Genomic DNA, 72,089 nt, shown 5'->3' with positions numbered 1-72,089 from the left:
AAGAACTAAGGATTTATTCTTGATTTATGGAGGTGGAGACTTGCAATTGGATGGTTATACTGATTCTGATTTCCAATCAGATATCGATGATAGAAAGTCTACCTCTGGATATGTGTTCATTTGTAATGGAGGTGCAGTCAGTTGGAAGAGTTCCAAACAGAGCACGCATCGCAGATTCCACTCATCGAGGTCGAGTATATTGTCGCATCGATGTCGCAAAAGAAGTCGCTTTGGATAAAGAAGTTCGTGATGAACTTACAGAGTTCCTTCCATTGAGTCGCCAGTTCCACTACACCGTGACAATAATGGAGCAATCATACAAAGCTAAGGAACTAAGGTCTCACCAAAATCCAAACACGAGAAAGGCACTACCACATTATCGAGATATAGTTGGGCAAGGCGATATAGCCATGCAGAAAATAACATCACCAAAAATCCAAATTGATCCATTCACTAAGCTTTTGTCACAAGTTCGCTTAGACCGACATCTTGAGAAGATGGGTCTAAGGTATTGTAATGAATGGCTCTAGTGCTAGTGGGAGATTGTTAGTAGTATGCCCTAGAGCATATCATTTAGTATGTATCTTGTATATATTTTATTAATAAAAGGCATTTCCACTTTTCCGTTTACATAATATATTTATGTGTAATAGAAAAGGTCCATTGATATTTTGTTAGAAATATTATTCTTAAGTTGTTAAGAATATGAGTGACAATATTTCTAGCACAAAGTATCATAAATAGGTTCACAATCAAGGATACTTCATAATAAGGACATGACTTATCCGTAAAGATTGTATTCATGTTTGTTCCCAAGTTATTTATATGAGATATAAATAAGATGGAATGGTGAGTCTCATGCCATATAACAAACATGATAGGCACTTATAAATGATAAGTAGGTCGAACTAGTGACACTTATGACAAGCACATGGAGTTTACTCTTGTCAATGTTTTGTCATAAATCATATCAAGGCATATAATCTTTAGACCGAGATAGCACAGTTATCTTGTATATAGGTAGTTTGAGTTTGATATCGCTTTCATACTTGTACTATGTATGGGTATATGGGCATGTGTTGGCTCGCTAGTTATATATGGAGGTAGGTGTTGATCAAGAAGGAATCTGCTCTCTAAGTAAATAGAGTTAAAATCCTATGTTCATTTAATTGTTCTTGATGTTTCAAGTTCTGGCCAGACAGATAGATTTATTCGTAAAAGAGTTTCGATGAGAAAATCTTTTAATCAAGAACTGGAATTAAAAGAGAACATAATATTCATAGCAAATGGAGTTTGACATAAACCATGACTCAAATTGAGTTGGGATTTTGTAATGAGAGATTCTAGTGCATGGTAACATATGATTATAGGTTCATTTAAGGTAAATCTTATTACTAATTGGGTGGCCATGGCATGCTATGCTAGGTGTTAACCATGGTCTATGAGGTTCATAAAATGATTTAGAGAAATCATTTATGGTAAGAAAGAGTTCGATGATATTAAGAGTTGATATCATGTCTCATTGCCAATTAGTGATGAGCCTAGTAAGTCACACACATACACAAGTTATCACCTATTTAAATATGATTTAATTAATTAATTAAAGAGTTTAATTGATTAATTAAATAGATTTGGTTTGTAATTAAATTGCAAAGTCCCTAGCATGACTTGAAACCAAATCTAGATTATTGGATGTGTAGTATAAATTAAATTTATATTTAAAGTGTTTAAATATGAATTTAATTGATGAGAAATTAATTAATAGAGATTAATTAATTAATTTATATTTGATATAAATTAATTAGAAGAAGAAAATAATTATTTTGGGTTAAGAACTCAAAATTAAGACACAGGGCATTTTGGTCATTTCACATGTGACACGTGGCACCATGAGATGGTGACACATGGCATAACACATAAGCTTTCCAAATGTTTTTTTTTTAATCATGTAAGATGATTAAAATCAAGATTAAATATAGGTTTGACACTTGACACAATGTGATTGGGTCACTTAAACCTAGAGCTAATCAAAAGGTGACATGTGGCTAGGGTTTAATGTGTTAACCTAGCTATTTAAGTGTGGTTATGAAAAGAAAACATAACCAGCAGCCTCTCCTCTCATATGTCACGCCACTTTGAGCCTCTCCAGCTATTTCTCTTCATCTCTCATCAATTCAAAGAGATTAGCCATCAATCTCTTGAATTAAGAACACTAGAAATTGTTTCTAGTGTCCTGTTTGCATCTCTAATCTCTTAAAAGGCAGAACTTGAATTTCTAATTAATAGAAAAGGCTTTAGAAGCTGTTCAAGGGCTGCCATAGGTGTTCTTGGTGTGGACAAGCTAGAGGGACAACATCCGTGTCCTCAAGACGAATCTCAAAGGCGCACACGCCGCAAAGACATCAAGAGGTTAGTGTAATCGTTCTTGATTTAATCTAGGGTTCTAAAATTAATCTGATTAATTTTAAAATCTTAAATGGCAAATACAGATCCAAAAACATATTAAAAGAGTTTTAATATGTTGTTTATCATTGAAATCAAATAGATAAAAATAAATCTTGCATGGTGCATGTGACCCTAGGTGAAAATTTTTGAATTCAATAATATAATCTTGTGTTTTTCACGCTTCCGTTCCTTCAGTGCAACCTTAGGCTCCAGTCAGATAGTATGATAAGCTGTTGAAATATGGGGTGACAGAATTCAAAGGTACAGTAGACCCTGTCGAGGCAGAGCAGTGGCTGGAGAGAATGGACCGAGTGTTTAAGAAACTGCACTACCCAGATGAATTGAAATTTGAATATTCTATGTCATTACTTCAAGGGGATGCGTATGATTGGTAGAAGACTATCCCCCATAGCTTGGCAGAACCACCCGTATTGATTTGGGATGACTTCATCAGAGAGTTCAGACAGAAATATGTCCTAGATGCATATGTGGATAAAAAATTGTAAGAATTTCTGAGTCTAAAACAAGGCAACAGATCAGTGGCAGAGTATGAAAGGGAGTTCTCTCGCTTAAGCCACTATGCTGGGAGTCTCACGTCTACCAACAGAGAAAGGTGCAAGAGGTTTGAAACTAGCTTGAAGCCTAGTTTAAGAGTACAAGTGGTTAGCTTTAATTATAGAAACTTCTCTGAACTAATGTCTCAAGCACTGGAAGTAGAAAGAATTGAATTAGAAACGATACCAGTGAAAGAGAAATCTGAGAAAACTGAAAAATCAGTAGAGCAAAGTCCCAGTGGTACATTTAGAAAGAGGAAAAACTTTGGGGAACCAAGCAGAGATAGAGGTGGAAGGTTTGGAAGGGGCAGATTTTCTGAACAGAGACCCCCTAGGTCTGGTCAGCAGTCGACCAGGGGTTCATATCCTTCCCCCCCCCATGAGACCTGTGCCAAGACTCGTGGGGGAGAATGCTATTGGGCTACAAGAGCTTGCTTTAACTGTGGAGGCATGGGCCATCTTGCTAAGCACTGCACCAGTGCCCGTAGATTTGGGATAGCTCCTACTACTACAGAAGGGTCTATTCAAAGTTCTGCTACCAGAGGTTCACAACCAGTTAGTAGAGGAAGAGGCAGAGGTAGAGGCAATGCTTCTGGCAGTCAGGGTACTATTAACCAATCAGCACAAGGGAGTGCTCTGACTAGAGTTTACACTATGAGACAGCGGGAAGAGGCTGAGAGTTCCAATATTGTAGCCGGTACTTTCTCTATCTCTGATCAGGATGTCTTTGTGTTGTTTGATCCAAGTTTAACCCATTCGTATGTTAGTGCTAGCATAGTTAGTTCTCTTGCTGTTCCTTGTGTCAAGATGAGTTTTGAGGTGCTAGTAACTAGTCCATTAGGACAAGAGGTCTAGGTCAACCGAATGTATAGAGATTATCCTTTGGTGATCCAAGGACATGTTTTTTTATCAGATTTGATTGAAATGCCGTTAAGAGATTATGATATCATCTTGGGCATAGATTGGTTAGCTAGTTATGACTGTAGACTTAAGACAGTCACTTTTGGTCTCCCTCTGTACGGTGATGTGGTAATACATGGGGAGAGGCAGTTACTACCATCAAACATCATTTCGGCTGCACTAGCCAGAAGGATGATTAGAAAGGGGTGTGAAGCATACTTGGCACATGTGATAGGCACCCAAGTGGGGAGTCCAACACTGAGAGACATCTCTACTGTATGTGACTTTCCGGATGTATTTCCTGATGAATTGCCAGGATTACCTCTGGAAAGAGAATTGCAATTTGAAATTGATATTATGCCTGGTGTGGATCCAATCTCTATAACACCATATAGAATGGCACCTGCAGAACTGAAAGAGTTGAAAGTGCAGTTGCAAGAGCTACTTGACAAGGGCTTTATCCACCCTAGCGTGTCACCTTGGGGAGCGCTAGTGTTGTTTATTAAGAAGAAAGATGGCACTCTTCGCTTATGTATTGACTACCAGCAGTTGAATAAGGTGACAATAAGGAATAGATATCCATTGCCTCGCATTGATGACTTGTTTGATAAGTTGAGGGGTACAGTTGTGTTCTCCAAAATTGATGTAAGATCGGGTTATTATCAGCTGAATGTACAAGAATAGAGTATTCCTAAAATTGCCTTTAGAACCCGTTATGGCCATTATGAGTTCTTGGTCTTGCCATTCGGGTTAACTAATGCTCTAGCTGGTTTTATGGATCTGATGAACACTATCTTCAAACCATACCTCGATCAGTTTGTTGTGATATTCATAAATGACATATTGGTTTGTTCGAGGAATGCAGAAGAGCATGATAGACATCTGCGGATTATACTGCAAACTTTGAGGGAGAAATAACTATATGCCAAATTGTCAAACTGTGAATTTTGGCTGAAGGAAATATCCTTCTTAGGGCAAGTAGTATCGGCAGAGGGCATTAAGGTATATCCAAGTAAGATAGAAGTTGTCCTTAATTGGAGACCACCCAGAAATATCACGGAGATTCGCAGTTTTCTGGGTTTAGCTGGATACTACTGCCGATTTGTGAAGGGGTTCTCCATGTTGGCATCTCCATTGACTAAGCTACTTTGAAAAGATGTGAAATTTCAGTGGATGGATAAATTCCAACAGAGTTTTAATGAGTTGAAGAGATGTTTGACTGAAGCTCCAGTCCTTACTTTACCTACCCAGGGTAAAGAATACACAGTTTACAGCGATGCTTCTCATAATAGGTTAGGCTGTGTACTGATGCAAGAGCAGAATGTCATTGCCTATGCATCACGCCAGCTGAAACTGCATGAGAGGAATTATCCAACACATGACTTGGAGCTAGTAGTTATTGTTTCGTTCTTAAGATCTGGAGACATTATTTGTATGGCGAGAAGTGCTATATCTACACAAATCATAAGAGTTTGAAGTATCTGGGTACCCAAAAAGAGTTGAATTTGAGATAGAGGAGATGGTTAGAGTTGATAAAAACTATGATTATTTGATAGACTATTAGTGAGGGAAAGCTAATGAGATGGCTAACGCCTTAAGTTGTAAGACTATGGCAAGTCTACGGGTTTCTCCTTTGTCTATGGTACATGAGTTGAGAGTATTGCATGCCAGCTCAGAGATTAATGATGAGAGGCAGACAACAATTGCATGGCATGTACAACTAGTGTTGATTGATTAGATTAGAATGGCTGCTCAGAATGATCAGAAGTATTAAAAGTTGTTAGGAGAAGTCAGACAGGGCAAGAAACCTGAATTCTCAATGAGAAATGACGGCCTATTGCTACACCAGGGTAGAATGTGCATTCCTAATGACATAAACTTAAGACAGATCATTTTGAAGGAAGCACATGAGTCTCCTTTTACTATGCACCCTGGTGGCATAAAAATGTATAGAGGGCTGAAAGAGCATTATTGGTGGATGGGTATGAAAAGAGATGCAGCAGAATTTATTTTCAAATGCCTAACTTGTCAGCAAGGAAAGGCAGAGCATCAAGTACCAGCTGGTTTGTTACATCCATTACTAGTACCGGAATGGAAATGGGAGAGATGGGACTTCCAAGGACACAGAAGAACCATGATGCAGTATGGGTAATTATTGATAGACTGACCAAGTCTGCTCATTTTCTACCAGTCCGGATGGACTACAGTTTAGAAAGATTGGCCAAGTTGTACATTAATGAGATAGTAAGACTGCAAGGAGTGCTAGTATCCATCGTATCAGACATAGGTCCTAGGTTCACTTTTAGATTCTGGGGTAGTTTTCAGAGAGCCCTAGGAACTAGATTGAACTTCAGCTTGGCATTCCATCCATAGACAGATGGCCAGTCTTACTATCCCATCACAAAATCCATCATAATTGTCTCCCATTTCCACTCAGGAATTGGCAATGGCTATAGCAACCCAGCTGACACTTGGTGTTCTGCCTTTACTTGTTGACAAGTCAGGCATTTATATACATACTCCGTTATGTCATTCTTCATACCCATCCACTAATAGTGCTTTTTGACTGTTCTATACATTTTAGTCCCACCAGGGTGCATAATAAAAGGAGAGTCATGTGCTTCCTTCATAATGATTTGCCTCAATTCCACATCATTTAGTACGCATACTCCACCCTGATGTAACAGTAACCCATTATTATTCACTGAAAATCCAGGTTTCTTGCCATCCCTAGCTGTTTCCATAAATTTCTGATACTTTTAATCATTCAATGCTGCCATTTTTATCTGATCAATCAACATCGGTTTCACTTGCCAGGTAGCTAACATCTGTCCCTCATCATCTATCTCTAGATTAGCATGCAATGTTCTCAACTCATGTAACATAGACAAAGGAGAAACCCTTAAACTAGCCATAGTCTTGGGACTTAAGGTATTTGTTACCACATTTGCTTTTCCTAGCGGATAGTCTATCAAATAGTCATAGTCTTTAATTAGTTCCAACAATCTCCTCTGTCTTAAATTCAGCTCTTTCTGTGTTCCCAAATACTTCAAGCTCTTGTGATCTGTGTAGATATAGCATTTTTTCCCATACAAATAGTGCCTCCAGATCTTCATAGCAAATACAATAGTAGCAAGCTCTAAGTCATGTGTAGGATAGTTTCTCTCATGGGTTTTCAGCTGACGAGATGCATAAACAATGATATTTCGGTCTTGCATCAGTACATAGCCTAGCCCATTATGAGAAGCATCACTATAAACGGTATATTTTTTACCTGATGTAGGTAAAGTTAGGACTGGAGCTTCAGTCAAACATCTTTTCAATTCATCAAAACTCTGCTGGCACTTATTCGTCCACTGAAATTTTACATCTTTTCGAAGTAGCTTAGTCAGTGGAGATGTAAACATGGAGAATGCCTTTATAAAACGACAGTAGTAACCAGCTAAGCTTAGAAAACTGTGAACTTCTGTGACATTTCTGGGTGGCTTCCAATTAAGGATAATTTTTACCTTGTCGGGATCTACCTTAATGCCTTCAGCTGATACAATGTGCCCCAAGAAAGAAATTTTCTTCAACCAAAATTCACACTTTGATAACTTGGCATACAACTGTTTCTCCCTTAGGGTCTGTAGCACAATCCTCAAGTGCTTATCATGCTCCTCTGCACTCTTCGAATACACCAAAATGTCATCGATGAATTCCACAACAAAATGATATAAATATGGCCTAAAGATAGTGTTCATCAGGTCCATAAAAGTAGCTAGAGTGTTGGTTAACCCGAATGGCATAACTAGAAACTCATAGTGGCCATATCGAGTTCTAAAAGCAGTTTTTGGGCTGCTCTACTCTTACACCTTTAACTGATAATACCTCGATCTTAAGTCAATTTTGGAGAACACAGCTGCACCTTTCAACTGATCAAATAAATCATCTATGTGGGCAATGAATATCTATTCTTTATTGTCACCTTATTCAATTGTCGGTAGTCGATACACAGACAGAGAGTACCATCTTTCTTCTTAACAAACAATACTAGAGCTCCCCAAGGTGACACACTAGGGCAGATGAGGCCTTTGTCCAGCAATTCTTGCAACTGCACCTTCAACTCCTTCAATTCAGCAGGTGCCATTCTATAAGGTGTAATTGAGATTGGGTCCACACTAGGCATAACCTCTATTTCAAACTACACTTCTCTTTCAGGAGCTAACCCTAGCAATTCTTCAAGAAACACATACGGAAAGTCACATACTATAAGAATGTCCCTTAATGCTGGACTCCTTACTTGGGTGTCTATCACGTGGGTCAAATATGCTTCACACCCCTTTCGAATCATTCTTCTAGCAAGTGCAACTGAAATGAGAATTGATGGTAATAACTGCCTCTCCCTATGTATTACTATATCACCATACTGAGGGAGAATAAAAGTGATTGTCTTCAGTCTATAGTGAATCATAGCATAATGCTTGGCTAACCAATCTATGCCCAAGATAATGTCATAATCTCTGAAGGGCATTTCAATCAAGTTGGATAGAAAACTATGTCCTTAGATCACTAATGGACAATCCTTATATATTTTGTTTACCTTTCTATTACTCCCGCTAGCACCTCAAAATCCATTTTCACATAAGGAACAGTAATACAACAAGTGATGCTAGCACTAATATAAAAGTGTGTTGAACCTAGATCAAATAGCACATACACATCTTGTTTAAAGATGGAGAAAGTACTAGTGACTATGTCAGAAGTTTCAACCTCTTCTCTCTGTTGCATAGTGTATACTCTGGCTAGAGCACTACCTTGCTCTGACTGATTAACTATACCTTGACTACCTGAGGTACTGCCCCTACCTCTGCCTCTGCTTCTACTAGCTGGCTGTGAACCTCTTATAGTAGAACATTGGACTGACCTTTCAATGGTGGTGGGTGGCCCAGATCTACGAGGACTGGTACAATCCTTTGCAAAAAGTCCTGTACCACCACAATTAAAGTAGGCTCCGGTGGTTTTATAACATACCCCTCTGTGGTTCTTGCCACATGTCTCACATGGATAGGGAGGGAGGGAACTTCTGGTCGTCTGCTAACCAGATCGAGGTGGTCTTTGTCTCGAAAATCTTCCCCTATCAGATTTTTTTCTACTTTATCCCCCAAAGTTCTTCCTCTTACTAGTATTACCACTGGAACTCTGATCCACTGATTTCTCACTCTTCTCTTTTTCTGTCTTCTCTTTCACGAGTTTCCCTTCTGATTCTATCCTTTCTAACTCTAGGGCTTAAGTTATCAGTTAAGAAAAATTATCATGCCGAAATCTGACTACTTGCATTCCCAAACTAGGCTTCAATCTAGCCTCAAACTGTTTACATCTTTCTCTACTGGTAGTAAGTAGACTCCTAGCATAGTGGCTTCAGCGGGAGAATTCCTTTTCATACTTGACCACTGATCGACTCCCCTGTTTCAGACTTAAGAATTTTTGCAGCTTCATATTCATATAAGTGTCGGGGATGTATTTCTGTCTAAACTCTATGAGGAAGTCATCCCATGTCAACACCGGGGGTTCCACCAAACAATGGGGGATGGTTTTCCACCAATCATATGCATCCCCCTGTAGTAGTGAGATTGAGTACTCAAACTTTAGTTCTTCTGTGCAGTGTAGCTTTTTAAACACCCTTTCCATTCTTTCTAACCACTGCTCTACTTCCAAAGGGTCCATTGTACCCTTAAACTCAGTAGCCCTATATTTGATCAACTTGTCATACTACCTAGCTAGAAGCTGTGGTTGCATTTCTGGTGTTTGAGATGGGGTTTGGGTTGGCATAGTCCTAGCTATTTGTTGGAACAAAGTAGCCATTTGTTGAGCAAATTGCGGAGGGAATTACTAAATGGGTGGAGCTAGTGTAGCTGACCCACTAGCATTCTGAAGAGCTGGGGCTTCCCCTTGTGCCTTAACCTCAACCAATTGCTCAACTGAGCGATCTCCTTCTTCCATGTTCACTTAGAGGATATTTTATCTCCTGAACAAACAAAACAAGGAGATTTCCCTACATCAGTTCATATTTATAATGTAATGCAACGTATGTATCAAACAATGACATTGAGCAGTTGTACTTATCAAAGAAAATATTTAAATTCATAATTCAAAATATGCTTTGAAAAATGCTCTGATACCACTAAAACATGTCACACCCTATCCTTACATAAGACATGATATGATCCCGTAATATATTCAATGAATTACCGAACTTTGCCTACCGATAGTCCATTAAATATATTACAAGGATTTTGAACAATTTCAATTTCTTTTAAAGTGAAAAGAGAAGATAATTATCATTAAAGAACTTTTATTTGGGGTTTATATCATAACAATAAATTTTAATCTTTTTGAAATTTCTAGAATTTTTATGAAAATTTTGACAGAGTTCCGTTTGTAAATGGAGAAAACAGTTCTTCAAAACTTGTGAAAAATACTCCCAATATACATTTAAACCAGAAATCCATTTACAACTCCTCACAATCCATTCTTAATCAACACAATTTCAAGTAATTCATTATAAAAAAATTCAAAAGAAACTCAAGGATTTCATTAATAAGAAATAACTGGCTTACATTATAAATATTTATACTGATCAAAATAAAATTCTAAAAGTTTTATGCAACTGTTAAAGTCAAGTATGTACATACACACAGATACATATACATTAAAAGAAATATTTACAAGGGTATATTCTATATACCCAGTAATAACTCCAAAATAATGATTTCTTTACGTCACCAGCAGCCTACTCTGCTGCTTTATCTGTCTCTTTACTTGTGACAATAATAAAAAGCTACCACTGAGCCAAAGACTTAGTGCTACACAACTTAAAGAAAATAATAATTTACACATTGACATAATCATAAATTTTCAAATTAAATTAATTGAATTATTAACACATAGAAAATCATGCTTTATTTCTAAAGCTAGAAAATTTCTTAAATAAATCAAATTTCATTCCACAAATCATCAAACAAAATTTTGAAAAGTCACACAGCTTGATCATGACACAAATGTAACACCCCTATTTGCAAAGCCTGGTACATTTTACTGTTCCGATGACCGGTGTCAGTCCGGAAAATTAAGAGGACTAGAACTATGTTTAAGACACCTAGAAAAGCTCTGAATGAAAATAAATAGTGAGTGCTAGAAGGTTAAGTATAAATAAGAAAAACATAAAATAAAATGTTAAATGAGCTGAGAGTCACAGCGATGGGTGAACTTCCTGGGAAATGACTGCGAGGTCAATCGTAACCCAAATTCTGAACCGAAAAATATAACGCTGTGGTCCTTAGAACTATTGCGAATATAGTGAAAAAGAGAAAATCACGAAAAAGAGTTGTTAAGTAGGTCAAATAATTAGGTCAGGGATCCAGAAGAAATACCGAATAACTTGCAAACTGGATTAAACCGGTGATGGGCGATTTGGTCAACTCATGTCACACCCTACTCCTCCATAAGATGTAACATGATCTCGTAGTACACCTAATGAATTATCGTACTTCGCCTATTGATAACACATTAGATATACTACAACGGATTTTAAAACAATTTTCATGAAATTTAAATCATCGCTTAAAATCTGGTGTTATAAAAATTTTTCAAAATTTTGGCAAGGTGCCGACTGTGTTTTGAGAAAACAGTTCTTCAAACCTGAAAGGAAAACACTCCCAATATGTTTTCTCAAATACAACTCCAATAACTTCATTTCAACTCACAATTCAAATCTTAATAATCAAATCAATTCATTTTCAAACCAATCTCATCATAAAGAACATTTCATTGATTACAAGACTCAACATTTATATCACAATAATTTATATTTAATTATATACCAAAATAGTTTATAAGAGTTTTTTATACAATTGCTCAAATAATTTACATACATATTATTACATGCATACATCAAAACCTATGTACATGGATATACCTATGATATACCTGGAGTTGATCTGAATGTGTCTTCAAAGAAGCTTACTCAATTGCTCTATGCTCTTTTCACCTGCGACAACATACAAAGCTATCGCTGAGTGGTGAACTCAGTGGTGCACAACTATAATTTAAAACATAGTACAATATACATTAACAAAAATTACAGCAAATAATTTGGAAATCTGGATACTCATCAAATTCCAAAACTCAAAATATTCATTGCCAATAATATAAATCATTTGTATAAAATGACTCTGATCACGAAATTTAATTTATTAAATCATAACTAACAATTTAAGGTAATTCTAACAATTTATTGGAAATAAAAATTAATTCTAATAAAATCAATTATACATAAATCATAATTGAAATCACAATTCTTTACTATTCAAAAACCATTCTTGATCTCAAAAACCATTCTTTATCTCACTAACTATGCAAGACTAATCCGAAAGGGCCATCTTCGGGGTGATTCTAACTCCCTATGGTCGGGGAGGTCGAATCGGATTCTAACTCCCTATGGTCGAGGAGGTCAAATCATCGTGCACAGTACACATCACAATAATAAATCTTCCGAAAGGGCCATAACATAAAAAAAAAAAAATAGATCTAACCTCTAATAAGAGGAGAATCTAAACCTGTGCACGTACCATGGTAATCAAAACACAACTAACTCCATTGTCTTCTTAACAAATGAGAGAGACGGGTAATAACCTAGTCAAGCATCTATAGTGAGATATAAAACAATATCACAATCCTTTTAGTGAGCATAAATCACAATACAATTTGATTCAAAGTCAATTCCAATATCCAATAATTTTTATGCTCATCACAATTCAAATCATAAATTTGCATTTTTCCATGCAAATTGCCCATCACAATTAAAAACATGTTCTATCACAATTTTCCAAAACATAATTTATTCAATTCACAATAATGCTTAATACTTATGGAAATACCATTTCACAAAGCTAAATTCATACATACTATAACAATTTCAATAATCATTGAATTAAATCCAATGCTTGTTAAACATAATACATAAGAAAAATATGTCATTTAATCATATGAAATATTCAGAACAAAATCAGTTAAAAACTAGTTGTGCACAAACCTGATTTGAGTCGCCCCTAGGCCTTGACTCAATGTTCCTTATGCTTCACAATATTCTTTTCAACTGAAACACACAATTTAAAGTGTTTCAGTACTCAATTAAATTATTTATAACAATAAAATCTAATATCTAAATTTTCTTGGTACTATTCCCTTCAATTCATTTCATTAGTCAACCTATAATGTTGACCCTTGATGCACTCTAAGGGAGTCAATTCTAATGTTACCAATATGTCACATTTTATAGCCTTTTAGTGTTGGTATATGTTACCAATTTTATTTCCAAGTGTATTGCATTTTATTGCAATTTACCGGATTTTGGTGTACTATTTTAACCTAGCCGGATGACCTAGTTCCCTCGGTTTTTAGGTTTCGGTCCAAACTACAAACTTGTAGGTCTATGTCTTATTGCACGCAGGACAAAATTTCAGGTCATTCGAAGTTGTGTAGACCAAGATATGGTCAATTTACCAATGCTGGACAAAATGCACTAAAATGGTAGGCTTAGGTCATTTTTAGGTCACCAATTTCAGGTCCGCTTCGTTTTCTGCTTGCAATAAATGCTCAAATTTTCCTATATATATTCCTTCAACTGGGAAGCCCTACCTCATTTGACTTTCTCCCCTATTCTCCTCATTTTCTTTGTTCTAGCTGCTCCGGCAACAATCCCGGACAAAATGACTGCTTTTAATCTTTCTCCGGTTGTCCTCTTTATTCCTTGCCTGAAAATTTACGATCCTGGTGATCGAAAAATCATGATGACCTTATCTGATGGCAGTGAGAGAACTGGATTAATTAACCGATCTGGATCGAGGACCTCGATCGTGCCGATCTCGAATCATTCGCCCGATATAATGGGCGAACTGGTTTCGGGCGAGAAGATTGCTAATATTCCCCTCAACACCGGTGACTGCTCTTTGGCGTTCATCTGGCTCCTCTCCACACTGGGTGTTCTGACAGCGGCTCGATTTCGAGCGGTAACTTTGATGACGACCTCTCTCATTCTCATGAGTCATAGTCCGCCCAGCCGGTCTCCTGGTCAAACACATCTTTTGACTCAGCTACGAGACTAGGCTTTGACATAGGCCTCTTAGATAGGATGTTCCACCGGTCTCTAAAGATTGCCCTTATGATGTAATCAGACGTTTAATGTAATCCGATCTTTTGAGATCCCCCAAATGATGTAATTAGACCTTTAATGTAATCCGATCTCTAGAGATCGCCCAAATTATGTAAGCAAATCTTTTCGGAAATAAAATTTATTTTGACAACTGTCGTTTTATTATTATTGCATTAATTATTTTCCGATCTCTGAAGTATTCATCTTATCCGACTCTTAATTTGAATGACACTTATCCGATCCGTAATTCAAAACACCTTAATCTGCCGCTCTATAGTTAACCGATCTCTTTATGGAATCTCTGGAATATTTGTGAGACGTGTCAGAACAGCTGGTGAGTCCCGCTATCCGATGCATTACCTGGAACCTCGTGCATTAAATGCTCGAACGAGTATAAATAGGGGGTGGGGTTAGCCAGTTGCTCCTTTATGTCATTTTCAGTCTCTCGCGAATAACTTCCAAATTCTCTCGTTTTCTCAAGTTCCTCCGACACCTATCAAGCTCCGGTAAGGGTTTTGATCTTTCCTTTAGTTTAAATTCTCTGTTTCCTTTGAAAATGAGCGGTGCCGAGGGTCAGAGAGCAGTAAGCCCCCCTTCCATTCAGTTCTCATGGTCGTCCGATGAGGTAGAGGTGGTCGGACCAAGCGTGCGGTCTGAACTTCCTAGGGTCTCCATTCCAGCTCAGGGACAACCAGCACCATCAAGGCATGTGCCTTCTTCGGGGAGGGAAAATCTTCCCATGGACGAGCTGCCATCAATCTTACAAGAAACCGATCTGCAGTCGTTCTGCCAGGAGTACAACATCCGGCCTGATTCGTATGAGCTTATCCGGTGTCATGGCGACCTTCGAGTAGATCACTTCTTTGAGAGGAACGATATGATCATGGTGTATGAAGAACAGTTAAAAGCCGGGCTGCGGTTCCCTCTTGACGACTTCTTTAAAGAAGTTTTAAAATATCTCCAAGTGTGCATCGCCCAAGTTCACCCGTACTCGTGGCGGATCTTAGTAGCCTTCCGAGGCCTATGCCGAGCTAAGGGGCTCCGACCTCTGACTAAGGTATTATTTGAATCTGCAGTGCTAACTCGTCAAAAGGACGACGAGTATTGGTTCTTCCAGGCGAAACCCCATTGTGGGCTTTTTACCGACCTGCCTTCCTCCTTGAAGAATTGGACGAACCGCTTCTTCATCTTGAGGAGCAAAATTTCGAACGGTTTTGAGGGCTTCCCTCGGAGCTGGCTGCATCAGGGTCCCTTGCTTACGAAGCACATCGCCCTAAATGGGGAAGAGGGTGCAATGGTGATGGAGTTAAAGGAACAAGCGTCCAAAGAGAAGTTCTCTTGTTTGGATGCAGTGACGGCCGAGCTACACCATTGGACTATGCAGCTGGTCACCGGTTAAGATCGCGGGCTTCAGCTCTCTAATCTCGGCATCGGTATTTTCCATATCTCAGATCTTTGGACCTTAGCGATCTCACTGACCTCTTCTTTGTGCAGGTATGGCAAGCGGCGAAGCCTCCAAGGAGAGCCGAAAGAGAAAGAGGGAGATCTCCCGGAAGGTACGGGAGATGAAGCGGGCTGAGGAGATGCAGACACCCAGTCATGAGCCCGGGGAGATTCAGGGATGCTCGTCTCAACCTTCTAGACCGCAGATCATAGAAGTGGTCCGGTCTCCTCCTCGTCAAGAAGAGCCACCTCCGCCTCCTCCAGTCGCTTCGAGTGCAGAAGGGGGTCCTTCCCAGCCTGCCCCAAGGACTCTCTCCCGCGGTGCCCAAGTGCTGATCCACTCATTGGAGAAGAACCGCATGGTTCGAGAGAACGGGTTTCGCTAAGGTCCTAGGGTCCTCTATCTGCCTTTGGGAAGATCGGGATAGGCTGTCCCCGGATAATCTGGATGACATCCTGACCCGATCTATGAGCCTGAACGTGGAGTGCTTGGTGAACCAGCACATTGTTCAGGAGAAGGCTCACCGCCTGGGTAAGGAAGTCGAGAAAATGGGTCATGAGGTGACTTCTCTCCGATCCCAACTATCGTCCGCTCAGAACTACATATCACAAATTGAGGGGCGAATGAAGTTCTATGAGGATAAGCTGGCCGAACAGGCTCAAGTTTTGGCCAAGCGAGATCATGTTCTTGAAGAAGTGCAAGCGCTCCGGGCCGATGAAGCTGCTCAACTCGCCCATCTTACTGAGGAGCTCAAGGCGAAAGAAGAAGAAATGGTGACCGGAGTGGCCGGTGCTTTCGTGAATGCTCACAGAGATCTCCTGGCCGAGCTCAAGAAGCGTTATCCCGAGGAGGACTTCTCCTGGATGGCCAACCTGGCTCCCGAGGACGAAGGTGAGGATAGCAAGAAGGAGGCTGAAGGTGAGAGAGAAAATGAACAACATGTAGATCAGGCTGGGGGTGATCCCCCAGCCGAATGACTTGTATAAATTTTAAAATGAAATGAAAATTCCCCTTTTGTTCAATGATTGATTGTGATCGAAAAGTTTCTAAATTGCATAAGCACTTGATTGTTTGAACATATTAGAACGATAACTGAAAGTGATTATTAATCTAAGTATAAGAGATCGAAAAACACAATATGCATGAGATCAGTTACGAAACGGGACTTAATTAAAATTAGAAATTTGGCTTTGAACACTTAAGATCGGGATCATCTTTAAACCGAGTCGAAACCTTTATCATTCTCAAATTTTTAAATGAGAGACTGGCCATAAGACTGGTGGTACGAAGGCCTAATGTTGGTTCAATCTTATTTGACAAGAAAGATCGGAAATATAATTAAATGATCAGGGGACTTGAGAATTGGTTTGAGGGATCGGTGAGGCTTTAAATGACCTGGAGACTTGGTATTAATTAAATTCCTTTTGAGGGGAGATCGGAAGTGTGGTCGGTTGGCAAAGGGGACTGTGTTGGGGATCGGCTTCAAAGTTTATTAATTTCGGGGGATCGGTCAAAATATGGTGTCGACAACACAGATCATAAGAGTTTGAAGTATTTGGGCACCCAGAAAGAGTTGAATTTGAGACAGAGGAGATGGTTAGAGTTGATAAAAGGCTATGATTGTCTAATAGACTATCAGCCAGGGAAAGCTAATGTTGTGGCTAACGCCCTAAGTCGCAAGACTATGGCAAGTCTACGGGTTACTCCTTTGTCTTTGGTACATGAGTTGAGATCATTACATGCCAGTTTAGAGATTAATGATGAGGGGCAGACAGTAGTTGCATGGCATGTACAGCCAGTGTTGATTGATCAGATCAGAATGGCTGCTCAGAATGATGAAAGGTATCAGAAGCTATTGGAAGAAGTTCGGCAGGGTAAGAAACCCGAATTCTCAATTAGAAATGACGGTCTATTGCTACACCAAGGCATAATGTGTGTTCCTAATGATGTTGATTTGAGGCAGATCATTTTGAAGGAAGCACATGAATTTCCTTTTGCCATGCATCCTGGTGGTACAAAAATGTATAGAGGGCTAAAGGAGCATTACTGGTGGATGGGTATGAAAAGAGATGTGACAGAGTTTGTTTCCAAATGCCTAACTTTTCAGCAAATAAAGGCAGAGTATCAAGTACCCACTGGGTTGTTAAATCCACTACCAGTGCCAGAATGGAAATGGGAAAGAATAACGATGGATTTTGTGATGGGACTTCCAAAGACACAGAAGAGTCATGATGCAGTATGGGTCATTGTCCACAGATTGACTAAGTTTGCTCATTTTCTGCCAGTCCAAATGGACTACAGTTTAGACAGATTGGCCAGGTTGTACATCGATGAGATTGTGAGACTTCATGGAGTGCTAGTATCCATTGTATCAGACAAAGATCCTAGGTTCACTTCTAGATTCTTGGGTAGTCTTCAGAGAGCCCTAGAAACTAAATTGAACTTCAGTACTGCATTCCACCCACAAATAGATGGCTAGTCTGAGAGGGTAATTCAGATCTTGGAGGACATGCTACGGGCTTGTGTGATTGAGTTTGAGGGCAGTTGGGATACACACTTGCCTTTAATTGAGTTTGCTTACAACAATAGCTACCAATCAAGCATTGGGATGCCTCCATATGAAGCTTTGTATGGCAGAAAATGTAGAACCCCGTTGTGTTGGGATGACGTGGGTAAAAGAAAGATTATTGGACCCGAAATTGTTCAGCAGACTGAAGAGAAAATCAGAGTGTTAGAGATTGACTTAAGACTGCATCAGACCGTCAGAAGTCCTACATTGATCTAAAGAGAAGGGATATTGAGTATGCAGTGGGTGTGAAAGTTTTCCTCAAGGTTTCTCCTTGGAAGAGAATTATGAGATTCAGCAGAAATGGGAAACTGAGTCCTCGTTTCATTGGGCCATATGAGGTTCTGGAAAGAGTGGGTCCTTTGGCATATCTGTTGGCACTACCTCCAGAGTTGGAGAAGATACATAATGTCTTCCATGTGTCTATGTTGAGGAGGTATCGATTAGACAAATATCATGTACTACCAGTAGAAGAAATTGAAGTAAATCCAGACCTCACATATGAGGAAGAACCCATAAAGATTCTGACTTATGAGGTGAAGCAGTTACGGAACAAGCAGATACCATTGGTAAAAGTGCTGTGGAACCATCATTCGGGCCAAGAAGCTGCTTGGGAACGAGAGGAGGACATGAGGAGACAACACTCATAGCTGTTCAGAGATTGATACCAGGTAAAATTTCGAGACGAAATTTATTTTAAGGGGGGGAGAATTGTAACACCCCTATTTATATAGCCTAGTATATTTCACTGTTCCGGTGATCGGTGTCGGTCCGGACAATTAAGGGGATTAGAACCACACTTAAGACAACTAGAGAAGCCATAAATACAAATAATTAGTAATTGCCAATTAGTTAAGTATAAATAAGAAAAACAGAATATAAGAAGTTAAACGAGCCGAGAGTCATAGCGATGGGTGACCTTCTCGGGAACTATTGCGAAGTCATTTTAAACTCAAATTTTGAACCGTAAAATGTGACGCTGCGGTCCTTAGGACCCTTATGAACACAGTGGAAAAGAGAAAATCACAAAAAAGGACTATTAAGTCAGTCAAATAATTAGGTCAGGGAGCCGGAAGAAATACTGAATTATTTACAAACTGGGATGAACTGGCGAAGGGCAATTTGATCAATTGACCCCGAGACCTGACTCCTGACCTAACTGTCAAATAAAATCGGAGAAAAGAAAATTTAGGAGTTAGGAATTAAATTAAAGAACTAATAGAAAAATAAATAAAAAAAAAGAGGAAAAGAAAAAGTGTAGGAAGATGACATCATGTATGACATCATGCACGATGTCATAAAAGTAATAATTAATAAATTAAATTAAATGGGATTTTGGGGTCTTCCATAAGTTAAAATAGATAAAAGAAAAGAAAAGAAAAAAAAAAGCTCTATTTCTTCCCTAAGCGCCGCCTCACTCTCTCCCTCATTTCTCCATTTCTAATCCTCCATTAAAGCTTGCACTCAAGCTTTAATTTCTTCACTTAACCTTAATAACTCCCATAAAAACCTTACTAGAGCTTGTTATCTCAACTTAAGAAGAAGATTGAAAGAAGAAAGAAGAACAAAAGATAGAGATTTGGAGTTCTAAGAAAGGTTAGTATGCTAACTTTCAATTTTTTTTCTTTAAATGCATATTTAGTTACTTAAATGAACTTAGAAACTAATGAAATGAAATAAAAATATGTGGGGAGGACCAAACTGAAATTTTGGCCAGCTTGAAGAGGAATATGATTTGCATAGTTTGATGGATTTGAATAAGTATATAAACCCCAATTAGCTTAGTGATTATAGTTAAAAGCATTAAATGTGAGTAAATGCAATAATTTAGTAAGTTAGGGTTTTGGGACTTAGGGTTTATGAACCAAAAATGTAAGAAATGAGTAAATGGTGTCTTTGACCTATTGTGAAGTGAAAAATGGTCATTTATGACCAAATGAGTTGTGTTGGAATGATTGGAATTAAAACTAAATTCGGAGGGAGTGTGGTCATGCTGCTAGCAGCATGACCAAGTCAACTTTGAAGGACCAAAAATGAAATTTTACAAGTCCAATTGGTATGGGACCAATTGGGGATGAAAATAGACACTAAATGACACAATTTTCATTTAGGAAGCATGCCCAAAAGGTGACCAAAACCTAGTGAACAAATTGACCAAAGTTGGAAAAGTGCAGGCTGCCCTATACAAACTGACCAAATGAACAGTGTTTATTTATTTGGTCATAACTCGAGCTAGGCAGGTCCAAATGACCTAAAATTTTACCAGTGGTTAGATGAGATATAGACCTAAAACTTTCATGGAGAACACAAACCAAAATTCTGCAAGAAACCAAGTCATTTGGCCACCCCAAGTTGGTGACCCAAAACTGCCAGCACCAAAATTGCCCAGAAAATCTGGGTTGTTTCCAATCCAGCAGCCATGGTTCAAGTGGCCATAACTTGAGCTAAAAAACTCCAATTGGGGTGATTCAAAAATGAGAATAAACTTAAGACAATAAGAAACATTTTTTATGAAGGAAGTTTTGCCAAATTCCAAAAGTAAAATTACCAATGGAACAGTGCAACTAGGGACACCAAAACTGAAAATTTGACAATTTTGCCTAAAGGACTTAAGCTTTGAGAAAATGACCAAAACCAACAAATTTAATGACCAAAATGTGGTATGTGGGTGAAGTTAGAGTTCTCATACCTATTAAGCCTTAAAAATTCAACTTGAATAGTGTAGTGAATAGTAACCTGAAACACAAAAACTTCGAGAACATCGAATTTAGCACATTAGAGCTAGGCAAAAGTGAAGTTAAATTTATTTTTGGATTTATGCTAAGTTATGGTACTGAAACACTGTGAAACTGTGTGTTTCAGCTGAAAAAGGCTTGGAAGCTCTGAGAGACTGAGTTAAGGCCTAGAGGCGACTCACGTCAGGTCTGTGCATAATAATTCTTGTTTAAATATTTTATTCTCGAAAATTTGACTTTTGTGATTAACTATGTATTGTGTTGCCATTTTATGATCGCAAATATGATTTTGGAAATTGTTCAGATTTCTCACAAATTATTTGAATAAATTGTTTTGAATTGATTTTGTGTTCACACTTAGCATGACAGTATCACATTATTCCTCCTCCATTTATGGGGTTGAGATCGTTTATTTTCCTCCCTCTCTGGCTTGCCAGTTGAGGTTGCGATCGGATGAGTACTCATTAGCTAGCTAGCCACCTCTCTCATTGATTTTGATTAATGGGGTTGTAGATTGCTTTGTCGTGGTGTACAACACGGTATTGATTGGAAATTTTGTGTCATGGCTTAAGTTGTATATGATTTTGGCAACACTGTGTTTATTAAATTATTTGACTAAATTGTATTATTCTGAGTTTTGATAATTGTGAAATGTGATTGAGAATTATTTAAATTGTGTTTTGGCAATGAATGATTTATGTATCGTATTTTAAATTTTTATTGTGCACCACTGAGTATTTTTATACTCAGCGATAGCTTATTTTGCTGTCACAGATAAGACCAAGGAGAAAGCAGCAGAGTGAGCTGCTATTGAATTGAAGCCTACACTGATCTTTTTGTACGGGTATTATTTTATACCATTGTATTTAATTTTGATGTAAATATAGAAATGTTGTATGTATCAATGTAAAGTTGAGCAGTTGTAAAATAAATTGTAATAATATTATTTTTGGATTTCCTTCTGTAAATTAATATTTGTACCTGTGAATTTCATACTCTATGCCTTGTGAATGAAGTTATTAAATATTTTGAGATGATAAATTTTTATTTGAATTGTGGAATTATTTTGAAGTGAATTAAATTGAATTGATTTGAGATTTATTGGAGGTTGGGAGTTGAGAAAATTATTGGAAGTGTTTTTTTTTTTTTTTAAGGTATTTGAAGAACTGTTTTCTCCAAATACAAACGGAACTCTGTCCAAATTTTTATAAAATTTACGGCAAAATTAAAATGGACAAAAATTTTTACTAATAGTTAAACTTTGAATAAATGGTTTTTAATTCCTTCCAAAATGTAAGAAAATTGTTTTAAAATCCCTTGTAGGATACTTAATGAGTTATCGGTAGGTGAAGTTCGGTAGTTCATTAAGTATTCTACGGGATCATGTTATGCCTTACAGAGGGGTAAGGTGTGACAATTCTAGTCAATAATCTTACTCACATTCGTCACATTTCTTTATTATATCTGAACCAACTGTTCAAATTTTTACTTCCACAACTCTTTTTTTCTATTAATATTTTATAACTTACTTGCTTTTGTACTAAACTATAACATTTCAATATTCTAACTTTTGAGTTTTAAATCCCTAAATAGGATTTCCAAACTCATTTTTAACAATAAAATTTTGTCCTAACATAACTATACCAATACAGATGCCATTGGCAACTATTCTCATCTTGGTGTACTATCGAGTAGTACGTAGCTCTACACAATAATCTCAAGTCAGTACTGTAATCTGCAGCTTATAGTATAAACATCAAAAACATTGCACAGTTACTATGATATATCCCAATAGATCAAACTTTCCTATATTTTATCCTTTTCGAATTTACTGATATTCGAATCTTATTCTGTTTACAATATCCATTAACAATTACTAACAGTAATATCTTTGCCCTCATCTAGAGCAATTCTATTACTGCAATTTACTTTTATGTCCTCTTGCCTTACATTAAGTAGGCTTGCCTTTTAGCTTTATAATTTATGGTGTGTTAGAAAATACTTTTCGCTGATAAACTCTTCTAGAACTAATTTCACTTATTATCGCATTCATTATCTTAAAGGACTAATCACTGCTGCATCAAAATTTATTCCCATGTGAAGGAAAAACAACAGAACATATAGTTCTAACACTAACATACAACTAAGTAGTGCTGGGATCAAACAAAAATAATTAATTGTTTCTTTCAAAAATTAAGAACTTACTAGCAGCGACATCCAAAGTTTATGTTCTTTCCCCTTGGCGCATAGTGGACGCTCTAACTGATGCGCTACTATGTTCGGGTTGATTCACTATGTTATAGTTGTGAGGAGTACCAACTCTATTTCTGTCTTGACCTCTACTGACTATCTGTGAACTTTGGAGAGTAGATCGAGGTGCTCTACTACAATCTTTAACAAAATGTCCAAGTTTTCCACAATTGTAGCAGGCTCCAGAGGCCTTACGACAAATACCTCCATGTGGCTTACCACAAACATGGCAGAAACAGGCAGAATAGGAACTTCTGGTTGTTCAACGACTAGATCTTGGTGGTCTCTGCCCTGATGATCTGCCTCTTTCATATTCTTGAGCTCGGGTCTCCTCAAATTCTTTTCTCTTCCTCAAATTACTGTTCGAGCTCTGACCCATAGGTTTCTCCCTCTTGTCTATTTCACACTGCCCTTGTGGGGTTTGGGTTTGTACTTGAGTTTGAGTTGACAGAGTATCAGCCATTTGTTGAAAGAAAGTGGCCATTTGCTGGGCCATTTGTACAGTAATTTGTACCAGTAAAACTGGTACAGTCGAGCCTTCGACACTTTGTGGAGCTGAGGCCTCAACTTGTACTTCTACCATCACAGACTATTCTATTGTCTCATTCTTCTCTTCCATATCTTTTCATAGGATTTTCTATTCCTGTACAACCAACACAAGGAGATTTCTCTCCATTATTTCATATTTATGATGTAAATGTACTATATGTATCAAACATTTGAGCAGTTGTAGTTACTGACAAAAAGATTTTAAATTCACAGTTCAAAATTTACTTTAAAACCATTGCTCTGATACCACAAAACATTTCACACCCTACTCCTCTGTAAGATGTAACATGATCCCGTAGTACACCTAATGAATTATCGTACTTCGCCTATCGATAACACATTAGATATACTACAAGGGATTTTAAAATAATTTTCGTGAAATTTAAATCATCGCTTAAAATCTGGTGTTATAAAGATTTTTCAAAATTTCGGCAAGGTGCCGGCTGTGTTTTGAGAAAACAGTTCTTCAAACCTGAAAAGGAAAACACTCCCAATATGTTTTCTCAAATACAACTCCAATAACTTCATTTCAACTCACAATTCAAATCTCAATAATCAAATCAATTCATTTTCAAACCAATCTCATCATAAAGAACATTTCATTGATTACACGACTCAACATTTATATAAGAATAATTTACATTTAATTACATACCAAAATAGTTTACAAGAGTTCTTATATAACTGCTCAAATAATTTACATACATATTATTACATGCATACATCAAAACCTATGTACATGGGTATACCTATGATATACCTGGAGCTGATCTGAATGTGTCTTCAAAGAAGCTTACTCAATTGCTCTATGCTCTTTTCACCTGCGACAGCATATAAAGCTATCGCTGAGTGGTGAACTCAGTGGTGCACAACTATAATTTAAAATATAGTACAATATACCTTAACAAAAATTACAACAAATAATTTGGAAATCTGGATACTGATCAAATTCCAAAACTCAAAATATTCATTGCCAATAATATAAATCATTTGTATAAAATGACTCTGATCATGAAATTCAATTTATTAAATCATAACTAGCCATTTAAGGTAATTCTAACAATTTATTGGAAATAAAAATTAATTCCAACAAAATCAATTATACATAAATCATAATTGAAATCACAATTCTTTACTATTCAAAAACCATTTTTAATCTCGAAAACAATTCTTTATCTCACTAACTATGCAAGACTAATCCAAAAGAGCCATCTTCGGGGTGATTCTAACTCCCTATGGTCGGAGTGGTCGAATCGGATTCTAACTCCCTATGGTTGGGGAGGTCGAATCATCGTGCACAGTACACATCATAATAATGAATCTTCCGAAAGGGCCATAACATGAAAAAAAAAAAAAAAAAAAACTTAGATCTAACCTCTAATAAGAGGAGAATCTAAGCCTGTGCACGTACCATGGTAATCAAAACACAACTAACTCCATTGTCTTCTCAACAAATGAGAGAGATGGGTAATAACCTAGTCAAGCATCTATGGTGAGATATAAAACAATATCACAATCCTTTTAGTGAGCATAAATCACAATACAATTTGATTCAAAGTTAATTCTAATATCCAATAATTTTTATGCTCATCACAATTTAAGTCATAAATTTGCATTTTTCCATGCAAATTGCCCATCACAATTAAAAACATGTTCTATCACAATTTTTCAAAACATAATTTATTCAATTCATAACAATGCTTAATACTTATGGAAATACCATTTCACAAAGCTAAATTCATACATACTATAACAATTTCAATAATTATTGAATTAAATCCAATGCTTGTTAAACATAATACATAAGAAAAATATGTCATTTAATCATATGAAATATTCAGAACAAAATCAGTTAAAAACTACTTGTGCACAAACCTGATTTGAGTCGCCCCTAGGCCTTGACTCAATGTTCCTTATGCTTCCCAATATCCTTTTCAACTGAAACACACAATTTAAAGTGTTTCAGTACTCAGTTAGATTGTTTCTAACAATAAAATCCAATATCTAAATTTTCTTGGTACTATTCCCTTCAATTCATTTCATTAGTCAACCTATAATGTTGACCCTTGATGCACTCTAAGTGAGTCAATTCTAATGTTAACAATATGTCACATTTTATAGCCCTTTAGTGTTGGTATAGGTTACCAATTTCATTTCCAAGTGTATTGCATTTTATTATAATTTACTGGATTTCGGTGTACTATTTTGACCTAGCCGGACGACCTAGTTTCCTCAGTTTTCGAGTTTCGGTCCAAACTACAAACATGTAGGTCTATGTCTTATTGCACGCGGGACAAAATTTCAGGTCATTCTAAGTTTTGTAGACCAAGATATGGTCAATTTACCAATGCTGGAGAGAATGCACTAAAATGGTAGGCTTAGGTCATTTTTAGGTCACTTTTGGTTCAACCAGTTTTGGTACCTAAAATTGTGCAAGCTATTTGGCTCAGTTCTGGCCATTTCTGGGCTTTGGTGTCTTCATAAGAATTGTATATCTATGTCTGATATATTCATGGTAAAAATTTCAGGTCAATTGGACCTGTTTTGTGTGAGTTATGGCCAAAATAGTAACTACTGCCCAAATGGTCAATTTTCGGGCTTTCAAGTCACTAATCCGGATTTGGTCATTTTTAAGGTTAGTTTCTAGGTAGAATTTTGGCAACATTTTTACATAAAAGTAGGCCTATTTGGTGTCTAGTTTCACCCTCCATTGGCCTCATATCAATTGGGTTTACATTTTTGCACTTATGACCTAATTTAGGTGCTGCTAACATACACAACCTGCACAAGACAATTACGCTTCCAATTTGACATTCCTCCTCCTCCTCATGACTTCATTATTTATTCATAGCACTTCTACAAATACTAAACACAATTCCAGCAAGCATATTGGGTAGAACACTCAAGTGCTCAATGCACACAATTCACCATTAAAGTCCAACATTCACATCCACCCAAATTCAATGTACATCAATACTTATTTTACACATACACTTCCATGGCAATTATACAAACTGCTCACAATTCAACACCATCATATTTCATTAATAAACTTCATATTCACATACACAAATTCATGATATTATAGGCTACCAAACATGGCAGTTTGCCAAAGCATCAAGGTCCCATTTCAAACCCTTAATTCAAGCACTAACATGCACATACTTGGACATTAACCTACAACCACTTCTATTTGAGTTAATCAACCTTAATTCCTATCAAGTACATATAAGAATAAGTCACTAACCATGCATTTTCATGGCTGCCAAAACTAAGGTTTACCAATACTCATCATTTTCTCAATTTTTCTTAGCAATTCAACTTACCCAAAGCTCAAAACAAGGATTAGTGAAGGTAAATGGAAAGATTAAGCACTAACCTCAACTTGAACTTCACAAATCCATGGAATTTCCTCTCTTTTTTGCTGCCCACATACTGCCCATGGTGTAAAGACCACTTTTAATGAAGGGAGTTTGAAGAAATATGGATTGAATCATGGTAGATTTGAGCTTATACATGAATGGCCATGGAGGAAGCTTGGAATAACATTTGGCTATGGAAGAACTTGAGAAAGCAATTCGGAAAAGTGAAAAAAATGAGGAAGAAAGTGAATTTTCATGTTGTCCACTTGGTTTTATATGTCCGCTAATCCCACTTAGTGGAGCACTAACCATAAATTAATGATTTAATTAGTTAAAGTTCCATAATTTACACATTTGCCTCATTTCTTTCACTATTTAAATAATGTACCACATTTTTATTTTTCATGACATTTTCAAAGTGTAATACCACTTATTTTTAATGGACATTGAGGTCAAAAGGCAACTCTAGGTGTCAATTGACCACAATGCCCCTATTCGGGTTACATTCCCAATTTTTCGATAACGCCAAGTTTTGTCGTTTTCTTGATTTCTCATTTTTCTTTGTACTAATTAATTAATTTTTCTTTGATATTTCTAATGAAATTTATACTTTAATAAGTCTTTAATTATGTCTTGAAACTAAATTCCGAGGGTTCCCTGCAGTCCTGGGGTCGGCTATTGCATGCGTCGTAACTTCCCTGTGCGGTCACCCATCGCTGCGGCGCTGGCTCATTTAACTTGGTTACATTTCATTGCTATTATTTTTCCTTTATTTTTCTTGTATTTTCTTTTCTTATATTTCATTATTTTATATCTCCTCACTAACATTTAAATGTAGTTCTAGGCATTCTAGTTGTCCGGACAAACACTGGTCACTGAAACAGTAGACGCACTATCGAACATAGGGGTGTTACAATTCACCCCTAGAGCTGACTCCTAACCTAACTGTCCAATAATGTAACACCCCTATTTGCATAGCCTAGTATATGTTACTGTTTCGGTGACCGGTATCAATCTGGACAATTAAGAGGACTAGAACTATGTTTAAAACAACTAGAAAAGCCCTGATAAAAAATAAATAGTGATTACCAGATGGAAAAGTAAAAATAAGAAAAACAGAACATAAAAGGTTAAATGAGCCGGGAGTCACAGCGATGGGTGACCTTCCCGGGAAGTGACTGCGAGGTCAGTCTAAACTCAAATTTTGAGCCGTAAAATGTAATGCCGCGGTCCTTAGAATTATTGCGAACATAGTGAAAAGGAGAAAATCACATAAAAGAATTTTTAACCAGGTCAAATAATTAGGTCAGGGATCCAGAAGAAATATCGAATAACTTGTAAACCAGATTGAACCGGTGAGGGGCGATTTGGTCAATTCACTCCTTACCTAATTGTCCAATAAAATTGGAGAAAAGAAAATTTCAGGATCAAGAATTAAATTAAAGAACTAATGGAAAAATAAATATAAAAGAAAAAGAAAATTGAAAAAGTTTATTACATCACTTTTATGACATCATCATGATGTCATAACTAATTTTAATTTTCCAACCTTTTTCACTAAATCAAATAGCCAAATAATTACAAAAAAAAGGATTAATGACATCATGCATGACATCATAAAGCTATAATTAAAATTTAGAAAATTATGGGATAAATACAATACAAAAGGGACCAATTAAAATTAAAGGATAAAAAAAAAAGAAAAACAAAATAGTTATCTTCTTCTTCATCCTCCTTACCGCCCCATTTCATTCATCTCTCTCTTCTCTCTTTCTTTCCACCATTAACAACACTATTAAGCTCTAACATTCCCATTTCTTTCATAAATCCCATGCTAAATTAATAGAAAACATTCAATTGACACATGATAGGAAGAATTGAAGTAAAAGAAACAAGAAAATTTGGAAGGACCTTGAGAATTGAAAAAGCTCCATGAAAGGTAAGCTAATCTAACCTTCCCTTTTTGGTATAAGTGGTTGATTTAGGATAGGATTGAATGAAATTATACGAAGAAAATTGAAAAACTATGCATGATTGGCAACTAGAGATTTCGGCCAACTTAGTAGTAAGTAGGAATTGATGGATTTGGATGCAATTAAATATGTTGGCAAGTTTGATTGAGTGTGTAGATGATGTTTAGATAGTGTAAGTTCATGATTTAAAGCTATTGAAGAATTAGGGTTCTTAACCCTTAGGGTTTTGGGAGGAAAAATGTAAGAATTAGCCAAATGATGTGTTTGACCTTGCTTGAGTTGAAAAATAGTCATGTATGACCAATTGTGGTGTGTAAGAAGTGTTAGAATTAGGTTTAAATTCGGATTGCTTATGGTCATTCTGCAAGTAGCATGACCAAGGTCCCTTTCAGGGACCAAAACTGAAAATTTACCAACCCAATTGGTGTGAGGCCAATTGGGAATGAAACTAGACACAAAATGGCACATTTTTCATTTAGGAATCATGCCCAGAAAGTTACCATAACTTAGTGAACAAATTGGCCAAATCTGGATTAGGCAAACTGACCTGTACAAAAATGACTAAATGAACAGTATTTGTTCATTTGGCCATAACTTGGGCTAGGTAGGTCCAAATGACCTGAAATGCTACCAGTAGAAATTTGAGACATAGCCTACAACTTCTATGAAGAACATAAGTCCAAATTATACCCTTAACCAAGTCATTTAGCCACCCAAATTTAGTGACCTAAAACTGCCAGAACCAAGTTGGTGCCCATAAAATCTGGGTTAGGCCAATCTGGCCAGCCATGTTCAAATGGCTATAACTTGAGCTTAAAAACTCTAAATGGAGTGATTCAAAAAGGGAAATAAAGTTAAGACAATAAGGAATAATTTCTATGAAGAAAACTTAGCTAAATTCTAATAGCAACATGATCAATGGAACAGTGCAAAATAGGACACCAAAAATGAAAATTTGCAATTTTGCCTAAAAGACTTAAAATTTGAGAAAACAACAAAAACCAACAAATTAGGTAATCAAAATGTGGTATGTGAGTGAAATTGGAATTTCCATACCTATTAAGCATTAGAAAGTCAACAAATTGACTTAAATAGTGTCATGAATAGTAACCCCGAAATACAAATTTTAAAGAACGTCAAGTTTAGCATATTAAAGCTAGGTATAAGTAGAGTTGAATTTATTTGTGGAGTTATAATAAATTGTGATACTGAAACACTATGAAACTGTGTGTTTCAGTGGAAAAGAATATCAAGAAAGAACCCGAGACATCGAGTCAAGGCCAAGAGGCGACTCGTATAAGGTTTGTGCTCAAATAACTATATTGTTACTTTTCACTTCTAAATTGATTTGAACAAGTTTATTTTCTGACTTATGATTTTATTGTGTTGAGAAATTTAACTTATTGAATGAAAGTGTATAATTTAAATATAAATTTTCTTAAGCATTGAAGGATTTATTGCATGGTTTTGAGGATTATAAATTTTAAGTTTGATGTGTTGCCAACCTTGAGCATGAATTTATGATGATTCAATATGTTAATGGTTTGTAAACACTTGGTAAATAGAATTTTTTTTGAATATGATTTGAAACCACAGTTGACATGGTAATATATGTTGTGAATTCTCATTAGCTTGTCTAGTGAGATATCTCCTCCACTAGATGAAGTGAGTTCCTTCTTCTCTGGTTTGCCAGTTGGGGAAGAGTTTGAATGAGTATTCATATATACTAGCTAGTCTTTGTTCCTCCCTTTTAGCCTCGATTATTGGGAGAGTTTGAAATGTCGTGGTGTACAACACGGCATCTATTTGAATTTTGGGTCATGGGTTCAACTATGTGAATTGTTGGCAACGCCCTTTAAATTATGTATAGTTTGATAAATTGTGGTTGAAATAAATAATTTGTCAGTGATTCAAAATATTTTTGTATTGTTTCGAGATTTAAAAGAAATATAGATAAATAATTACTATTTGAGCAAAATGTTATTCAAATGAATAATTTGCATGAATGAAAATATTGATTTCTGAATGTTTTGAATTTTGAAGAATTTAGAAATTTAAAATTTTATTTGTTATGAATTGTCAAACATAACTTGTATTAAGTTTTAAATTATTAGTTTATGCACCACTGAATTTACTACTCAGCGATAGCTTTGTATGTTGTCACAGGTGAAAGAAAAAATAAAGCAGCGGAGCAAGATTACTGAAAGACATAGTGAGACTATCTTCGGGTATATCATAGGTATACCTTTCTACTTTAGATTTTGATGTAATTCTGTAATTATATGTATGAAATTTCCTTTAAGCAATTGTACCAACTCTTTTTTAATATATTTTTGGATTGTAATTAAATACAAATTATTGTAAGGTTATCTTGAGATTTTATGTATTTATAAAGTTTTGCACTACTAAATTTTTAATGATCCCATGAATGTAAATATTAATTTTGTTACCTTAATGAGATGTTTTAATGTTTGATTTAATTTAAACGATGTACTGAGTTGTTTGTGCTGATTTGTGAAATCAGATTGAATAATGGAGTTGTGATTGAAAAATATATTGGGAGTGTCTTTGTTTTCAGGTTTTGAAGAACTATTTTCTCAAAATACAAACGGCACTCTGCCAAAATTTTTGTAAAAATTGTGAAGATTTTAAATATCTTAAAATTTAATTTATGTTTGGACTTTAAATAAAGGTTTTTAATATCTGAAAACAATTTTACCCACCAATTTAAAAATGAACAAAAATTGTTTTAAAATCCCTTATAGTATATTTAATGAGTTATCGGTAGGCAAAGTACGGTAATTCATTAGGTGTACTATGGGAGCATGTTACATCTTACGAGGAGTAGGGTGTGACAAATAAAATCGAAGAAACGAATCTTTGGGAATCGAGAATTAAATTAAAGAACTAATAGAAAAATAAATGCAAAAGAAAAAGAAAATTGAAAAAGTTTATTACATCATTGGATGACATCATGAATGATGTCAAAATACAATTTTATTTTCCCCACCATAATTGACCAATTCAAATAAGACTAAAAGGCATAAAATAAACATAAAATTGAAAAAAAAAAAACAAATCACTCTTCTTCTCCCTTCAAGTTGGCCGCCCTCCCTCTTGCCATCTCCATGGATGAACCTCTATGAAAGCTTGAGTTCAAGCTTTAAAACTCCCACTAAACCTTGCTTTAACCCCAAATTAATCCATTAGAACTTGATAAACTCACTTGAAAAGATGATTGGGCAAGAAAGAAAGAAGAAACAAGGAGGGAAATAGAAGAGTTGAACATCAAAGAAAGATTAGTGGTTTGAATTGAAAATTTATGCTTAATACTTATGTTTTTAGTATAAGTAGCTTAGATCTTAACTTAAAATCAAAAGAAAATAATTGTTGGGGGACCAAAAAGGAAATTTCAGCCAGCTTATGTTAGGGTTTGAAATGAATGATTTTAATGTGTTTGATTGGTTGTTTCGGTTGAATGAAGTATATAGACATTAGATGTACACTTTGATTTCATTGAATTACACAAATGTGTAACTGGGGTTTTTAGCATTTTGAAAAATTTGACAAAAAGTTGAGAATTGGTCAATTGATGCTATTGATCTTACTTGAGTTGAGAAATGGTTAATTGTGACCATTTGTGGTGTGTGTGAATTGTTAGAACCAAGTTTCAATTCGGATTGGTTAGGCTCAGTATGCAGACAGCTTGACCTAGGTCTTTTTCAGGGACCAAAACTAGAAATTTACCAACCCAATTGATGTGAGGTCAATTGGGAATGAAACTAGACACAAAATGGACCATTTTTCATTTAAGAATCATGCCTAGAAAATGACCATAACTTAGTGAACAATTAGACCAAATCCGAATTTGGGCACACTGCCTTGTACAAAAATGACCAAATGAACAGTAGTCACTTAGATGACCATAACTTGGTCTAGGAAGGTTCAAATGACCTGAATCTTATACCGATGGAAAGCTGAGACATAGCCCTAAAACTTCCATGAAGAAAATAAATCCAAATTTTGACCATAACCTATCCAAAAATTCACCTGCAGTAAGCACACTAAAACTGCCAGTATCCAGAAAAATGCCCAGAATTCTAGGTAATACCAAATTCGGCCAGCCTTAGAAAAATAGGTATAACTTGGGCTATAGAACTCCAAATGGAGTGATTCAAAAAGGGAATTAAAGCAAGACAATAAGGAACAACTTTGATGAAGGACACTTAGCCAAATTCTCACAGTAACCAGACCATTGGAATAGTAGAAAACAGGGGACCAAAACTGAAAAAATTATAATTTCTCTTAGGAGACTTAGAAATTGAATTGGCAATCAATGCCAACAAAATTGACATCTAAAATGTGGTATATGGGTGTAATTAGAACTAATAAACCTATTAAGTATAGAAAAGTCAATATTTTGACTTGAATAGTGCCATGAATAGTGCCAACATATACAAAAATATGAAAGACCCAAAATTTATAAATAGTAATAGGTAGGATAAGTTTGCAAAGAAATTATTGGAATTTAAATATTAGAAATGAATACTGAAGCACTTTAAATATATGTGTTTCAGTTGGAAAGGGATCTTCGAAGGAGAAATGAAAGTTTGAGTAAATTGAGTCGACAAAAGAGGTTTGCGCACAACTAGTTTTTAATTGAATTTGTTTTGAATATTTTACGTAATTAAATGATTTTATTTTTCCTTATGCACTATGTTTACTAATTATGGGATTTATTTCAATGATTAGTGAAATTGGTATAGCAAGCATAAGTTTAGTTTTGTGAAATATTATTTCAACAATTATTGAATATTGTTTTAGACTGGATAAATTATGTTTTGAATTATGATGGGCAATTTGCATGAATAAAATATAAAATTTTGTTTTGGATTGTGATGAGCATAAAAAAAATTATGGAATATTAGAATTGATCTTGAATTAATATTGTGTTGTGATTTATGCTCACAAAAAGGACAAAGAAATGCATGATATGGTTTTATAACTCACTATAAATACTTGACTAGGTTATTACCTATCTCTATATCATTTGTTGATGAGACAATGGAGTTAGTTTTGTTTTATTTTGAATACCATAGTATGTGCATAGGCTTAGATTCTCCTCTTATTAGAGGTTAGATCTAAGTTTTTCATTGGCCCTTTCGGAAGTTGCATTATTGTGGTGTGTACTGTGCACGATAATTCGACCTACCCGACCATAGGGAGTTAGAATCCCGATTTGACCTCCCCGGCCATAGGGAGTTAGAATCACCTCGAAGATGGCCCTTTCAGATTATTCTTGCATAGTTAGTGAGATAAAGAATGGGTTTTGATTGATAAGAAATTGTGATTTTAAATGAGATTGTGCACAAATGATTTTGTTAAAATAATTGTTCAGTTGTGATTAGACAAATTGAAATTTTGATCAAGGTTATTTTAACAAGTGACTATTATTATTGGCAATGAAAATTTTGATATTTGAAAATTGGTTAAATTTTGAGATTCCAAAATTTTTGGTATAATTATTATCAATGTATATTGTATTACATTTTAAATTATAGTTGTGCACCACTGAGCTCACCACTCAGCGATAGCTTTGTATGCTATCGCAGGTGAGAGTAGAGATAGAGCAGTTGAGTGAGATTCTTGCAGCTGCACCTTGAAGACTGTTGTGACTAGCCTCGGGTATATTATAGGTATACCCTTGTATATTAGATTTTGATGTATGCATGTAATTATATGTATGTAAATTGTTTGAGCGGTTGTACAAAAACTCTTGTAATATTATTTTGGTATGTAATAAAATGCAAATTATTGTAATGTTCAAACTTATTTTTGAGTTTTGTAATGAATGTAAATTAATTTTTCTTTAGTGGAATATGAATGAAGTTATTTAATATTATTTTTGAAGACAATTGAATTGAGAATTGTTTTGAATTATGGAGTTGGGAGAAATGATGTTGATTTGTGTTGTGGAAGTGGTTGATAGAAATGATGTTGATTTGTGTTGTGGAAGTGGTTGATTTTGATGAAATGAATTATTGGAAGTGTTTTTACAGGTGTTTGAAGAACTGTCTTTCCCAAATATAGATGACATTCTGTCGAAAATTTTCCAAAATTTGCATAAAAATAAAAATGTACAAAAGTTTTAACTAGTCTTTAAACTTCAAGTAAGAGTTTTTAATTCCTACAAAAAATGCTCGCCACCTTCAAAAAGTAAGAAAATCGTTTCAAAATCTCTTGTAGTATATTTAATGGGTTACCGGTAGGCGAAGTACATTAATTCATTAGATGTACTACAGGATCATTTTACATCTTACTGAGGGGTAGGGTGTGATAACAAATATCCAATTCGTCCCAATAACCAAAGGCTAATGGGGAATGCAAAGGCTAGCTAGCACAAATATATGAGTACTCATTCAATTCGTCCTTAATTGGCATACACCTCAACACTTTAGCTAGAGAGGGAATACAAATCTAATTCCTCCCACTAGGCAAGCTAGTGGGAAATTTAAACATGTAGTCATGACACTGTGGTTTCAAACCATTTCAATAATTTTTTAAGCATTAAAAATATTCATCAATTCACATTCTTATTTCATTTCAAATAATTTTCGAAATTGGGCTAACAACACTTAATTTTTTTAATCAAAGTATTCAATATAAATAAGGCCCTAAATTAATTTCACAAGTCATTCAATTCAAAATTCAATTTAAAAATAAAAAAGGAGTTAGTTATTGTGTACAAACCTCTTAACTAGTCTTGACTTGGTTCAATTTTTCCTCCTTCCTTGGAGGGTTCCTTTCCCACTGAAACACTTAATTAGAGTGTTTCAATATCCATTCAAATTTTTTCTAGCCATAATTCCAACAATTAAACTTTACATTTTAAATTCACTTAATAAGTTTCCTAAGTTGAGTGCCATATACTTAATGTTATGGTGTTACTATTCATATTACTAGTTGGGTAAAATATTGACTTTTTCATAATTAGTAGGTATACCATCTCTAAACACATGGTCATACCACATTTTGGATTGGTTGTCAATTACAATTCAAGGCCTATTAAGAGAAATTTCAAAATTTCAGTTTTGGTCTCTTATGTTTACTGTTCCATTAGATCAATCTATAGTGAAAATTTGGCTAACTTTTTTTCATCAAAGTTGTTTCTTAATGTGTCTAGTTTAATTCCCTTTTTTAATCACTCCTTTTGGAGTTTTTTAGCATAAGTTATGGCATTTTTACTATAACTGGCCGGATTGGTCATTTCCAGATTTTCTGGGTAAATTTTGGTTATGGCAGTTTTGGTGACCTAAATTTGGTTAGCAATTTGACTAGGTTATGGTCAAACTTTAGGTTTGTATTCTTCATGAAAGTTGTTCTACTATGTCTAGGCTTTCCAATGGTTTAAAAATCAAGTCATTTGGACCTCTCTATACAAAGTTATGACCATTTGAACATGTACTGCTCATTTGGTCAATTCTGCCCAGTAACAGAGTTCCAATTTCGGATTCAACTAAATTTTAGACCAACTTGTGGTCACTTTTTGGGCAAAGTTTCCCCATAAAAATTGTAGTATTATGACCCTAATTTCATCTCCAATTAGCCTCACACTAATTAGAGTCATACAATTTAACTTATAACCTCCTAAGTGGACAGGGATCAAGTTGTCTAGATTTCAATCTTACCACATTCATTCCCACTTCAATTCCATGCATTCAATTGCACTTATAAGTACACCAATTGACCAATTTAAGCATCAACAACACCAATTGGTCATCAATTCTCAAAAATCCATAAATTCTACTAAAACCCTAATGACCAAGAACCCTAATTTCTCAATTGCTTAATTCATGTCAAATTCACTTCACTAAACACATATATCCCTTTATCTAAGTCCCAATTCACCTTTAATTAAACTAAAACACATTAAAACCCTAGTAACCCATGGCTGCCGAATTTTTAATTCTTCCCTACATGCATGATTTTTCAATTTTTTTCCAAGAATCTCTACTTATTCAACTTCAATCTAATCAATTTCATAAAAGAAAAAGCTTGGAATTGCTTACCTCAACTTGATCACTTCAAGTCTTGTAAACTCTTCAATTTTCCTTCTCTTTCTTGCTCTAATCTTCTTACTAAGACTCAAACACAAGTTTTAACTAAGGGGACTAATAAATTTATGGCTTAAATTAGGGTTAAAAAAGCTTTTAAGGTGAGCTTCAATGGAGGAAATGAGGGATGAGAGAGAGAGAGGAGAGAGAGTGATTTCAGCACACTTAAGAAGAAGACCCAAAATGATTTTTTTTTCTTTAGATTTGTCTCTTTTATTTGTTAATTATCCCATAATTTCATAATTTAATATTATAATTTATTATTGTATCATGCTTGCATAATGATGATGTCATTAAAGTAATTAGATTTTGAATTTTTCTATTTCTTTCATTTTCTTTCTCCACACCTCTTAATTTCTAATATATTTTTCAATATTTAAATTTCTTACATTTTAATGGACATTTAGGCCAAGAGTCACCTCTAAGGGTGAATTGACCATATTGCCCCTTATCGGTCTGATTAGTTTTTCCAATAGCACTGAATTGCTTCCTGAAGTCTGTTTCAATTGTTTGAATTGGTTCTTTATTCTTTTCTGCGATTTTCACATTACCACTAGCTTTGCAATTATTCCTAGGCTTGGGGTGTCATAGGGTCCCACACAAATTTAGGGTAGCAACTAAGCTTGCAGTCACTTTCTAGTTCGGTCAGCCATCACCGGGACCTCAGCTCATTTAACTGATTATGCTTTGTTTTCTTATTTTCTTTTCACCCTTATATGATTTCTATTAATTTTTATTTATGACTTTTCTAGATGATTTAAACATGGTTCTAAACATCCTGACTATCCAGGCAGGCACTAGTCATCGAAACAATAGAATGTATAGACTACTTAATATAGGGGTGTTACAAGAAGGAGTCAATAGAAAGCTAGAGCTTTAAAGAAGTACCCTAGAGTGAAAGGGTTTTAAGTTAAGTAGAACGAAGACAGAATACATGCATTATAAGTTCAGTGAAGGCCAAACTGGTGATAGGGAAGGAGTTAGTTTGGATTGAGTGGTACTGCCCCAAAGTAATCACTTTAAATATCTTGACTCAATCCTTCAAATAGATGGGGGATGTGAGGAGGATGTTAGTCATAGGATTAAAGCCGGATGGTTGAAGTGCAGAAGTGCCACGGGAGTTTTATGTAATCTCAAAATTCCCAATAAGTTGAAGGGAAAATTTTACCTTACAGCCATACAACCGGCCATATTATATGGTAGCGAGTGTTGGGCACTGAAGGAGTCATATGTGTCTAAGATAAGAGCTGCAGAGATGAGAATGTTAAGGTGGATGAGTGGTCATACTAGATTAAATAAAGTCCGTAATGAGAGTATTAGAGAAAAGGTAGGAGTGGTGCCAATTGAGGATAAGTTGAGAGAAGGGAGATTGAGGCGGTTTGGTCATGTGAAGCATAGACATGCAGAGGCTCAAGTTAGACAAGTTGAGTACATTAGGTTAGAGGATAGAAAGAAAAAAAGGGGTATATCTAAACTGACTTGGAGGAGAGTAGTACAATATGACCTAGAAGCATTACACATTTCCGAGGATTTAACCCCAAATTATTTAGAATGGAGAAAGAGAATCCATATAGCCGACCCCAAATTCTTAGGATAAAGGCTTAGCTGAGTTGAGTTGTGTCACACCCTACTCCTCTGTAAGGCATAACATGATCCCGTAGTATACCTAATGAATTACCAACTCCGTCTACTGATAACCCATTAAATACACTACAAGGGATTTTAAAAACTTTTCTTACTTCTTCTACAGTGGTGAGCACTATTTACAGGTATTAAAAACTTTGGTGAACTGAAGTGAAACAACTAACTCATTTGGTTTATTTGGAATTCCTGTAAAAATTTTGGCAAAGTGCCATCTGTATTTTGGACAAAACAGTTCTTCAGAAAACCTGTAAAAAGCACTTCAAAAATTTTCCAAATCTCAACTCCAATACATTTCTCAACACAACAATTTATCAACTCAATTCCATAGAAATTTTTCAAAGTCTGAGATAAGGAAATATAATACAATTTTTACAAGTCAAATAACTCATAATTAATTTACAACTTCAAGGTACAATTTGAATTTACAACTGCTCAAACCAACAACAAAATATACATACAGTGAATATACATTACAGTACAAAATGCCAAATGTGGTATACTCACTATACCCAAAAATCTCTCGCTGACGGTATTAGCAGCCTAGTCTGCTGCCCTGTCTGTCTCTCTACCTGCGACAGCAATAAAAAGCTATCGCTGAGACAATGTCTCAGTGGTGCACAACATTAACCAAATACAAGTTTAAATCGCAATTCATAATTCAAATAAATGATGGATATGTAAAACCATAATTAAATTCAAGACAATAAATGTCATAAAGAATTTAACACAATATCACATTAAATCTCAGTAATCGAAACATAGTTAAATTCAAAAGACAGTAAATGTCAATAAGAATTTAAACTCCATTTCACAAATTATCAAATCGCATAATAACACAATTTAGTCAAATAATTTAATAATACAGTGTTGCCAATTCATTCACAACTTAAGCCATGACACAAATTTCCGATCAATGCCGCGTTGTACACCACGACAAAGCAATCACAACCCCACTAATCGAAATCAATGAGGAAGGGAGCTAGCTATATAATGAGTACTCATCCGATCACCTCAACTGGTAAACCAGAGAGGGAGAAAAATAAATGATCACGACTCCATAAATGGAGAAGGAAATAAACGATCACAACTCCATAAATGGAGAAGGAATGATATGATACTGTCATGCTAAGTGTGAACACAAAATCAATTCCAAACATTTTATTCAAATGATTCGTGAGAATCCAATAAATTTCCCAAGTCATAATTTCATTCACAAAATGGCAACACAATTCATAATTAACTTCAATTTTCACAAATCACACTAAACCAATTTTTCCACAATTTCAAACCATTTACAATGCTTTTTAAGCAATGAGTATCCATCAATATCATTCAAACAATTTCTCATAGTTTCAAATCATTTACAATGCTTTTCAAGCAATAAATATCCATTCAAACACATTTTCACAATTTAAAACAATAATGTACAAATAGTCAATATTTATTTCAATTGAAAAATTCAAAAGAAATAGTTGTTGTGCACAAACCTCTGATATTTGTCTCCTGGTCCTGACTCAGTATTTCTTTCCCTTTTGCTGAGTCCTTGTTAACTGAGAAACACAATTTGAAGTGTTTCAGTGCTAAATTAATTTGCCTCTAACGATAATGTTCGCTAAACAATTCACTGAATACCTTTATTTGCTAAATCACCTAATATACCGACCCTCGATGTTTTCTAGGTAAATTAGGTTTTAGTGTCATTAATATGTCACACTCGATAGGGTTTTAGGTTTGGTACGTTTTGCCAAACTCGTTTCCTTGTTTAGTGCATTTTAATGCAACTTGCTGGATTCCGGGATACTAGTTTGACCTAGCCGGACGGCTTAGTTCCCTCGGTTTTCGGGTTTCGGTCGAAACTACAAACTTGTAGATCTATGTCTTATGGACCGCGGTGCAAAATTTAGGTCAATCCGAGTTAAGTAGACCAAGTTATGGTCATTATACTATTGCTGGTCAAATGGTATCAAATTAGGTCATTTTTAGGTCAATTTGGTCAACTTTGGTTCGGCCAGTTTTTGGATCCGAACTTGTGCAAGCTTTTTGACTTGCTTATGGTCATTTCTGGGCTTTGGTGTCTTCATAAGACTTGTAGGTATGGGTCTTAACTATTCATGGTTAAAATTTCAGGTCAATTGGACCTGTTTTGAGTGAGTTATGACCTAAACTCTCACTGCTGCCCAATTGGTCATTTTTCAGGTCCTAATTGCACCTAATCCGAATTGGTCATTTTCTTAGGTCACCTTGCAAGCAGAATTTTGGTATGCTTTCTCAATGAAAGTTGGCACATTTTGTGCCTAGTTCCACCTCCAATTGGTCTCATACCAATTGAGGTTACACATTTAAACTTATTGGCTAAAATGTACACTGCCCTTGGTTACTTTGCTTAACACACATCAATTACACGCATTTACCTTGCAATATGTTTACTTCCCTACCAAATCTGTTTTGGTACATTACCAAAAACACATTCCCCTTTACATTAACATCACTTTGGGCATATTACAATTATCCTCAATACACCAATTAACACTCAATTTACAAGTTCTAAGTACAATCACATACACACCTAACCATTACAAATTTTTGCATATACTTTACACAACAAGTTCATATACATATCCATCAATCCTTCTATGTCAATATTCTGCCAACACTTCCATGAATACATACATTTATTCAAGTGTCCCCAAGCTGCCGAAAATCTTCTTCAACACCAAATTGTCCTACAATTCATCAATTCCCATCCAAGTGCCAAAAATCACCATATAAATATGAAGTAATTCACTAGGTTTATTAAATCATCATAACTAACATAATTCTCATCAAATATATGTACAATTACTTCATCAATACATGATTACATGGCTGCCCAAAAATGGATATCTCAATACTCTTCAAACTTAAAAATTTCCTTCACAAAACCAACACCCATAACATGTATACAAAGTTTATCAAAGAAATCTTCAAAAATGCTAACTTACCTTATGGTTGGAGCTTGTTAAACCTTGCTTAAACTTCTTAAATTTGGTATCAAACTCTTCCTTGTGATGTGTAGACAAACTTTAATGAAGAACCCTAGGTGATTGGAGTTGAAATGGAGGAGTGGATGGAGCTTGATTAAAAAATGGCCATGGAGGATTTTTCTTCTTCAATTCATCTAAGTTAAGGGAGTGAGGAAGATGAACATTCTGCTGGATATAGTGGACTTACACCTGCCCCATTATGTGTTTATTATATTCCTTTAGTGGCCCACTCACTCAATTTTAACTATATAATAAGCTTACATGTTTTATTTACACATTTTTCACTCCATTTTGGCTATTTACTTTAGGTACCACTAAACTAATTTTTCATTTTATTTTCTAAGTGTAATATTATTTATTTTTAATGGACATTTAGGTCAAAAGACAATTCGGGATGTCAAATGACCATAATGCCCCTGTTCGGGTTGCATTCCCGATTTTTCGGTAATACCGGGTTTTGTCTGTTTTTCGATTTCTCACTTTTCTTTGTACTAATTATTTAATTTTTCTTTGATCTTTCTAGTGATATTTATTCTTCAATAAGGTTCTATTTAAGTCCTAAAAATATTTTCCAGGGTTCCTCGCAGTCCAGGGCTAGTCAACGGTCCACGCCGTGGCTTCCCGGTGCGGTCACCCATCGCTAGGGTTTCCGGCTCGCTTAACTTGGTTACATTTCTTTGCTATCATTTTTCCTTTGTTTTTCTTGTACTTTCTTTTCTTGTATTTCATTATTTTATGTCTCCTCACTCATATCAAAGTACGGTTCTAGGCATCCTAGCTGTCCGGACAGCACTGGTCACCGGAACAGCAGAACACACTACCGAACTTAGGGGTGTTACAGTTGAGTTGAATTAGAATTTAAAAATTAATAGGGAAGAATTATTGATGGAAGTTATTATTATAAAATCATCACAAATTGAAAAAAAAAAAGAAAATAAAAGATACGTGTGTTTTATAATTAGCATTTTATATAAAGTATATATAAAGGAAAAACTATGATAAAAATGTTATAATTGTATTATATTATATATGACAAATCAATATAAAATCATAAATTAAAATTAAACTATCAGTACATGATAACAAGTATATATAACGTACAATACATGATAAAAAATCTAATAGGAATAAAATTGAAAAAGACTATATATAATAAAATGACATAATAATTGTCGCAAGGGTTTTGTGGTCACCAGACAATTCTCACTGAAGTGGAAAGTAAGAAGTCGTCGCTTTAATTTTGAGGAAAAATTAAAGAAAATCTTATTTATTTATTTATTATTATTATTATTATTATTATTATTATTATTAAATTTAGGAAAGAATGTTTTCCACTTCCAATCCAGAGATCTAGGGTTCGGGGTTCGTATACGTATGGGGAAGGTGTTAGGCACCCCACATCGTCCCTCAATAGGGTAAGTAGATTTAAAAATGTGCTCACTTTAATTTAATGCCAATAAATTTATTAGAGTTTAAATTATGCTATTGGTTCCTTGTATTTGCCATATAAAAGATAAAATGTATAAATGTTGGAATACTAAATGTCTCACTATTAGAGTAAGTCAAATACAAAAGTTAGTGAGATGGCCCTGAAATTGAATTTTGACTCCTTTTTATCATCATCATCATCATCATCATCATCATCATCATCATCATCATCATCATCATCATTATTATTATTATTATATGTATATATTTCTTAAGACAATTTAGGTTTTAAGTAATTTTAAAAAAATGTTTAATTTGAAATTATTAATTTTAAAATAAAAAAATGTCCCCTTTTAAAAATGACGCTTTCAATTTTGATAATAGACAAATAAAAAAGACTATAAAAAATTTATAGGCTAAAAACTATAAGGTTATTAAAATTGTAAATCTTGAATTGTTTACGAAAAATTAAATTTTGCATTAAGAGTGAAAACATAGACTTTGACTCATTTGTTGAAAATTAAATGTACTTAAAATCTAATATTGTTTGAAAATAAAGGGGAGGCCAAATAAACTTGCAATTTAAATTAAATATATTTTTCTTTTTCTTCTTTATTGTTTTGTCACATTGTCAAAAGTAGAAGCAGTTTCATTTTACTTCGTATTATTTTTCTAAACCATTTCATTTTTCTTAGAGAAAATGAGTATTTCCAATGAATACAAGTGTTTAGATTTTATTGGGAAAATATATAATAAAATAAGTTTTAAGCAAAATTTATTTATCATTTTTATAGAAAATAAATTCAAAAATATTATGTTAATTTTCTTTTGGAAGTAGAAGAAAGAAATTTATTTTTGTTGGAATGGAGTTGAAGGTAATATTGTTTCAAGTTATGCACGTGATTTATTTCTTTTTTATTAAATTCCTACCTCCTCAAAATTAGGACTCTAATTTTGGAAATTATATCATTTGGTTCCTAGAGATTTCTAATGAGTAATGAAGATTCTCAGCTTACTCATCATTAATCTCATTGTTGGTGCCCAAACAATAGAGGGTGTCATGTGTGAAATGAACATTTCTTAAAAACGCATACATGCTACTTATATGAAAAAAAAAAATTATTGATAAAATTGAATTAAAACGGGCTTAGATTTTCACTCCCTTCGATTGAGATTTTAATTCAAAAGGAAATGTGTTGATTAATACTTAGAGAATTTGATTTGTTAATGAGGACTCTCACTCAACAAATCAAAGTCCCATTATCAGTATAATCAGCTGTCAATCCATACCCATATTGATTCAATTTAATAAATTATTAACACATTTGATATATTTATTACGTATAGATTTACCAAAAATCCGGCAGAATTTCTCCTAAAAACTAGATATTTTCTAATTTTCAACAGAACTCAACCTGCAAAAAAATTGCCATCTTGGCATGCATATCTATTCACACATCTCCTTTCTAAGTACAAAAAGAATATATAATAAAAGTTCTACTGACAAAGTTCTAAATCCTTAGTTCAATTAAATATTTATATTATACTAATTACATTCTTAATTAAATGCAAATTTAAGATCATGTTTAAAAACAATTAAGATTGATATTTATGTAAAATGATTATAAAAGTGAAAATTATAAAAAGGCAAAATTTAAAATCAATTTTCGAAGGACGATGGGTATGGGTTAATGGAAATTTTCAAAAAAAAAAAAAGCTTTAAATTAAAATTTACGGAAAGATTCAAGGAAGATTTCTCCCTTGAACCAAAAAAGAGAATGTTATTTAATAAAATTTAGGCCCAAGAATAGAAGAAAGTTATAAATAAAATTTTGGCCCAAGAATATAAAAGATTTTACTTTAATAAAATTTTGGATGGGTTCAAGGAAGGACCTTCTCTTGAACCCAAGGAAATATAAAAAAGTTATATTTGATAAAATTAAAACTTTAGTAAGTATTCAAGAAAGGATTCTCTCTTAAACTCTAGCATCTGAAAAGTTTGTGTTGTAAATAAATCTAGATTTTGAGAGGACCCAAGGAAGGACTCTCCCTTGAACTCAAAAATAAGAGAAATTATATTTAAATGAAATTTTGGTAGGGTTTAAAGAAAGATTCTCCCTTAAATTCAAAGTATAGCAGAGGATTATATTTTAATGAAGATTTAGTAAAGATTTAAAGAAGGACTCTCCTTCAAATCCAAAAATAAAGGAAAGATTATTGTTTTAAATTAGAAAAAATTTTAGAGAATGTTCAAGGAAGGACTCTCCCTTGAACCCAAAATAAGTGAAATTATATTTAAATGAAATTTTGGTAAGGTTTAAAGGACTCTCCCTCAAACCCCAAAGAATAAGAGAGCATTATATTTTAATGACAAATTTAGGAAAGATTCAAAGAAAGACTCTCCTTCGAATCCAAAAACAAAGAAGACAAGTTGTATTTTAAAATTGAAGTATAGGAAAAGATTTGAAGAAGGCCTTGAACAAAAAAGGAGAAAATTATGTTCTAATAAATCAAAATTTTAGGAAGGGCCCAAGGAAGGACTCTCCCTTGAACCCAAAACAAGTAAATATTGTATTTTATTATTGAAATTTTAAGAAAATAATCAATTCCTATCCAAAATAGTAGCATCGATACATCATATGAAACTTGTACCGGGATTAGTAAATTCTTTTGCACAAGTTTATAAATTAAATTCTTAATGTAACCTAAGAAAAAATTAATCCCATAAACCATATGAACAACATCTACCCAAAACTTACACCCACAGCAATCCATTCCCAACATGACAACCACAAGATTCAACCTCAAATATTTAAGTATGAATTTGATATTTATAAAGATATTTAGGCAAGCAAAAGCAAAATATAACATGAAATGAATTCTAAAGACAAATAACATCCTTATAGTATATCATAAATCACCTTAAAATATTTAAAATTCATAGTATCAACCAACAGACTGCTTAGGATTCATTCCAATCATCAAACACTTGATACCTTAACTGTAACATCCTCCTTGTACGTGTTTTGTATGTTCTGTTGCTTCGGTGACCTAATGTCAGTCCGGGCAAGTCAGGATGTCTGGAACTACACTTCGGTGATAGTGAATAGACATATAATGATGAAATAAATAAAAAGAAAATATAAGAAAAAATAAAGAAAAAATAAAAGAGAGAAAATGAAACTAAGTTAAACGAGCTGGCACTGTAGCGATGGGTGACTACACCAGGAAGTTACGACGAAGGCAATTGCAGACCCCAGGACCGCGGAGAACCCTCGGAAATAAATTTTGAGACATAATTCAAGGTTTATTGAAATGTAATTGATACTAAAAATATCAAAAAAAATTAATAAATTAGCATAAAGAAAAACGAAAAATCGAGAAATAGACAAAAATCGATGTTACAAAAAAATCGGGAATACAACCCAAAGAGGGGGCATTTTGGTCATTTGACACCTAGGGTTGCCTTTTGACCTCAATGTCCATTAAAAAATAAATGATATTATACTTTGAAAATGTCATAAAAAATAAAAATGAGATACATAATGTAAATAAAGAAAGAATGGTGGTTAAAGTGTAAATGGTGAAACTTTAAATCATTAAACATTAAAAAAATGGTTTAGTGCTCCACTAACTCCTAATTTGGGACACATAAGGGACTTTGGGACAACAGATCCCACTCATTTCATCTTCTTCTTCTACAATCTTCTTCTTGCCGAAATGGAGCTCTCAACCAAAACCTCCATGGATGCACACATTGAAGCTTTCTCTCTCCATCATGAAGCCATAATTTTTGCAATTGTTCTTCATTAAAGTTGATCTACACATCTTGGGAAACCTTTAGGCAGCAAAAAGTAGAGTAAATTCCAAGGTTTTATCAAGGTCAAGTTGAGGTAAGTGTCCAAATCCCCTCCCTTGCTTTAGTAAACTTCATATTTAGGTTGAGGTGAGTTGAATGGTGAAGAGAATGGAAGAATTTATTGAGTTAATGTGACACCCCTTACCCGTGTACAGAATATTCGAGTAAGCAATATCACACGGTGTATCGGCACACTCTATTTTACCTTAATCAATTTTTGTCATAGTTTTGAATATAGTTTATGAAATATAATTTATTTAAGCCATTTATCGAAATTATTATTTATTTGAGGTTCCGAAAATTTTAAAGAAAATCCGGCAGAGTGCCGGCTAAAAATGGAGAAAATAGTTCTTCGAATCCTGTTAAAAATACTTCTAATATTCATATCTCATCACTCTCAAACTCCAATATCAAAATCTCAATATTTTTCAATTTCGTTTCTCAATCATTCAGCTCATGTGGTAATCGTGTATAAAACACAGATAAACATTCCCTTTTCCATTCACAAACACAATTCTCATTATTTACATGAACATCAAAATACATCCATAAGTTCATTTACACATGAAAAAAAATAAAAGTTAGTTACAAAATACCAAAATGAAACCTAGTGTCCTACCAATGCACTGCGGATGGTGAGGTGACACGGACACTGTGCAGAGCTGCAGGATGGACTCACCCAGTCTGCGGTCTACTGGGCTCACGATCAGTATCTCCAGAACCTACGCGTGGCAAAAACAACGCGCTAAGCAATGATGCTTAGTGGTGAAATAATAAAATAAAAGAAAATAGCAGAAAATAAATGTATTTAATGTATATGTCTTATTTGTTTTGTATCTGTTATATTCGTTTATTTCTTTAACTTTGTCCATTTTCATTCATTTAGTTGCCCAAGTAACCTATACTGAACGATAGGTCTGGATAAACGGGTAAACTGGCACTGGGTATCTAGTACCTCGGGCCGTCACACCATCGGTCACATCTGCATCTCCCGGTGTGCATGTAGCGACTAACGAGTCAGAATAATATTAGGCACGAGGCCAAGTCTCAACACAATATCAAAATGGCTAAAAGCCATAAAATCACAGAATGGCATAATACCATGTGCAGTACTGCTAACTGAACCCTATTGGCATGCCAAACTATCCAAACCAATCTTGTTAAGTATACTAGGGCATTTGATACTTTTAAATTCTTCAATTTTTGAATTTCAAGTTTTGGTGTCACTATTCACCTCATTGGTCAACAAAAATGTTGACTTTTGGATAGAAAATAGGTACATTGGTTTGGACACTCCCAACATACCACATTTTGCATTGAAAACTTGTTGGCATTAAGCATTAATACCATTTCTAAGCTTAAACCAAGGGAAGCAAAATTTTCAGTTTTTGTAACCCAAATTTACTGTTCCATTAGGCACTGTTATAGTGGGAATTTGAGGAAATGGTAAACATGAAAGTTGTTCCTTATTTTGTCTAGTTAAATTTCCTTTTTTGAATCACTCTATTTGGAGTTTTGTAGCTCTAGATATGGTCCAAAGACCACAGCTGGCCGGATGGCAAAACTGCAGAATTGACCATATCTACAGTGTAGTGAACAGTGACTGCCACTGCCTTGTTGGATGGGTTATGGCCATAATTTTGGGGTAGGTTTCTTCATGAAAGTTGTTTGTCTATGTCTTAACTTGTTGCTGTAAAAATTTCAGGTCAATTGACCATATCTACAAAGAGTTACTGTTCATTTGGTCATTCTGCAGAACCTGCTTGCAGGGTATCCGGATTGGGGCCAATTTTTGGTCCACTTTCTTTGGTCTTTTGGACATGGTTTCTTCAGAAAAATTGTGCCATTATAAGTCTAGTTTATATTCCAATTGGCCAAACACCAATTGGACCTACACAGCCAAAGATATGGCAGTCCAAACAGGCTGGACTCACAACCTCATTGCTGCTGTCACTAGGCAGCCTACCAATTGGGTTTGTAACACTTTAGTTCACTTCAAATTATGATTAACTTGCCTCAAATGGTCACTAATTGACCATTAGAATGTCCATTAATCATTTCATAAGCCAAGTCCAAATTTTCACTCCCAAAACCCTAATTTCCCATTTCAATTCACCCATACACCTAGTTAAATACTTTCATTCATCATATATGTGTATATACACCTTAAACATAATCTCTAATTCATTCTAAGTCCATTAAAACAATCAGACTCATTCCTTCCTCAGGGTTGCCGAAATTTATGGTACACATACACATGAGTTTTAGTTCATTTCACTTACAATTTCATACTAAATTCAAGTCCTTAACATGGAAATAAAGGAATATTAACATAAGTAAGCACTAACCTCTTGGCTCAACTTATTGAACTTATGAAAACTCTAAAATTTCTCCTCTTTGTGGCTGCCTAGAGCTTCCTTAGGGTGTGTGGATTAATTTTAGTGAAGATGACTTAGGGTTTTGGGGAGAGGTTTAAGAGATTTTTAAGCTTGATTTAAGAAGAAAAATGGAGGGTTCTTGGTTATGGTGGTGCGGCTGAATGAGGAAGAAGATGGCTGAAAATTTTTTTAATTCTTTGGTCTTTATTTATCTCTTTTATTAGTTAGTTAATTGGTTGTTTAAATTTGATTGGTGGTAGCTTTTAAATGACATCATCATATGTCATAAATGAGCTTTTTTTTATTTTTCTTTTCTTTTCATCACTACTCATTTTCAATTTAATTTTTAGTAATGTTTATTCATATTTTATGTCATAATAATTATTTACTCAACTGGAGAAGTCAGCCAAAAATTGTCTCTGAAGGCAAAATGACCAAAATGCCTTCCGTTTGGCTTAACAGGTCAAAATTGTCTATACTGATTGAAAAATTTTTTTAAATATTTTCTTGGCATTCTAATGCCATAGGAACCTCAATGACCCTTCTTTGGAGTCCCAAAAATTATTTTATGAATTTTTCAAGGGTCTAGGGCTCCTAGTTGCGAGAACCGCAACTTCCCTCTGGGTTACCCATCGCTTGGGCACCGGCTCATTTAACTTGGTTGTATTTTATTTCTAAAATTTTTTCAAAATTTTTCTTATTAATATTTGAGTTAATCATGATTCCTCACTTTAGTTTAAATATTTTTTCGGACGTTCTAGCTGTCCGGACCAACACTGGTCACCGGAACAGTAAAATGTACAGAGTTGCTACAGGGAGGGTGTTACAGTTAAGCTATTGTTCAATTTTGGCAGCCATGAGAACCTATGTTGCTTGAGTTTTTCTTACCTCTAATGGATGGAAAATAGTGTTGATTGAGTCATTTTAAAGTTGTAGCAATTTAGTTTCCATGTATATGAACATTGAGTACTTGAATTTGAAGGTTTGGAAAGCAATTTGTATATCTTAGTAAACTGCCACTTTTGGCAGCCTTTAAATTCGTGAATTAGTATTTGGTTTCATGAATTTTCTCGATGAATTATGGTAAAGATGAATTGAGGGCAGTGTATGTGAAGTAATGGTTGCGAGATATATGTTATAATCAAGTGTTTTCATGCATATATTATGTTGAATTTAACTTTACAAATTAGGGTTGTATAATGTACATGGAGCACTTGTATATTCTGTCCAAATAGAAATGATTGAGATATGATGAATGGTATAGAAGTGTTATGAATATATATTTGTAGTTTTGGGAGGAGGAGAAGTGTCATTTGGAAGTGTTCTTTGTGTGCAGATTTTGTGTTGTGAAGGCAGTAGGTAAATTGAACCCTAAGTGACAATTGGTGACCCCAATTGGTATGAGACTAATGGGATGTGAAGGAAGACACAAAATAGGCCAATATTCATGTAGAAATGTTGCCAAAATTCTACCTAGAAACTGACCTTAAAAATGACATAATTCGGAATTAGTAAGTGCAAGCTCAGATTTTTTTACCATATGAATAATAGTCATTAAGATGACCATAACTCACTCAAAATAGGTTTAAATAACCTGAAATTTTTGCCATGGAAAGCTTAGACATAGAGCTACAATTCTTATGAAGACACCAAAGGCCAAAAACGGCTAAAACCAAGTCTAATTGCTTGCCCAATTTAGGGTACCAAAACTGCCAGAACTGAATTTGACCTAAAATTGACCAAATTTTGCACTAAAGATACAATCTATCCAGCTTTAGTAAATTGACCATATCTTGGTTTATACAACTCAGAATGATCTAAAATTTGCGCCAAAAGTTCAATAAGACATAGAGCTACAATTTTGCTTCTTTGACTAGAAGCTAAAAACCAAGAGAAGTAGGACATTAAGCTAGACCAATCTAGCACATTAAAACTAAAAATTTGAGATTTACATACAATGAAACTTGAAGTAATTTGGCAATAAATGCCAACTTGGAAAAAAGGGTAAATTGCACTATATTGGCAGCATATTGAATTACAATTTGTGACATTTGATACTAGAATCAATGTCACACCCTACTCCTCATAAGATGTAACATGCTCCCGTAGTACACCTAATGAATTATCGTAATTCGCCTACTGGTAACCCATTAAATATACTACAATGGATTTTAAAACAATTTTCGTTCAGTTTTAAATTGGTGGGTAAAATTTTTTTTTTTCAGATGTTAAAAACCTTCATTTAGAGTTCAAACATAAATCAAATTTTTGGATATTTAAAATCTCCGTAATTTTTATAAAAATTTCGGCAGAGTGCCATCTGTATTTTGAGAAAACAGTTCTTCAAAATCTGAAAATAGAAACACTCCCAATATATTTCTCAATCACAACTCCATTTGCAACCACCAAACTTCAAATCAACAGTAATACCAACACTTCAATTCAAAATCCAAATTTCAAATCAAGAATTAATATCTCAAAACATTTCATAACTCATGCACATTACATTTTAAATCATTAATGTACAATCATAATTTAATTTACGGATGCAAAATCTCAAAAATAATATTATTACAATTTTATTTGTACAATTGCTCAAATTACAGGGATACATATGCATACTATCATATTTACATCAAACTAAACTACCAGGGTATAGACAAATACTCGTACAAAAATTCTTCAATTGTGCTCTTCTCTAATTATAGCAGCTCGCTCTGCTGCTATGTCCTTTTCCCTATCTGCGACAGCAAGTTAAAGCTATCGCTGAGTATATAAATACTCAGTGGTGCACAATAAAGGATAAAATGCAAAATATAAAACATTTATGAACAAATCATCATTCAAAAATCTCATAATCGCATTTCACAATTTTTTTCTCAAATCACATTTATAACAAATCATAATTTTCAAAACTTAATATAGCACAACTTGATCAAACAATTTAATAAACATAGTGTTGCCAAACAATAACACAACTTAGGCCATGACACAAAATTTTCGAACATGTCGTGTGTGTTGTAAATATGTAAATGGTTTAGTGGCCAATATTGGATGTACCTGAGGACATTAAAATTATTTGCATAATTACTGGCTCAATGGGATCAACTTAACTAATGCAAGATAAGTCAATAATGGATGTACCTGAGATTTTGAGCATTAGGGGCTAGGTAAAGGATTGAACCTCACATGAGATGTGATGGGCAAAGAGTTGTTCACTTATAGTTTATTGTAATTCCAATAATGGATGTACCTGAGGAGTGTGTGACTTACTAGGCTCATCACTAATTGGCAATGAGACATGATATCAACTCTTAATATCATTAGAACACTTTCTTACCATAAATGATTTCTCTAAATCATTTTATGAACCTCATAGACCATGGTTAACACCTAGCATAGCATGCCATGGCCACCCAATTAGTAATAAGGTTTACCTTAAATGAACCTATAATCATATGTTACCATGCACTAGAATCTCTCTGTTACAAAATCCCAACTCAAGCTGGAGTCATGGTTTATGTCAAACTCCATTTGCTATGAATATTATGTTCTCTTTTAATTCCAGTTCTTGATTAAAAAGATTTTCTCATCAGAAACTCTTTTCTGAATAAATCTATCTGTCCTGGCCAGGAACTTGAAACATCAAGAACAATTAAATAAACACAGGATTTTATCTCTATTTACTTAGAGGAACAGATTCCATCTTGATCAACACCTACCTCCATATATAACTAGTAGGAGCCAACACATGCCCATATACCCATACAGTACAAGTATGAAAGCAGATCAAACTCAAACTACCTATATACAAGATAAGCTGTATATCTCAGTCTAAAGATTATATGCATCGATATGATTTATGACAAAACATTGACAAGAGTAAACTCCATGTGCTTGTCATAAGTGTCACCGGTTCGCCTACTTATCATTTATAAGTGCCTATCATGTTTGTTATATGGCATGAGACTCATCATTCCATCTTATTTATATCTCATATAAATAACTTGGGAACAAATATGAATACAATCTTTCTGGATAAGTCATGTCCTTATTATGAAGTATCCTCGATTGTGAACCTATTTATGATACTTTGTGCTAGAAATATTGTCACTCATATTCTTAACAACTTAAGAATAATATTTCTAACAAAATATCAATGGACCTTTTCTATTACACATAAATATATTATATAAACGGAAAAGTGGAAATGCCTTTTATTAATAAAAATATGTACAAGATACATACTAAATGATATGCTGTAGGCATACTACTAACAATCTCCCATTAGCACTAGAGCCATTCATTACAATATTTTAGACCTATCTTCTCAAGATGTCGGTCTAATCGAGTCCGTGACATAGGCTTAGTTAATGGATCAGCTGGATTTTTCAGCTGATGTTATTTTTTCTGCATGGCTATATCGCCTTGCCCAACTATATCTCTGATAATGTGGTAGTGCCTTTCTATGTGTTTGGATTTTGGGTGAGACCTTAGTTCCTTAGCTTGTATGATCGCTCCATTGTTGTCACAGGTAATGGAACCGCCGACTCTATGGAAGGAACTACTGTAAGTTCATCACGAACTTCTTTATCCAAATACTTCCTTTGCAAAGATCTCGATGCAAAGAATATACTCGACCTACTGTAGTGGAATCTGTAGTCGTGCTCGCTTGGAACTCTTCCAACCGATCGCACCTCCATTACAAATGAACACATATCCAGAGGTAGACTTTCTATCATCGATATCCGATTGGAAATCGTAATCGGATAACCATCTAGTTGCAAGTCTCCACTCCATAAATCAAGAATAAATCCTTAGTTCTTCTCAAGTACTTAAGGATATTCTTGACACTATCGATGTTCCAAACTGGATTGGATTGATACCGCTAGTCAAACTAATAAAGATATGCGATATCCGCCTAGTACACAACATTGCATACATTAAACTTCCAATAGCCGAAGCATATGGAATCCTGGCCATCTTATCTCTTTCTTCAGGTGTCTTTGGAGACATCTCTTTAGAAAGATGGATACCATGTCTCACTGGTAATAATCCTCTCTTGGAATCAAGCATGTTAAACCTCTTTAACACCTTTTCCAAGTATAGACTTTGGGATAAACCAATTATTCTTTTCGCTCTATCTCTATAGATGCGAATCCCAAGAATATAGGTTGCCTCCCCTAAGTCTTTCATGGAGAATGTATTTGACAACCATACCTTTATAGTCGTCAACATACCTGTGTCATTACCCATCAATAGTATGTCATCCACATATAAGACAAGGAAAGTGATAGCATTGTCACTAACCTTTTTATATACACATGGCTCATCCTCATTTTTGATAAAACCAAAGGATTTAATGGCTTCATCAAAACGGATGTTCCAACTCCTCGAAGATTGTTTCAACCCATAAATGGATCGCTTTAGCTTGCATACCTTGGAACCATCTTGGGATTCAAATCCCTTAGGTTGTTCCATTAAAATGTTTTCTTCAATGTATCCATTGAGAAAAGCTGTTTTGATGTCACACCCTACCCCTCTGTAAGGCATAACATGATCCCGTAGTATACCTAATGAATTACCAACTCCGTCTACTGATAATCCATTAAATACACTACAAGGGATTTTAAAAACTTTTCTTCTTTTACAGTGGTGAGCACTATTTACAGGTGTGAAAGACTTTGGTGAACTGAAGTGAAACAACTAACTCATTTGATTTATTTGGAGTATCTATAAAAATTTTGGCAAGGTGCCATTTGTATTTTGGACAAAACAGTTCTTGTAAAACTCAGAAAAGCACTTCAATATATTTTCAAATCTCAACTCCAACATTTTTATCAACACAACACATTTCTCAAGTCAAATCCACAGTGATTTTCAAAGACTAAGATACAAAAATATAACACAATTTTTACAAGCCAAATAACTCATAATTATTTTACAACTTTATTGTACAACTTAAATTTACAACTGCTCAAAACCAAGAACAAAATATACATACAGTGAATATACATTACAGTACAAAATGCCACATATGGTATACTCACTATACCCAAAATCTCTCACTGTGGTACTAGCAAATTTAGTCTGCCTGCCTGTCTATCTCTACTGCGACAAAGAATAAAGCTATCACTGAGACAATGTCTCACAGTGCACAACATTAACCAAATACAATTTTAAATCACAATTCATAAATCATATCATTAGTGGATACTTAAAACCATAGTTGATTTCAAGACAATGAATGTCATAAGGAATTTAAACTCCAATTCACAAATTATCAAATTCATAATAACACAATTTAGTCAAATAGCTTAAGAATACCGTATTGCCAATTCATACACAATTTGATCAAATTACTGAATAACACAGTTTTTTTCCAATCAATGACACAATTTGATCAAATAACTGAATAATATCGTTTTGCAAATCAATAACACAATTCGATCAAATAATTGAATAATATCGTTTTGCAAATCAATAACACCATTCGATCAAATAATCGAGAATACAGTGTTGCCAATCAATATCACAATTTAAGTCATGACACAATTTTTCCATATATGCCGTGTTGTACACCACGACAAGACATACTCACCCCAATAATCGAAATCAATGAGGGAGGAAGCTAGCTATCTAATGAGTACTCATCCATACTCACCTCATTGGGAAGTCAAAGAGGAGGAACATAATCATACTCACCCCAGACTGATAAGTCAAAGAGGGAGGAATAATCACACTCACCCCATTAATGGAGGAGGAACATAGTATCGGTGTCATGCCAATTGTGAGTCAAAGCAATTCCAAACATTTTATTCAAATGATCCGTAAGAATCCAATAAATTTCCAAAATTATAATCTCATTCACAAATGGCAACACAATTCGTAATTCATTTCAATTTCCACAAAAACCACTTACAGTGCTTTTCAATCAATAAGTATCCATCAATGTCATTCAAACAATTTCTCACAGTTTCAAATCATTTACAATGCTTTTCAAGCAATAAATATTCATTCAAATACATTTTCACAATTTAAAACAATAATATACAAATAGTCAATATTTATTTCAATTGAAAATAATTCAAAAGAAATAGTTGTTGTGCACAAACACAATTTAAAACAATAATATACAAATAGTCAATATTTATTTCAATTGAAAATTCAAGAGAAATAGTTGTTGTGCACAAACCTCTGATATTTGTCTCTGGTTTTGACTCAGATTTCTTTCCCTTTGCCGAGTCCTTGTTAATCGAGAAACACAATTTGAAGTGTTTCATGCTAATTTAATTTGCCTCTAACGATGGTGTTTAGTAAATAATGCATCAACTCAATTATTCACTTAATCACCTAATATACCGACCCTCGCTATGCTTTTAGGTAAATTAGGTTTTAGTGTCGTTAATATGTAACATTCGATAGGATTTTATGTTTGGTATGTTTTACCAAAGTCATTTACTTGCTTAGTGCATTTTAATTCAAATTGCTGGATTCCGGGACACTGGTTTTACCTAACCGGACGATCTAGTTCCTCGGTTTTGGTCTCGGTCGAAACTACAAACTTGTAGATCTAGGTCTTATTGCAAGCGGGGCAAAATTTCAGGTCAATCCGAGTTAAGTAGACCGAGTTATGGTCATTATACTATTGCTGGTCAAATGGTACCATTTTAGGTCAATTTTAGGTCAAATTGGTCAATTCTGGTTCGGCCAGTTTTTGGACCCGAACTTGTGCAAGCTTTTTGACTTGCTTATGGTCATTTCTGGGCTTTGGTGTCTTCATAAGACTTGTAGGTATGGGTCTTAACTATTCTTGGTTAAAATTTCAGGTCAATTAGACTTGGTTTGAGTGAGTTATGGCCTAAACACTCACTGCTGCCCAATTGGTCATTTTTCAGGTCCTAATTGCACCTAATCCGAATTGGTCATTTTCTTAGGTCACCTTGCAAGCAGAATTTTGGCATGGTTTCTCAATGAAAGTTGGCACATTTTGTGCCTAGTTTCACCTCAAATTGGTCTCATACCAATTGAGGTTACACATTTAAGGTTATAGGCTAAAATGTACACTGCCCTCACTATGCCTTTCACACCCCACTTCAAACACACATTTAACTTGCAAAGTTTACTTCCATACCCTACCAATCTGTTTTGGTACATTACCAAAAGCATTATCTACTTTACATTAACATTATTTTAGGCAGATTACCATTACCCTCAACACACCAAATATCATTCACAATTACAATTTCTAATTACCATTACAAATACACCTAAACACCACTAATTCTCACATACACTTTACACAATAATTTCATACACATATCCTTCATTCCTTAATGCCACAATTCTGCCAATACTTCCATCAATACATACAATTATGCAAGGGTTCCCAAGCTGCCGAAATTGTCCTTCAACACCACATTGCCCTACAATCCATCAATTCTCATCCAAGTGCCAAAATCACCATATATATGTGAAACAATTCATTAGGATATTAATTTACCATGATCAACATTATTTCTCATCAATTATATGCATAATAAATCATCAAATGTGTGACCCCATGGCTGTCCAAAAATGGCTATCTCAATAACTATTTAAACTTCAAAATTTCCTTCACAAAACTAACACCCATAACATAAACATAAAGTTTAACAAGGAAATTCTCAAAAATGCAAACTTACCTTTAATTGTAACTTGCTAAACCTTCACCAAACTTCTCAAAATTGGTATCAATATCTTCCTTGTGATGTGTAGACCATTTTTCATAAAGCTACTTAAGGGATTGGAGTTGAAAATGGGGAGATAAGAAAGCTTGCATGAAAAATGTCCATGGAGTTTCCTCTCCCTTCATTCACGGCAACTTTGGTACAATGGAGAAGATGAAGTTTCTGCCTTGGATAATGGATGTACACCTGCCCCATTATGTCTTTAGTTTATTCCCTTAGTGGTCCACTCACATTATTTAACCATATTATAAGTTTAATGTTTTATTTACACCATTTCCACTCCATTTTTGGCTATTTATTTTAGGTACCACTAAACAAATTTTTCATTTCATTTTCTAAGTGTAATATTATTTATTTTTAATGGACATTTAGGTCAAAAGACACTTCGGGATGTCAAATGACCATAATGCCCCTGATCGTGGCATTCAGATTTTTCAGATAGGGTTTTGTCTGTTTTTCGATTTCTCACTTTTCTTTGTACTAATTATTTAATTTTTCTTTGATCTTTCTAATGATATTTATTCTTCAATAAGGTTCTATTTATGTCCTAAAAATGTTTTCCAGGGTTCCCCGCAGTCCAGGGCTAGTCAACGGCCCACGCCGTGGCTTCACGGTGCGGTCACCCATCGCTAGGTTTCCCGGCTCGCTTAACTTGGTTACATTTCTTTGCTATTATTTTTCCTTTGTTTTTCTTGTATTTCCTTTTCTTGTATTTCATTATTTTATGTCTCCTCACTCATATCGAAGTGTAGCTCTAGCCATCCTAGTTGTCTGGACCACACTGGTCACCGGAACAGCAGAACACACTACCGAACATAGGGGTGTTACATTTGACATCCATCTGCCAAATCTCATAATCATAGTACGCAGCTATTGCTAATAAAATCCTAATTAATTTAAGCATGGCAACAGGCAAGAAAGTCTCCTCATAGTCGATTCCTTGCCTTTGGCGAAACCCTTTCGCTACTAGCCTTGCCTTATAGGTCTCTACCTTTCCATCAGAACCAATTTTCTTCTTGAAAACCCATTTGTTCCCTATAGGTACAATACCTTGTGTGGGTCAACAAGATCCCAAACTTGATTCTTATACATGGAATCAATCTCGGATTTCATAGCATTAATCCATTTTGAAGAGTCTATATCTGATATAGCTTCTTCATAGGTAAGTGGATCATCTCCATGATCTACTTCTTCATGAGTAGACAACTCTTGTTCTTCTTCATGAAGAAAACCATATCTCACTGGTGGATGAGATACCTCGTTGTTCTACGAGGAACAAATTGTAGATGTTTCATCAACGGGTATTGGTTGACTAGATGGATCTATATCCATCCGATCGCTGGTTGGTCAAAATTCTCCAATTCTAACTCTATTTGCCTTCCTTTTCATCCTTCTTGAACAAAATGTTGTTCAAGAAATCTGGCATCTCTACTTATCACAACCTTTTTTGAAGTAGGCAAATAGAAATAATATCCAAAACTATCTTTTGGATATCCAACAAATCGACCTTTTCTCGATCCGGTCTCCAATTTATCGGTGTTGACTTTTTGATATAAGTCGACAACCCCAAATCTTAACATGTTTAAGACTTGGTTTTCTTCCATGCCATATCTCATAAGGTGTGGAAGAAACTGATTTTGATGGAATCCTATTCAGAATATACAAAGCTGATTCTAATGCAAATCCCCAAAAGGAGATTGACATATCAGTATAGCTCATCATACTACTTACCATATCCAATAGGGTACGATTTCTCCTTTCAGATACACCATTCACCGTATGGCGTTCTGGAGGAGTCACCGAGAAACAATGCCATGCTCTCTCAAGTATTCATCAAATTCAAGACTCAAATATTCACCTCCACGATCCGATCAAGAGCTTTAATATTCTTTCTGTTTGATTTTCTACTTGATTTAAATTCTTTGAACTTTTCAAAGATTCATGTTTGTATTTCATCAAATACAAATACCCAAACCTTGATTTATCATCAAGAAAGGTAATAAAATAATGAAAACCCCTCTAGCCATTTCTTTAAATGGACCACATACATCACTATGTATTAGCTCCAAAATATTTTCACTCTTAGCCTTGTCCAACAAAGGGTGATCTAGTCATTTTGCCCTGAAGGCAAGATTCACAAGTTGGAGTAGGCTCAGAGCCCAATGAGGATAGAATCCCCATTTTCTCCAGTTTTGTAATCCTATCTTCTGCAACATGACATAACCTTAAGTGCCAAATATATTTTGAACTTGAGTTGGTTTTTACCACGGCATTGCATTCATTTAGATCACTTGCATTCAATTTGTGTTTGTCATTATTATCCAAATAATAAAGACCATCATTCTTATAACCCGAACCAACATATTTATTTCCAAAATAAATATTGCAAACATCATCAGTGAACTGAAATTCATAGCTATTTCTAGTCAAACTAGATATAGAAATGATGTTCTTAAAAGCATCAGGTACATATAAAATATTATCCAAACACAAAACATGTCCAAACATGTAAAAAGATTTAGATCCTATGGCTAAAGCTTCAACAGTTGAGCCATTGCCAATCCGGACTCTAATATCTTGAGAACGCAAGTCGCCATCGTTTGCTAGTTCCCGCATATCATTAGAAATGTGAGAACCGCACCAAGATTCAAAACCCAAGCTATAGATGAACTATGAGTATCATCAGAATCTAAATAACAAGATATGGACATACCTTCCGAAGGTGTATCCTTCTTGTCCTTCAGAGAAGCAAGATACTCTGGGCAGTTCCTTTTCTAGTGCCCATCCTTTTAGCAGTGGAAACACTTTCCTTTGCCTCCATCAGCTTTAGTCTTCCTTTTCTGTTTAGCTATTTTCTTAGAAGGACCAGGAATCTGAGGTTTCTTTTTCTTATTGCCCTTCTTCTTGTTGGACTTTCCAGCAGAAGAAGATGCAACCAAAGCTACCTCTTTTCCTTTATTGCCTGGCATATTCTTTTGGGCAATAACCAGCATGTTGAGTAAACCAGCTAAGGTGCATTCCTGTTTAGTCATATGGAAATTTATCACAAAATTCCCAAAAGACTCAAGAAGGGACTGAAGGATCAAATCCGTCTGTAGTTGGAAATCCATGTTGAAGTCAAGATGTTCCAACTGCTCAATTAGCCGAATCATCTTGTGGACATGATCCCCAACATTCTGTCCCTCAGACATCCTCATACGGAATAGCTGTCTAGATATCTCATACCTAGCATTCCTGCTGTGCTCACCATACAACTCTTGTGGGTGAAGGAGGATGTCATTCGCACTCTGCATGTTCTCATGTTGCTTCTGTAACTCATTACTCATGGAAGCAAGCATGTAACACTTAGCTCTCATATCATGCTCCTTCCACTTGTCCAAAGTTTCATGTTCCTCTTGTGTGGCCTCTGGAGGTAAGGGACCAGGAACATTTGAATCTAGAACATATCCTATATGTTCAAGGTTCAGGACAAGTTTCAAATTTCTTAGCCAATCAGACAGATTAGGTCCTGTCAACCTATTATGATCAAGTATGCTTACAAGGATATTGGATGGTGGTGGTTGTTTTGTGCTCATTTTTATCAGAAAATTAACTGCAGAAAATAACCAGATTAATTAGTAAATGTATCATGTAATTAACCAAAATGATTATGGTCTTTTAATCAAATTGCTCCTCCCACTAACTTAGCGAATCCTACACTTCCAAAGTAGAAAACGGAAATCCTAGTTGGATGGATTTCTAGTGGGTGATTGAATTCTTATAATTCTATTGATCATCCTCAGGTACATCCATTATTGGAATTACAATAAACTATAAGTGAACAACTCTTTGCCCATCACATCTCATGTGAGGTTCAATCCTTTACCTAGCCCCTAATGCTCAAAATCTCAGGTACATCCATTATTGACTTATCTTGCATTAGTTAAGTTGATCCCATTGAGCCAGTAATTATGCAATTAATTTTAATGTCCTCAAGTACATCTAATATTGGCCACTAAACCATTTACATATTTACAACATCTCATGCTTAACAATTATTCTTAAGAAAATCTCTTAAATAAATTGCATCTTATGCAACTATTTAAAATTTCTTAAAATAATTGCCCCAATGGAGGGCCTATGTTATAATTACTTTAATTATAGCATTTCCAACTTAATCATTTGTTTGGAAGATTTTATGGTCATTCTATTTACTATTAAGGTCTCACTTTGCACATTATCCATTTAGCATGCATATATCATATAATTGCATACATTCCCATACATCTCATGCATTCATGGATAAGCAGTAAATATGGTATGATCATGGACTTTCTAAGGGATTCAATTCTAAGCCACCAAGAATTGAATCAGGGCATTCCTAGGTGCATTTCATTCATTCATTTTACAAGAGTTGCTGAAGGAGTACATAATCAACACTTGATCTTGAATTCCTCCCACTGGTCCCACCAATGCTCTTGACCTCCTTGAACTTCTTGCAATCCAATATTACATAGTAATCCTTGGCATACCAAGGCGAATTTACAAGAACTCTTGAATAAATGAAATTACAACCCAAAAATTATTACAAACTTAATAATACATGCCCAAAATAAATTAAAATAAATTAATTAATTTACAATCCCAAAGAAACATAAAAGAAATAAATTCAATCACATTGGTCTTTTATAGTCCATGATCATCCATCATGCATATCACTATTTAACAATTAAATAAAACATACATACTTAAATTAAATTGAATATCTCATATTCAACTTAAAAATCCAGATTTGAATATGATTCAAATAAATTTAAAAATTCAGATTTGAATCTCATTCAAACAAATTTAAAAATTCAGATTTGAATCACATTCAAACAACTTTAAAAATTCAGATTTGAATCACATTCAAACATTTTTTAAAAAATCAGATTTGAATCACATTCAAATATTTTTTTAAAAATCAGATCTGAATTTTATTCAATCAATTTTAAAAAATCAGATTTAAATATGATTCAAACAACATTAAAAATTCAGATTTGAATCACATTCAAACAACTTTTAAAATTCAGATTTGAATCACATTCAAACAATTTTTAAAATTCTGATTTGAATCATAATTTAATTGTGTGATAAAAATTCTAATTAAACAATTTAATTAGACATAAAATGGATCTTAAATCATACAACAATTGCACATTCACCATCCATTTACCTTTGCACACCATTGTGATACATCAACCATGCACACCATGGTGTTCATCATTTGTGCCGCCACTTTGACTTTGCAACTAGCAATAAACTCTTGATCTCATGATCAAACACACAATTAAATCATATAAACATCAATCTAAATGGCAAATATAGTGGCTCTGATACCAATTGAAGGAACGGAAGCGTGAAAAACACAAGTTTATACCATTGAATTCAAAAGTTTTCACCTAGGGTCACATGCATCATGCAGAAGATAGGATTACAAAATTGGAGAAAATGGGGATTCTATCCTTATTGGGCTCTGATACTAATTGAAGGAACGGAAGCGTGAAAAACACAAGTTTATACCATTGAATTCAAAAATTTTCACCTAGGGTCACATGCATCATGCAAGATTTATTTTTATCTATTTGATTTCAATGATAAACAACATATTAAAACTCTTTTAATATGTTTTTGGATCTGTATTTGCCATTTAAGATTTTAAAATTAATCAGATTAATTTTAGAACCCTAGATTAAATCAAGAACGATTACACTAACCTCTTCTTTGACCGCAGCAGGTGTCTGCGCCTTTGAGATTCGTCTTCAGGACACCAGATGTTGTCCCTCTAGCTTGTCCACACCAAGAACACCTATGGAAGCCCTTGAACATCTTCTAAAGCCTTTTCTATTAATTAGAAATTCAAGCTCTGCCTTTTAAGAGATTAGAGATGTAAACAGGACACTAGAAATAATTCCTAGTGTTCTTAATTCAAGAGATTGATGGCTAATCTCTTTGAATTGATAAGAGATGAAAAAGAAGAGATAAAAACCCTCAAAGTGGCGTGACAAAGGAGTGTGGCTGCTGGTTATATTTTATTTTCTCATAACAACACTTAAATAGCTAGGTTAACACATTAAACCCTTGCCACATGTCACCCTTTGATTAGCTCTAGGTTTAAGTGACCCAATCACATTGTGCCAAGTGTCAAACCTATATTTAATCTTGATTTTAATCATCTTACATGATTAAAAAACATTTGGCAAGCTTATGTGTTATGCCATGTGTCACCATCTCATGGTGCCACGTGTCACACTGCAAAATGACCAAAATGCCCCTGTGTCTTAATTTTGAGTTCTTAACCCAAAATAATTATTTTCTTCTTCTAATTAATTTATATCAAATATAAATTAATTAATTAATCTCTATTAATTAATTTCTCATTAATTAAATTCATATTTAAATACTTTAAATATAAATTTAACTTATATCATACATCCAATAATCTAGATTTGGTTTCAAGTCATGCTAGGGACTTTGCAATCTAATTGGCTCTGATACCAATTGAAGGAACGGAAGCGTGAAAAACACAAGTTTATACCATTGAATTCAAAAATTTTCACCTAGGGTCACATGCATCATGCAAGATTTATTTTTATCTATTTGGTTTCAATGATAAACAACATATTAAAACTCTTTTAATATGTTTTTGGATCTGTATTTGCCATTTAAGATTTTAAAATTAATCAGATTAATTTTAGAACCCTAGATTAAATCAAGAACGATTACACTAACCTCTTGATGCAATCGCAATGTCTGCGCCTTTGAGATTCGTCTTCAGGACACCAGATGTTGTCCCTCTAGCTTGTCCACACCAAGAACACCTATGGCAGCCCTTGAACAACTTCTGAAGCTTTTTCTATTAATTAGAAAATCAAGTTCTACCTTTTAAGAGATTAAAGATGTAAACAGGACACTAGAAACAATTTCTAGTGTTCTTAATTCAAGAGATTGATGGCTAATCTCTTTGAATTGATAAGAGATGAAAAAGAAGAGATGAAAACCCTCAAAGTGGCGTGACAAAGGAGAGGAGAGGCTGCTGGTTGTGTTTTATTTTCTCATAACAGCACTTAAATAGCTAGGTTAACACATTAAACCCTTGCCACATGTCACCCTTTGATTAGCTTTAGGTTTAAGTGACCCAATCACATTGTGCCAAGTGTCAAACCTATATTTAATCTTGATTTTAATCATCTTACATGATTAAAAAACATTTGGCAAGCTTATGTGTAATCCCATGTGTCACCATCTCATGGTGCCACGTGTCACATGCAAAATGACCAAAATGCCCCTGTGTCTTAATTTTGAGTTCTCAACCCAAAATAATTATTTTTCTTCTTCTAATTAATTTATATCAAATATAAATTAATTAATTAATCTCTATTAATTAATTTCTCATTAATTAAATTCATATTTAAACACTTTAAATATAAATTTAATTTATACTACACATCCAATAATCTAGATTTGGTTTCAAGTCATGCTAGGGACTTTGCAATTTAATTGCAAACCAAACCTATTTAATTAATTAATTAAACTCTTTAATTAATTAATTAAATCATATTTAAATAGGTGATAACTTGTGTATGTGTGTGACTTACTAGGCTCATCACTAATTGGCAATGAGACATGATATCAACTCTTAATATCATCAGAACTCTTTCTTACCATAAATGATTTCTCTAAATCATTTTATGAACCTCATAGACCATGGTTAACACCTAGCATAGCATGCCATGGCCACCCAATTAGTAATAAGGTTTACCTTAAATGAACTTATAATCATATGTCACCATGCACTAGAATCTCTCTGTTACAAAATCCCAACTCAAGCTGGAGTCATGGTTTATGTCAAACTCCATTTGCTATGAATATTATGTTCTCTTTTAATTCCAGTTCTTGATTAAAAAGATTTTCTCATCAGAAACTCTTTTCTGAATAAATCTATCTGTCCTGGCCAGGAACTTGAAACATCAAGAACAATTAAATAAACATAGGATTTTATCTCTATTTTCTTAGAGGAACAGATTCCATCTTGATCAACACCTACCTCCATAGATAACTAGTAGGAGCCAACACATGCCCATATACCCATACACAGTACAAGTATGAAAGCAGTATCAAACTCAAACTACCTATATGCAAGATAACTGTGCTATCTCTGGTCTAAAGATTATATGCACTGATATGATTTATGACAAAACATTGACAAGAGTAAACTCCATGTGCTTGTCATAAGTGTCACTGGTTCGGCCTACTTATCATTTATGAGTGCCTACCATGTTTGTTATATGGCATGAGACTCACCATTCCATCTTATTTATATCTCATATAAATAACTTGGGAACAAACATGAATACAATCTTTCTGGATAAGTCATGTCCTTATTATGAAGTATCCTCGATTGTGAACCTATTTATGATACTTTGTGCTAGAAATATTGTCACTCATATTCTTAACAACTTAAGAATAATATTTCTAACAAAATATCAATGGACCTTTTCTATTACACATAAATATATTATGTAAACGGAAAAGTGGAAATGCCTTTTATTAATAAAAATATGTACAAGATACATACTAAATGATATGCTCTAGGGCATACTACTAACAATCTCCCACTAGCACTAGAGCCATTCATTACAATATCTTAGACCTATCTTCTCAAGATGTTGGTCTAACTGAGTCTGTGACATAGGCTTAGTGAATGGATCAACTGGATTTTTCAGCTGATGTTATTTTTTCTGCATGGCTATATCGCCTTGCCCAACTATATCTCTGATAATGTGGTAGTGCCTTTCTATGTGTTTGGATTTTGGGTGAGACCTTAGTTCCTTAGCTCAGTATGATCGCTCCATTGTTGTCACAAAGGTAATGGAACCGCCGACTCAATGTAAGGAACTACTGTAAGTTCTGTCACGAACTTTTTTATCCAAATAGCCTTCCTTTGCAAAGATCTCGATGCAAAGAATATACTCAACCTCTGTAGTGGAATCTGCAGTCATGCTCTGTTTGGAACTCTTCCAACTGACTGCACCTCCATTACAAATGAACACATATCCAGAGGTAGACTTTCTATCATCGATATCTGATTGGAAATCATAATCAGTATAACCATCCAATTGCAAGTCTCCACCTCCATAAATCAAGAATAAATCCTTAGTTCTTCTCAAGTACTTATGGATATTCTTGATACTATCGATGTTCCAAACTCGATTGGATTGATACCTGCTAGTCAAACTAACAGCATATGCGATATCCAGCCTAGTACACAACATTGCATACATTAAACTTCCAATAGCCGAAGCATATGGAATCCTGGCTATCTTATCTCTTTCTTCAGGTGTCTTTGGAGACATCTCTTTAGAAAGATGGATACCATGTCTCACTGGTAACAATCCTCTCTTGGAATCAAGCATGTTAAACCTCTTTAACACCTTTTCCAAGTATAGACTTTGGGATAAACCAATTATTCTTTTCGCTCTATCTCTATAGATGCGAATCCCAAGAATATAGGTTGCCTCCCCTAAGTCTTTCATGGAGAATGTATTTGACAACCATACCTTTATAGTCGTCAACATACCTGTGTCATTACCCATCAATAGTATGTCATCCACATATAAGACAAGGAAAGTGATAGCACTGTCACTAACCTTCTTATTTAACATGGCTCATCCTCATTTTTGATAAAACCAAAGGATTTAGTGGCTTCATCAAAACGGATGTTCCAACTCCTCGAAGCTTGTTTCAACCCATAAATGGATCGCTTTAGCTTACATACCTTGGAACCATCTTGGGATTCAAATCCCTTAGGTTGTTCCATGAAAATGTTTTCTTCAATGTATCCATTGAGAAAAGCTGTTTTGACATCCATCTGCCAAATCTCATAATCATAGTATGCAGCTATTGCTAATAAAATCCTAATTGATTTAAGCATGGCAACAGGCGAGAAAGTCTCCTCATTGTCGATTCCTTGCCTTTGGCGAAACCCTTTCGCTATTAGCCTTGCCTTATAGGTCTCTACCTTTCCATCAGAACCAATTTTCTTCTTGAAAACCCATTTGTTCCCTATAGGTACAATACCTTCAGGTGGGTCAACAAGATCCCAAACTTGATTCTTATACATGGAATCAATCTCGGATTTCATAGCATCAATCCATTTTGAAGAGTCTATATCTGATATAACTTCTTCATAGGTAAGTGGATCATCTCCATGATCTACTTCTTCATGAATAGACAACTCTTGTTCTTTTTCATAAAGAAAACCATATCTCACTGGTGGGTGAGATACCCTGGTTGTTCTACGAGGAACAACTGTAGATGTTTCATCAACGGGTATAGGTTGACTAGATGGATCTATATCCATCTGATCTGTTGGTTGGTCAGAATTCTCCAATTCTAACTCTATTTGACTTCCTTTGCCTCCTTCTTGAACAAACTGTTGTTCAAGAAATGTGGCATATCTACTTATCACAACCTTTTGTGAAGTAGGCAAATAAAATTAATATCCAAAACTATCTTTTGGATATCCAACAAATCGACCTTTTTCTGATCTGGTCTCCAATTTATCAGTGTTCAGCTTTTTGATATAAGCTAGACAACCCCAAATCTTAACATGCTTAAGATTTGGTTTTCTTCCATGCCATATCTCATAAGGTGTGGAAGAAACTGATTTTGATGGAATCCTATTCAGAATATATAAAGCTGATTCTAATGCAAATCCCCAAAAGGAGATTAGCATATCAATATAGCTCATCATACTACGTACCATATCCAATAGGGTACGATTTCTCCTTTCAGATACACCATTCAGCTGTGGCGTTCCTGGAGGAGTCAACTGAGAAAGAATGCCATGCTCTCTCAAGTATTCATCAAATTCAGTACTCAAATATTCACCTCCACGATCTGATCGAAGAGCTTTAATATTCTTTCCTGTTTGATTTTCTACTTCAGATTTAAATTCTTTGAACTTTTCAAAAAATTCATGTTTGTATTTCATCAAATACAAATACCCAAACCTTGATTTATCATCAGTAAAGGTAATAAAATAATGAAAGCTCCCTCTAGCCATTTCTTTAAATGGACCACATACATCACTATGTATTAGCACCAAAATATTTTCAGCTCTTAGCCCCTGTCCAACAAAGGGTGATCTAGTCATTTTGCCCTGAAGGCAAGATTCACAAGTTGGAGTAGGCTCAGAGCCCAATGAGGATAGAATCCCCATTTTCTCCAGTTTTGCAATCCTATCTTCTGCAACATGACATAACCTTAAATGCCAAATATATTTTGAACTTGAGTTGGTTTTCACCATGGCATTGCATTCATTTAGATTGCTATATTCTAGCCAGTGGAAACACTTTCTTACTGGTAATGGAAACACTTTCTTATTGGCAATGGAAACACTTTCCTTTGCCTTCATCAGCTTTAGTCTTCCTTTTCTGTTTAGCTATTTTCTTAGAAGGACCAGGAATCTGAAGTTTCTTTTTCTTATTGCCCTTCTTCTTGTTGGACTTTCCAGCAGAAGAAGATGCAATCAAAGCTACCTCTTTTCCTTTATTGCCTGGCATATTCTTTTGGGCAATAACCAGCATGTTGAGTAAACCAGCTAAGGTGCATTCCTGTTTAGTCATATGGAAATTTGTCACAAAATTCCCAAAAGACTCAGGAAGGGACTAAAGGATCAAAATCCGTTTGTAGCTGGAAATCCGTGTTGAAGTCAAGATGTTCCAACTGCTCAATCAGCCGAATCATCTTGTGGACATGATCCCCAACATTCTGTCCCTCAGACATCCTCATACGGAATAGCTGTCTAGATATCTCATACCTATCATTCCTGCTGTGCTCACCATAAAACTCTTGTAGGTGAAGGAGGATCTCACTCGCACTCTGCATGTTCTCATGTTGCTTCCGTAACTCATTACTCATGGTAGCAAGCATGTAACACTTAGCTCTCATATCATGCTCCTTCCACTTGTCCAAAGTTTCATGTTCCTCTTAAGTGGCCTCTGGAGGTAAGGGACCAGGAACATTTAAATCTAGAACATATCCTATATGTTCAAGGTTCAGGACAAGTTTCAAATTTCTTAGCCAATCAGACAGATTAGGTCTTGTCAACCTATTGTGATCAAGTATGCTTGCAAGGATATTGGATGGTGGTGGTTGTTTTGTGCTCATTTTTATCAGAAAATTAACTGTCGAAAATAACCAGAATAATTAGTAAATGTATCATGTAATTAACCAAAATGATTATGGTCTTTTAATCAAATTGGTCCTCCCACTGACTTAGCGAATTGGTGTATGTGTGTGACTTACTAGGCTCATCACTAATTGGCAATGAGACATGATATCAACTCTTAATATCATTAGAACTCTTTCTTACCATAAATGATTTCTCTAAATCTTTTTGTGAACCTCATAGACCATGGTTAACACCTAGCATAGCATGGCATGGCCACCCAATTAGTAATAAGGTTTACCTTAAATGAACCTGTAATCATATGTTACCATGCACTAGAATCTCTCTGTTACAAAATCCCAACTCAAGCTGGAGTCATGGTTTATGTCAAACTCCATTTGCTATGAATATTATGTTCTCTTTTAATTCCAGTTCTTGATTAAAAAGATTTTCTCATCAGAAACTCTTTTCTGAATAAATCTATCTATCCTGGCCAGGAACTTCAAACATCAAGAACAATTAAATAAACATAGGATTTTATCTCTATTTACTTAGAGGAACATATTCCATCTTGATCAACACCTACCTCCATATATAACTAGTAGGAGCCAACACATGCCCATATACCCATACACAGTACAAGTATGAAAGCAGTATCAAACTCAAACTACCTATATACAAGATAACTGTGCTATCTCAGGTCTAAAGATTATATGCACTGATATGATTTATGACAAAACATTGACAAGAGTAAACTCCATGTGCTTGTCATAAGTGTCACTGGTTCGGCCTACTTATCATTTATAAGTGCCTATCATGTTTGTTATATGGCATGAGACTCACCATTCCATCTTATTTATATCTCATATAAATAACTTGGGAACAAACATGAATACAATCTTTCTGGATAAGTCATGTCCTTATTATGAAGTATCATCGATTGTGAACCTATTTATGATACTTTGTGCTAGAAATACTGTCACTCATATTCTTAACAACTTAAGAATAATATTTCTAACAAAATATCAATGGACCTTTTCTATTACACATAAATATATTATATAAACGGAAAAGTGGAAATGCCTTTTATTAATAAAAATATGTACAAGATACATACTAAATGATATGCTCTAGGGCATACTACTAACAGTGTGTACATCACGATAAGGCATAGTCACCCCACTAATCGAAGTCAATGAGGGAGGTGGCTAGCTAGCTAATGAGTGCTCATCCAAACTCGCCCCTCAGACTGGAAAGCCAGAGAGGGAGGAAAGTGATCAAATATCAAACTCACCCCACAAGTGGAGAAGGAACATATTAGTATTGCCATGCCAAGTGTGAATTAAAAACAATTTAAATCAAGTTATTCAAATATTTTATACAATTCACAAATCATATTTCACTCTAAACTTTTCATTTACAAAGTAGGCAATACACTATCTTTCAAATAAGATTTTCAAAGCCATAACTAAATTTAAAACCATAATGTTAAAATATTTCATACAAATCAATAAGTAATTTTCGTTCCAAAGTTCCATTGTAGAATAGGCAACACAACATTCTCGAAATCCATAATGAACAAATTACATTCATAATGCCTAACATATCAATTTCCATTATGAAAACTATAATTTAAAAATTTTTGTGCGCAAACCTGACGTGAGTCGCGTCTAGGCCTTGACTCAGTTCCTTATACCTTACGGGTCTTTTTCAGCTGAAACACAAAATTTATAGTGTTTCATTTACTTATT

Source organism: Hevea brasiliensis, chromosome 11 (assembly GCF_030052815.1).
Source record: "Hevea brasiliensis isolate MT/VB/25A 57/8 chromosome 11, ASM3005281v1, whole genome shotgun sequence".
NCBI classification, from domain to species: domain Eukaryota; kingdom Viridiplantae; phylum Streptophyta; class Magnoliopsida; order Malpighiales; family Euphorbiaceae; genus Hevea; species Hevea brasiliensis.
This window is presented reverse-complemented; position numbering follows the sequence as displayed.